General features: G+C 32.3%; 3 protein-coding genes and 1 pseudogene across 3 annotated transcripts; 2 read left to right on the top strand and 2 right to left on the bottom strand.

Moving 5' to 3' along the window:
• Positions 1-44,338: 44,338 nt before the first annotated feature.
• Positions 44,339-52,472, top strand: LOC145270334 (uncharacterized). The gene is made up of 3 exons (XM_080125980.1): positions 44,339-44,434; positions 47,280-50,930; positions 51,528-52,472. The coding sequence occupies exons 1-3, from the start codon at positions 44,339-44,341 to the stop codon at positions 52,470-52,472; spliced, it is 4,692 nt and encodes a 1,563-aa protein (XP_079982106.1).
• Positions 52,473-57,279: 4,807 nt separating this feature from the next.
• Positions 57,280-58,269, bottom strand: LOC145270335 (uncharacterized). Its single transcript, XM_080125981.1, has one exon. The coding sequence runs from the start codon at positions 58,267-58,269 to the stop codon at positions 57,280-57,282; it is 990 nt and encodes a 329-aa protein (XP_079982107.1).
• Positions 58,270-59,591: 1,322 nt separating this feature from the next.
• LOC145270336 (uncharacterized) lies at positions 59,592-60,686 on the bottom strand. The gene has a single exon (XM_080125983.1). It carries the CDS (start codon positions 60,684-60,686, stop codon positions 59,592-59,594), a length of 1,095 nt encoding a protein of 364 aa, XP_079982109.1.
• A 4,518-nt stretch (positions 60,687-65,204) lies between these two features.
• LOC145271716 (U1 spliceosomal RNA) lies at positions 65,205-65,354 on the top strand (annotated as a pseudogene).
• The last annotated feature ends 6,735 nt before the right edge of the window (positions 65,355-72,089 follow it).

Below are 72,089 nucleotides of genomic sequence, written 5' to 3' on the forward strand. Positions count from 1 at the left end.
TTTTGTACCTATTCTGTACTTTAACCTTACAATTGAATTAAAAAAAAACATATAGAACTTCAATCAAACGTGAAAATACGATTTAAAAAAATAGTGCGGATCACTCTCTGCATTAGCACCAAAAATTTATTTGTTTTATAAATGGATCCGGAATTGAACAAACATTAATTAAACAAACGTTTTTTTCCTTTCAGATTAAATTAAAATGTAACTTTTTGGTGCTTATACATAACACGGACCGTGCTGAAATAGTAAAACTATTATTTAAAAACCTATGCTTAACATCGTAAGCGAGTACATAAAATAATATTCTGTAGTTTCATATAAAATTTAATAAACAACAAAAACCATAAGAATTGAATTCAACCTGAACATCCTATAATAAGTAAAAGGCAATGTAATCTGAAAAAAAAAAAGATTCGGAATAAATGTTTCTTATTAAAATATATGAAAGTTATTAAAATATATATATTAGTTGAAGAAAACAAAGATTTTTAAAAATAAAATATATAACAAGTAGACTTTTTTTTATTTTAAAGTTTTATTTGTTTCGAAAATAAAGTGATGTCGAATTGCAATGTTAAAAAGAAAACATGACCGACGCAAGCAAGATAGTTGACACTCGTAGACTGTCAATAATGAGCAGGAATTTTTACAGAAAACTTCCAAGTTGGATTTAATAGAAGTAAATAAAGAAAACGATGAGTTGTATTGACAATCCTCCAATATTAATAAAAAGGGGGGGTTGTTTATGCGTTAGGGTTTGTATTACTGTACACATAGATTCGAAAAAGTTGTCAAAAAAACAAATATATAACAAATGTTATCAAAGGCAAGATAAGTTACTTTTCTGCCAAACTGGATATATTTTTAGTGTTTTTGTTCAATGTAACATATTTATTCAGCTCGAAAAACATAGTGTTTACCGATGTATTTGAAAATTCAAGATGGCGTCTCACACCCTCTTTAACACCGTAAGTATGGGAAAAGGTGTTATAAATAAAAAACTATACAAAATACTATTATAAACCCGCCGAATATATGTCAACCTATGTCACAGTAACATATATTGAGCGAGTTTTTAACAGTATTTTATCCGGTTTTTTATTTATAACATCTTTTCCCACACTTACCGTGTTAAAGAGAGAATAAGACGCCATCTTGAATGTTCTAATACATCGGTAAACACTGTATGTTTTCCAGCTGAATAAATATGTTACATTGAATAAAAACACAAAAAATATATCCAGTTAGGTAGAAAAGTAACTTATCTTGCCTTTGATAACATTTATTTGTTATATATTTGTTTTGTGACAACTTTTTCGAATCTGTGTCGAGTAATACAAACCCAACAAATGTATAACAAGTAGACGTATTTTAAAGTTTCATTTGTTTCGAAAATAAAATGTCGAATTGCAGAGTTCAAAACAAAACAACATGGTCGACAAGTATAAATGTTTGTAGTTTGTTTTATTTTTATGATTTAAGCGATTATCGAAACTTCCCAGATTAAAAAAATAGCTCAGATCAGTAAGTGCACTAGCACCAGACATTTAAACGGTAAAGAAATTGAAATGGTAAATGTATAGTTTTTCACTTTAAATGAATGTCGATTGTGAAGTCATTTTAACGTTCAATATTTTAAGTCGGTTCCTCCAAAATTGTGTACATGGATTTATAGAAAGCAATTTACTATTTAAAAAATATTTTAATTTTTAATTTTCTTTGAAAACTAAAAATTTGGTACTCATGCAGAGAGTGATCCGTGCTGAAATAATAACGTTATTATTTAAAAGCCATTCTTAACATGGGGAGGGGAGGGTGTTTTGTACCTATTCTGTACTTTAACCTTACAATTGAATTTTAAAAAAATATCATAAAACTTTAATAAAACGTGGAAATACGATTTAAAAAATAGCGCGAATCACTCTGCATTAGCACCAAAACTTTATTTGTTTTATAAATGTATCCAGAATTGAACAAACATTAATTTAACAAACCTTTTTCTCCTTTCAGATTAAATTAAAATTTAACTTTTTGGTGCTTATACATAACACGGACCGTGCTGAAATAGTAACGCTATTATTTAGAAACCTATGCTTAACATGGTGAGCGGGAACATAAAATAATATTCTGTAGTTTCATATAAAATTTAATAAACAACAAAAACCATAAGAATTGAATTCAACCTGAACATCCTATAATAAGTAAAAGGCAATGTAATCTGTAAAAAAAAAAAAGATTCGGAATAAATGTTTCTTATTAAAATATATGAAAGTTACTAATATATATATATATTAGTTGAAGAAAACAAAGATTTTTAAAAATAAAATATATAACAAGTAGACTTTTTTTTTTAAAGTTTTATTTGTTTCGAAAATAAATTGATGTCGAATTGCAAAGTTAAAAAGAAAACATGGCCGACAAGTATAAATGTCTATCTGCAGTTTGTTTTCATGATTGAAGTGATTATCGAGACTTCCCAGTTGAATGTTTGAATGTCGGCTATCTTGTCGCTCTAACTTACTAACTCGCCATTACTTGTGTTTTTAATTAAATAGACGCTTTAAAACATGCTCAACAACCACACACACACACGCACACACCAACAAAACTATCCAGGTAGGTAAAAAATCACGACCATCGTAAGAGATGGCCTTTCAGCTGAAAAACGACGTCATCGTCGAGGTTCTAGCAAGCAAGATAGTTGACACACTTAGACTGTCAATAATCAGCCGAAATTTTTACAGGAAACTTCAAATTTGTATTTAATAAAATAAATAAAGAACACGATGAGTTATATTGACAATCCTTCAATATTAACAAAGGGGGTGGGGGTTATGCGTTAAAAAGCAATTGACCATTTCGTTGGATTATGGATTTTAAAGAATAGAATACGTTCTTTATTTACTTATAAATTACATTTAAAAAGAAAAGGAAGGAACATTTTTTTTACTAATATTGTCGTTCTCTTTGCGACAAAAATTGTTTATAAGGGAATTCGATGAACTGAACTCCATAGCGTTTTTAGAACTATTTGATCAAGAAATTAAAGTTTTACGGTATCGCTTTTATTAAATTGTTAGGTGAAAGTACAGAATATTTACAACACGCTCTCCATGTTAAATGATAAGTTTCTGAGCAATAATTTATTTTTTAAGCACATAACATAACATGCAAGATAAATTTTTTTTATATCCATAATTTCATTTTTTTAAATACGTTCTAAAAAAAAAACAAGAAAAAACTACTTATAAGAAAGAGATACACATTTGAAATAACGCGCGTTTTTTTTTTTTCGTTTTTTTTTTCTCAACCCTTTCATGACCTCACTGTAAGTAAAGATAGTTAAAGACATTTTTAGAGAATTTAATGGCGCCGTCGTATGAAAAACAATGAATTCAGGAATATCTTATGTAAAATACGGTATTACTGAAAAATGCTATTTATGTAAACATTTAAAAATCATGTTACTGTTATATAACTTGAGAAAAATACTAGGAAACAATTTGTTCAGTTGTAAATTGTAATACCGTTATTATTTAGAAACCCAACCAGAAGAGGTAGGTGAATCAATTGAACTATTTTTAACATAAACTAACAATAACTACTATAAATTGAATTTAACCTGAAACTCCTATCTAAAAAAAAAAAAAAAAAAAAAAAAAAAACACGGTTCGTAAACTGCAGAAGTTCCAATAGAAAAGTTTAATTTGTTTTGTTTTTTACTTAAATTCAATTTTTACAGTATATTGTTAACTTGAAAATCCAGCAGTCTTGCGGTTAAGTCCCGGCAAAGTTCGACAACTCTAGAAGGGTCACATCAGTATTTTACACCGTCAAATCACGAATATGACGAATTATTAAAAGCATCAGAAAACAATACACTTTTTAAGAAATGTTTAATTTTCAAAGTTGTTTTATTTGTATATACAAATTTATAATGTGTTACGTGGTTCATTGTTCGTTTTTCTGTTAAGACAATAATACACTTTCTAAAAAATTGTTTAATTTTTCTGTTAAATAAATAATTATAAATATATAAAAATGTATATTTTGTTCGTTTACTTTATTTAATCAAGTGCTTACTTCCAATATTAAAATATTTTTTTATATTAATTACATATTTTTATATTTTAAAACTTTCATAATATTTATTTTAAAACTAACAATTCGTAATATTCGTGATTTGACGGTGTAAAATACTGATGTGTCCCTTCTAGAGTTGAAAACCTAGCTGGGACTTAACTGCAAGAGTGCAAGACTGCCGAAAATCCTAACGAAAATAGTACGGTCTGTATTCTGCATATACTGAAGAAAAATATAGCATTTTAACAGAAATTAATGGCGCCGTCGTATGAAAAACAATGAATTCAGAAATATATTACATGGAATACGGCATTACTATGAGGTGTACAAAAAAAAAAAAAAGAAAAAAAAAAAAAGGTATTATTAATTTTTAATCCGCAAAAAAAAATTCGGTACTTGTACAGTTTAGTCAAGACATAAAAAAATGAAAATATCGAAAAAGGTTATATTGCACGTATCTGTTATGGAACAAAGTTCTCTGAAAAAAATGTCACTTAATTTCATCAAGTATTTTTTTTTCTTTTGTTTTCAGCGAAAAAACAATTTGTTATGATACCGAGCAAATGTTTGATTTTTAGGAAGAAAAGCGAGAATAAAAGATGGGGAGGGAGTATCGGCGCTTTACATGGAGTTATCTCCCCGTGGCGTGTTCAGCAAATTTAAAAATTGCTGAATTCAACACGCTCTCATAAGAACGTGTTTAACCGCTGTAAAAAAAAAAAAAAATACTCGATCAAATTAAATCCTCAGTCCAAAACGGATAAGCACAATATAACCTTTATTCGATATTTTCATTTTTGAATGTCTTGACTAAACTGTACAACACCAAAAATTATATTATGAAACCATAGATTTAATAACAATTGTGCCGTTAATAAAAAAACACTACGAAACAATTTGTTAAAATGTAAATTGAAATAAAGTTATTATTAAAAATCAATCAGAAATAACACTTGTATTTTCATCCAACAATAAATACTACAAATTTGAATTTAACCTGAAACTCCTATCTAAAAAAAAAAAAACAACACGGTTCGTAAACTGCAGAAGTTCCAAAGGATTATTTTTTTATTTATTTTTTTTTTGTTTTTTTTTTATCTGCAATATATGGAAATGGTGGTATTTTTTATTTTCATCTGCTTATTTTTTTTTTCAACAGATTATTACCGAATGGTCCCTAATGTACCAGATTATCCAAAATAAATTAAAGAAAAATCAATAATTATTTTTTAGGGGTGCTCCCGATTCTAATTCAACGTTCTAACAATTCGATTCCTCATTTTCGAACCATCGACTTTTTTTTTGGCCGAATTTAGCCTTTTATTGGCATTTTTTGAAAGCCAAATAGCTTTTTTAAAAAGTCTATATTTGGGAAATTTAGCCGAAAAAAGTCGATGCTTCCGAAATGGGGTACTTTTATTGGCATTTGTTGAAAGCCAAATAGCTTTTTTAAAAAGTCTATATTTGGGGAATTTAGCCGAAAAAAGTCGTTGCTTCCGAAAATAGAGTATTGATTTACGGGAACTTCGTATTAGAAATGAAGCAATTTTTTATAATGAATTGTGTTTGTATTTTATTTATTTTGATAATCTGGTTGATTAATGACATTTCGTTAATAATCCGATGAAAAAAAAATAAAAATAAAAACACAAAAAATTACAGAGGGGGGTACCGCTTACGTACGCCACATATATGCATTTGTCGCAGTAAAAAATATTTTATAAAAATGACGAAAAACAACGTAAAAAAAATAATTATTAATGAAAACAAATTTCGAAGATAATTAGCGAAAATGAATTTCTAAACTTTTAAAAACTTTCAGAAAACAACCTTCCCTTGTTACGATTCGAAATTTTCGGTTTCTTTTATTTAGCAAATCTTGATTTTCGTTAATTGTATTTTGCAAAACGAATTATTTTGCGCTAATAGTTTTTTTTTCTATTTTTTTTTTTTTTTGTTTGTTAAATTAACTATTGTAAGCAGAGAACAAAACATATTTCCGTAATTACTTTCTATGGATTAATTTGCCATTAATTTTGGAATTTATACTAATTTCGACATGATTCTTCAGTACGTAAAAATGTTTTCAATTGAAATGTGTTAGTTGTCATATATTTTAATTTTAGACTCATTTTTCGTTTGTAGATTTCTGTGCTAAATTCCTAAATATATGTTTTAATTTAATATATAATCATTTTATAATTTAAATTAAAGAAATTTTAATGTTATTTGAATTAAAGAAAAATATTTTTCTTACAAGTATGCTATATAGAATTCGATATTTTTAGTGTACAATATTACAATGCTAAAGAATAAGAAATATTTAAATAATAGGTTTATATAGACACGGCCAAAATTTGAAAGAGAAGCCAAGTTGTATTTAGTTCATTTTTTTTTAATTTTGTAACGAACAAGTTCATGAATTTCAAATAATTTCATCTTGTATCTTAATATGTTGTAATCCCGTGTCGAAATTGAAAAATCCAAAATTTAACGTTCCTTTTTTTTTTTTTTTTTTTTTTTTTTTTTAGAAACTTCGGAACGCTTTACAAGACACAATTCGTAATTTTGGAAAAGGAGGTAACAACTGTTGTAAATACAGAAATATTATTTTACACCTGTATTCATAAACTGCAGATGTTCCAACAGAAACGTGTTTTAAAGATTTTTTTTTTCTAACAAAATACTGTAAAAATTGGATTTAACTTAAAAACCCTAACTAAAACTAGTGCGGTCCGTCTTCTAAATACACTGAAGAACAAAAAGTAGTCTTTTACAGACATTAATGGAGGCGTCGTATAAAAAACAAATTATATATATATATATATATATATATATATATATATATATATATATATATATATATATATATACTTTAATTACATTTTCACCTCAAACAAGGCACATTGCAACTTTGGTGTAGGAGGCTACTATCGGGGGCAACCACTATTGGATACTATGGTGATTTTGGGCAGCAAGATGTCAGTTCATGTTACACTTGAACTTCTGCATGTCAGTACAGTTGGAAGCAGGGACCTGGAATGGAATTCCAGAGTCTAGCGGTTCTGGGGAAGAAACTACTGGAGTAGAAAGATCTTTTACATCAAGGGATCTCTACTGTGTGGGGGTAGGATTTAGCTGCCTGTCGGGTTTGTCGAGCGTGTCTACGTCGTGGGGGCACAAGTGTCTGCAGTTCGACAGAGCATTAACCATTAAAATACTTGTAGAACAGGCAGAGGGATGCAACGTTTCGTCGATGGGACAGAGGTTGAAGCTTAGATGCCAGTTCAGGGCCTATCAGATTACCGACTCTTTTGAACCATGTCAGGGAGCGAGAGACTAGTAGCAGATGCACCAGCCCAAACATGACAACAATACTCCATACCTGGGCGAATGGTGGCCTTATAGAGGTATAGGATACTTTTGGGCGTTATTATCTTTCTAGCACGGTAGTATGTAATTTTATGGAATACGGCGTTACTATGAGGTGTAAAAAAAAGTATATTATATATTTTTTTTTATCCGGCAAAATGCTTGGAGAAAACAGATTTAATAATGATTTTACTGTTAAAGAAAAACACTACGAAACAATTTGTTAAATTGTAAATTGAAATAAGGTTATTGTTAAACACACTCAGAAACAACACTTGTACTTTCATCTAACAATAAATACTATAAATGGTCAGTTAACCTGTAATTCCCATCTGAAAAAATAACACGGTTCGTAAATTGCAGAAGTTCCAACGGAATAGTTTTTTATCTGCAATATATGGGAGAGGATTTCCCTCTGTAATTTTTTATTTTCGTGTAGTTAAATTTTTTTCAACAGATTATTATTGAATGCTCACTGATGTACCAGATTATCCAAAATAAAAAGGGGGATATATCAACTGCATAAGTCTGTATCATTTGGAGAAAAATATTTGTTAAAATTGAAATATTTTTGTTTTGTATTTCGGATCCAGTTATTAAAAAAAAACTAATTTATTATTTTATTGTGAAATAAAATTTACAAAATGAAAATTTCTCTAATTATTTTTTTCTATAATCCAAAGTACACATTTGTTGGTGACACACAAAAAAATCAATAATTGGCAGCAACTCTGAATAAAACATTTCAATTTATCATTTATATTTCTGGTATAAAATATTTTTTTCCAGAATTCGCTTACAGTATAAAAAAAAAAAAGATTCTTGTGTAGCTTATTGATTTTGTAAGTTAACACATTTCACATGAAAACAGAATTATATACTTAATGTCGAAATAAGTTTAAATGTCAAGAATTACGAAAACATGATTCAGTTAAAAATAGTTTCAAGTGAAATAGAATTTATTGGTTTTTCGTGTTTTCATATGTTTTTAATGTGGAAGAGTTATGAGACCAATTCAGCATGAAAAAGTTGCTTGTCTCGCTTGACTTACATCGACGTAAATTAAAGGCTTACCCCTTTTAAACAGAACGTAATTGTAGATGAGTTTTTAAAATACATCTAGCATATTTACTGGATTATTATGCGTAAATTTAACAACTTATGCGAATGTCGACATGGCGTATAAGTACATAATGTTTTCACATGAAAGGAGTTGGTTTTAAACAATTGCTAATCTCCACAAACATTATATTTTCTGGCAATTATGTCCTATATATTAATTTGCCATAATGTTTGGAGTTTATACTAATAGCGACATGATTCGTAGGTACGTAGAAATGTTTGTATTTGAAATGCGTTGATTTGAAATATTACTAATCCACACAAGCACCGTAGAATCTTAATGAAACGAATATATCATATTTTAAAAGTTTAACGAAACGAATATATCATATTTTAAAAGTTTAACGAAACGAATATATCATATTTTAAAAGTTTAACGAAACGAATATATCATATTTTAAAAGTTTAATGAAAGAATATATCATATTTTAAAAGTTTAACGAAACGAATATATCATATTTTAAAAGTCACGTAAATGTAAAATCGTGACATAAACAAATAAACCAATTGGTATAAGAGTAAATGTGAAAATTTCGTAAAAAATTTTTCAACTTGTGTTTTACAAGATTACGATGTTGAGGGGAAATTATTCCAATTGAAGGGTTTCCGACCGGCTGTTTTTGAAAATTAGATTTTCCAATGTTTTAAATTAATGTTATTTTTAATAAAAGAAACGAGGTGTTGTTTTTTTTTCTCATTTACATTACAAACTTTATGAGGCACATATCAAAAATATTTGAACTTTTTACAAACATAAAAAATATACTTTATGAAATTCCGACCGGATTTTTTAGAATGAGATATTTTTAAAGAGATTTCGAATCCATGTTTTTGTTTTAAATAACGATTAACATTGACGTTTGGCTTTAAAAAATCTCGTCTGCACAAAAACCGTCGGAAAAAGAATTCATAAATATATTTTTATGTTTGGTTACAGAAATTTACAAAGTTTATGACACAATCCCACCCAAAGCGTGCCAGAGGTAATTGGTCAAAAATGTGGTGAGACGACAACAACTACGGATGGTAGTGATGGCTGAGAATGCAGTTAGGTGATTCGAAGTTCCTATCCGTCGCGGTTACCACCTGACGAAGGCCAGAGGAAGTTGGCCGAAACGTTGTGAACCAATAAAAAGATCCAAAAACAACAACTAATAAAGATGAGACTAAAAGTCCGAAATAGAAATAAAAATTAACATATAATGCTCATCTCAAAAACATGAATTCCAATTAAGGAATAATATATATATATTGACGTTTGACATAACAAAAAATCTCATCTGCAAAAAAACCGTCGGAAAAAGAATTCATAAATATTTTTATGCTTGGTTACAGAAATTTTCAAACTTTATGACACAAGTTTGCGGAATGTACATAAAACACTTTCCTATTAATATTTTTATTGTGTGGTTAAAGGAATTTGAAAAGCATATATATATATATATATATATTCTTTATAATTGTCTTGTTTCTTAAATCTTGTCTTAGCTAATTTTTGTGTTCTTACCATGATTAATATAATGTATAAATTATAATTTACTTTAAAACATGTAATGAACAACTGTATGGTGGTTATAAAAAAAACTTAAGTTAGTTCAGTCATCAGGATCTCTCACCACGCGTTGCAGACAAATCCCGATTAATTTTCAAACTAAAACGGTCCAAGTCAGCACAACTGAAAGAGTTGTCGGAAATATGATGCAGTGCTTTACCATTCACCTTTCAGAACTCCAAACCAGATGTTTTGTCAGAATACATCTTTTATATTGATACAATCATAACTTTGTCTTTACTTAACGCATCCACAAAGCAGTAGAGATATTCGTTTCTAGCTGATGTAAATTTTTAAATGTTTCCAATTATGACGAAAACAACCGAGATATACATCGTATTAATGATTGTATCAATATAAGATATTCATCAAAGTTATGATTGTATCAGTATAAAAGATATTCATCATAGTTATGATTGTATCAATATAAAAGATATTCATCATAGTTATGATTGTATCAATATAAAAGATATTCATCAAAGTTATGATTGTATCAATATAAAAGATATTCATCATAGTTATGATTATATCAATATAAAAGACATTAATCATAGTTATGATTATATCAATATAGAAGATATTCATGATAGTTATGATTGTATCAATATAAAAGATATTCATGATAGTTATGATTGTATCAATATAAAATATATTATTCATAGTTATGATTGTATACATATAAAAGATATTCATCATAGTTATGATTGTATCAATATAAAAGATATTCATCAGTGTTATGATTGTATCAATATAAAAGATATTCATCAGTGTTATGATTGTATCAATATAAAAGATATTCATCAGTGTTATGATTGTATCAATATAAAAGATATTCATCATAGTTATGATTGTATCAATATAAAAGATATTCATGATAGTTATGATTGTATCAATATAAAAGATATTCATGATAGTTATGATTGTATCAATATAAAAGATATTCATGATAGTTATGATTGTATCAATATAAAAGATATTCATCATAGTTATGATTGTATCAATATAAAATATATTCATCGGTGAAAATTAAATAAACTATAAAAAACTAATTTAATTATTTTTTTAATTGCAGATATTCCTGCTTGATCGCCTGTGTTGGATTTGAATTTTCGTAAACATTTGCTACAGAGAGAACCATATGCTTGTTTGTGAAATATAAACAAACATCTGTTGCAAAAATACTCTACATTCTAAGTTTTATAAAATCTTCAGAAAAAAACTGAATAATCTGTCATAAACATCTTGGTATTCTTGTTTCAAAAGATAATTACTGAAACATGCAAGCACACAGTGAATATAAACCATATTTTTGTTTGATGTGTGAACAGACTTCTTCTCGACAAAGACATCTAGTGCCACAAATGATAATCCACTCTAGAAGAAAACATTATTCTTGTACAATATGTGGATCTATTTTTTCTCAGAAAGGAAATCTTATGCAACATATGATAAACCACGCCGAGGAAACCTCATATTCTTGTGAAGTGTGTAGCTATGTTTGTCACGAGAAGGAAAAGTTTGCAAGACATATAGAAACTCACACTGGGGTAAAACAATATTCTTGTGCACACTGTAAACTTTCTTGTACTACAAAATCAAATTTAGTGCAACATATGAAAACTCACACGGGCGACAAGTCATATTCTTGTGAATTATGCGATTATTCTTTTTCTCAAAAATCAAGACTTGCAAGACATATGAAAACTCACACTAGGAAGAAAACATATTCCTGTGCACAATGTGATTATTCAAGTTCTCGGGAACAGCATCTTGTGACACATGTAAGAAGGCATACTGGTGAAAAACCATATTCTTGTCAACAATGTGGATATTCGTTTTCTCATAAATCAAATTTAGTGAAGCATGTTCGAATCCACACTGGTGAAAAGCCATATTCTTGTGAAAAATGTGGAAGTTCATTTTCTCAAAAACAACATTTAATAACTCATATGAAAACTCACACTGGTGAAAAGCCATATTCTTGTGAACAATGTGGAAACTCGTTTTCTCAAAAATTAATTTTAGTGGAACATATGAAAACTCACAGTGGAGAAAAGCCATATACTTGTGAAATATGCAAATATTCTTTTTCTCAAAAATGTAATTTAGTGAGACATCTGAGAATTCACAGTGGAGAAAAGTCATATTCTTGTGAAATATGTGGAAATTCGTTTTCTCAAAAATTAATTTTAGTGGAACATATGAAAACTCACAGTGGAGAAAAGCCATATTCTTGTGATATATGCGAATATTCTTTTTCTCAAAAATGTAATTTAGTGAGACATCTGAGAATTCACAGTGGAGAAAAGCCATATTCTTGTGAAATATGTGGAAATTCGTTTTCTCGAAAATCACATTTAGTGGACCATATGAGAAGTCACAGTGGAGAAAAGCCATATTTATGTGAATTATGTGGATATTCTTTTTCTCAAAAATCACACTTAGTGTCACATATGAAAACTCACACCTAATGGTTTCATGCCGAATTTTATCGGCAGACATACAGGCGAGTAGATATATAAAAGGCAAGGTCATCAAACCAGATATTGTAATATGGAGCAAGCACGAAAGAACCTCTCTCATTATCGATGCCACAGTTCCAAATGACTTTGGCTTTAATAGAGCCGAACGAGAAAAGATAACAAAATATCAGGACCTAAAAATGATCTGAAAACGACATGGTCTCTGAAAGAAATAAACATTATACCGCTTGTGATAGGAGAAACTGGTTTAATAAAAAAATAACCTTCAGAAATACTTAGAAGCAATCCCTGGAAGACCAAGCTGTAACGAAATACAAATAGCAGCCATAAAGGGAACATCATCTATTCTTAAAAGAACCCTCGGATATTAATTTAAATCATAACAGAATCAAGTGTTAGCTCCGGGAGGGAGCCCCTTGATATGTTAAAACACTTAAGCTAAATAAAAAAGAGAAAAGCCATATTCTTGTGAAATATGTGAATATTCTTTTTCTCGAAAATCACATTTAGTGTCTCATATGAAAATTCACAGTGGAGAAAAGCCATATCCTTGTGAATTATGCCAATATTCGTTTTTTAAAAATCAAATTTAATGACACATATGAAAACTCACAGTCGGGAAAAGCCATATTCGTGTGAACAATGTGAATAATCAAGTTCTCATAAAGAAAATCTTACAAGACATATGAAAAAACACACTAAAGCAAAGTCCTACTTGGAGACGGTTATTATACAGATCGCCATAACGGAGTTTGCAAATACCTTCACTGGAAGCTATGTAAGAAACTCAACATTCAGTGTAGTAAAAAACTCCTGGGAACATATACCCGAACGAACAGTTGGGAATGACAACTACACTATTCACTATGACTACATAATCCCTACCGCTACATATCTTGAAAATGCAGCTGTTAAACCAGATATAGTGATTTGGGACAGAGCAAACAAAAAAGCGACCGTAATAGAGGTCAGTGTACCCAATGATACAGGGCTTAACAGAGTTGAGAGGGAAAAGATTACAAAGTATCAAGGACTTATGTATGATATGAAACGAAATTGGAAATTAAAAGACGTTTCAATTATACCAGTCATCATAGGACCAACTGGGCTTATGAAAAAGAACTTTAAAAAGTACATAGCAAGCATACCCGGTGAACCAAGTGCAAGTGAAATACAAACGATTGCACTGAAAGGGACGGCTAGATTCCTGAAAGATCTCTTGGTTGGACTCACTAAAATAGAGGTAAATGTCAGACATCTGGTTGGTTGCCCCATTCCCTAGAAGAAAAAGTTTAAGAAAAATGAAAAAAAAGGGAAAGTAAAAAAAACACATAATATAGGAATATTAAAGTTTTAAGACACAAAATCATGCGACACATTTGAAAACTGATGAAACCCGATATTCTTGTGAATATTCTTTTTTTATAAATCAAGTTAAATGAAACATATTCGAATTCACAACATTCTAATAACTATGTATCTCATAAAGAATTCAAATGTTAGCTCCAGGTAGTAGTGATTGGCTAACACTTGATCTCTGATAACTACGACTGAAGTAAAACAAAACAAAAAGGAAAAAATCTTATAAATTATGTAAATATCTTTGTTCTCAAAAATAATCTTTAGTTACAAATGAAGTCTCACACTGGCGAAAAGTTATCTTTCGAATTATGTGAATATTGAAAATCTTATAAACACAATCTCGCAAGACATAAAAACACACACATAGTAAAATCATACCTAACTAATATTCTTTATGAACACAATCTCGCAAGACATAAAAAACAGTGTGTAAAAGCCATATTCATGTGAAGGACACATTTGAGAACTCACATTTGTTATTCTTTAAAACAATGTGTATATTATTCTTATACTTCATATTTATTGAGGTTGATTAACATCATTCTTAAGTCTCTTAATGATCTGCAGTGATTTTAACATGAAGATACTATTCATTATAAGAAAAACTTGACTAAATATTAATAAAAATGATGTCTCAATCCATCAAGCACATCTCTCATGTTGAGAATTAGGGCAATCTTTATTAATAGAAATCAGCTGTTAATGAAAAAGCCGTTTTCCATGACGCAATAACATGAAAATATTAGGAAAATACAAACAAATTGTGTAGGCCTCTCTATCTGTGAGAATTGTAGTCCAGTCAGGACAGAAATCAGTCAGATATTAAGTCTTGATAAAATATATACTCGTTTGTATCAAAGAATAGAATTGCTACAAATACTCCATCTTTGAAAAGCATACCAAATTAGAAAATAAAAATCCAATAAAATCATGGCTGAGAAAAAAGAAAGCGACCTTCTTGAAATGAGAATATAATATACTGGTTCGCCCGCCAAATGAACTGTCATTAACATGATTGTCCTGTTTCCTTGACGAGAACACAAATATCAGCTCTCATAAGTAAAACACGAGAATCATAATTGCCATCATTTAGTAATAAATCACCTCAGAAGCATAGATAAAATTCAATCTCTATTCATCTGTTAATTTAAGCAGTTTGAATCATTGGCATCTCAACACTTACAACCAAGATATTATTTGTGAATTGACTCCCTTGTGAGACTTTATCACCAGCGGCTAATAATGGAAAACCCTCCCACCGGCACTCGCTGGACTTTGGTTCTTTCTCGCCACTACCATCGACTAAGCTACTGCAAATAACTGGGAAATAACCTTAGAATTTGTCGAAACCAGATGGTCAGTTATTGCAGAGTATAAAGGTGTAGAAGGGAGTTCGGTTGTCAAATGTGAAAACTACGAGAATTACAAGTACAGAAATAAAGAGTTAATGTTATTATTTAGAGAGTTGCCACATGAAACACATGCCCTCTTGAGCTTAATATAATAATATCTTAAGCTGCATGGCTCTAAATTATGAGACTCAATTCCAAAAACAATGGAACTCATTGCCACAAAACAAGACAAAAACATTGAAAACGGAAGCTCCGGAATCGGCTGAATTTTTTTTGAAGAAATGAAATTGTTTCAAGTGAAATAATTTTTTCGTGCTGAGAAATGAGATGAATAGATGTTGGTGAAATGAAATGAGATGTTCGTGATATGAAATGAGATGTTGGTGAACAGAAATGAAATGAGATGTTGGTGAACAGAAATGAAATGAGATGTTGGTGAAATGAGATGTTGGTGAACAGAAATGAAATGAGATGTTGGTGAAATGAGATGTTGGTGAAATGAGATGTTGGTGAACAGAAATGAAATGAGATGTGGGTGAAATGAGATGTTGGTGAACAGAAATGAAATGAGATGTTGGTGAAATGAGATGTTGGTGAACAGAAATGAAATGAGATGTTGGTGAAATGAAATGTTGGTGAAATGAGATGTTGGTGAAATGAGATGTTGGTGAACAGAAAGACAATTAATCTGTTGCTGAGAAATGAGATGAAATAAACAGATGTTAGTGAACAGAACCTGCAAGCAGAAGTAGGAGGAAACTCGAAATAAGGATCCAAACATAAAAAATAAAAAGAGAGGAAGAACAAACAGAAAATAAACTTTGCGGAAAATGTACGACTGTTTTACTAACATGTAAGACACAGTATAAAAGTCCTCGGAAAATGAGTTGGAAGATCACTGAAGTCTTCTGTTTGAAAACGAATAAAGGAACATACAATTAAGAGACCAACCAATCATAAATTTCATAATAAATTAAATAATAAATAACAAATGCAACGATAAAATAGAAGGTGAATCTATTTCAAAATTATCGAAACGGTAATTTAGTAAGACTTATCCCCAAAGAGACAGCAGGAATACAACAAGAACTTATAGCAAAAAAAAAAACAAGAACTTCCGGTAAAAATATAAGAAATATGTCAAAGAACATAAGAACATGACAAAAGGAGTATATATATATAAAATGCGACACAATGGAATGTGTAAATATGTCTACTAGACGATCTGAAAAAAGTGTAATAGCGAATGCCACAGAAAGTCTTGAGAACGTATACAGAAGGAACAGTTGAAAAGAAATCATACACGATCTATTATGACAATGTAATTTCTACGACTACATCCTTAAAAATCGATCTATTAAACCTGATATAGTTATATGAAATACGAAAAAGAATGAATCAAACTTAGAAGAAATGTTATATAGTAATTATAGGAGAAACTGGACCCATGAACAAGAAGTTGGAAAATACCTGGCAAATATACTCGGTGAATTGAAATGAGATTAGATTATTTTCTTTTAAAATATTTAAATCATCTTTATGTCAATGTAATTAGTCTACTTGGGCAGCATTTTTTCATTTATGCACGTTTCGTTGAAAAGCAGAGACAACTCTTGTTTGTTTTTCTTATAATCATTTTTTTTTCTTTTTGACGGACTTGTTTCCTAACATTTTAAATAACTCCATTTATCAGCACCTCACAGCACACGACATCCCAAAACTGAATTTAGAGACAAACTTTTATAAAACAATGCCAGTTTAGCTGTCTCACACTGTAATATACGCCCCCTTGATTATTGAAGCCTTGTTCATCCGAATTAAAAAAAAAACCTTCACCAGGCTCAATACGAAACTGATGGTATGCTCAAATGCTAACTATTTTAAGTATTTTAAACTATTTAAATCGTATTTCCATTCAACTCACTATTTCATATTTTATTTTTTAAAAAATTTATCATTTGCCTGAGGAAGACCAATGGAGGACGAAAACGTTCGCGAATATGTCAATGTAAGTGTATGATATTCATTCGAACACACATTTTATTTGAAAACAACATAATCTATTGGAAAAATGTTACATTATCCTGACTTGAAAATATGACAGACAAAATATGAAAAATACCATGGACGGAAAGAAGCCTTGTCCATTGACTTCATCGATCTAAACAACACTATTGACTATTAAGCCGTAACAACATATTTAATCTACGACAATATATTCATTGAGGCTTAACTCCAAAAACGTATTGACAAGACGGCAACGACCATGGTTGGCTGGACAAAAAGGTTCTTCAATAGTAGGGTAATGACGATTACACAGATATAATTGTGTACCGGGATTTCATGCTCATTATAAAACTGGCCATCTACTCTCGACATTGAAACAGACTAAACCACCTCTACATTTTTACCAACGTCACTCATTTAAATCTTTAGATATGTTTTGAATTTTTCATTTAACAGTTTTTATTTCGTTTTCAAACAGTTCATGAACATAATCACCGTACAGAGTGCAAATAAAATCATATCATCTGCATAAAAGTGTGTTCTTTCTTTATACAAATTTGAAAGTTATCGATTAATCATTTTTTTTTTTTTGGAAAATTCAGTTACTTTATTACACATCATTAAAATCCAATCACCGGAATTTCGTAATTTTATGTCATTTCTATAAAAAAACATGTGAAAACTATTAATGCTTAAGCTCTCAAAACTCGTAAACGTATCAAAACGTATTTTAAAAATATTATACTGGACTATAATTGTCATGTTGGAAGATAATTTGTAAAAAATATCATTTTTGTAATTTAATTTATATATAATATCATTTGTGTAATTTAATTTATATATAATCATTTTTTGTAATATTATTTATATATATATATATATATAATATCATTTTTGTAATCTAATTTATATACATATATAATATCATTTTTGTAATCGAATCTATATATATATATACAATATCATTTTTGGAATCTAATTTATATATATATATATATATATATATATATATATATATATATATATATAATATCATTTTTGTAATCTAATATATATATATATATCATTTTTGTAATCTAATATACATATATATCATTTTTGTAATCTAATTTATATATATATAATATAATTTTTGTAATCTAATTTATATATATATAATATAATTTTTGTAATCTAATTTATATATATAATATCCTTTTTGTAATCTAATTGTAAACTTGTTCAAAGCACTTTATTAAATTGATCATTTTTGTAATCTAATTTATACATATTTATAATATCATTTTTCTAATCTAATTTATATATATAATATCATTTTTGTAATCTAATTTATATATATTCATAATATCATTTTTGTAATCTAATTTATATATATTTATAATATCATTTTTGTAATCTAATTGTAAACTTGTTCAAATCACTTTATTAAATTGATCATTTTTGTAATCTAATTCTAAACTTGTTCAAAGCACTTTATTAAATTGATCATGTTTGTAATCTAATTGTAAACTTGTTCAAAGCACTTTATTAAATTGATAATTTTTGTAATCTAATTGTAAACTTGTTCAAAGCACTTTATTAAATTTTTGTAATCTAATTGTAAACTTGTTCAAAGCACTTTATTAAATTTTTGTAATCTAATTGTAAACTTGTTCAAAGCACTTTATTAAATTTTTGTAATCTAATTGTAAACTTGTTCAAAGCACTTTATTAAATTTTTGTAATCTAATTGTAAACGTTTTCAAAGCACTTTATTACATTGATCATTTTTGTAATCTAATTGTAAACTTGTTCAAAGCACTTTATTAAATTTTTGTAATCTAATTGTAAACTTGTTCAAAGCACTTTATTACATTGATCATTTTTGTTATCTAATTGTAAACTTGTCCAAAGCACTGTATTAAAAAATATCATTTTTGTAATCTAATTGTAAACTTGTTCAAAGCACTTTATTAAATAATATTATTTTTGTAATCTAATTGTAAACTTGTTCAAAGCACTTTATTAAATTTTTGTAATCTAATTGTAAACTTGGTAAAAGCACTTTATTAAATTGATCATTTTTGTTATCTAATTGTAAACTTGTTCAAAGCACTTTATAAAATTGATCATTTTTGTAATCTAATTGTAAACATGTTCAAAGATCTTTATTAAATTTTTGTAATCTAATTGTAAACTTGTTCAAAGCATTTTATTTAATTTTTGTAATCTAATTGTAAACTTGTTCAAAGACCTTTATTACATTGATCATTTTTGTAATCTAATTGTAAACTTGTCCAAAGCACTGTATTTCACGTTTTCAAAGCACTTTATTAAATTGATCATTTTTGTAATCTAATTATAAACTTGTTCAAAGCACTTTATTACATTGATCATTTTTGTAATCTAATTGTAAACTTGTTCAAAGCACTTTATTAAATAATATCATTTTTGTAATCTAATTGTAAACTTGTCCAAAGCAATTATTAAATTTTTGTAATCTAATTCTAAACGTGTTCAAAGCACTTTATTACATTGATCATTTTTGTAATCTAATTGTAAACTTGTTCAAAGCACTTTATTACATTTTTGTAATCTGATTGTAAACTTGTTCAAAGCACTTTATTACATTGATCATTTTTGTAATCTAATTGTAAACTTGTTCAAAGCACTTTATTAAAAAATATCATTTTTGTAATCTAATTGTAAACTTGTTCAAAGCACTTTATTAAATAATATTAATTTTGTAATCTAATTGTAAACTTGTCCAAAGCACTTTATTAAATTTTTGTAATCTAATTGTAAACTTGTTCAAAGCACTTTATTAAATTTTTGTAATCTAATTGTAAACTTGTTCAAAGCACTTTATTAAATTGATAATTTTTGTTATCTAATTGTAAACTTGTTCAAAGCACTTTATTAAATTGATCATTTTTGTAATCTAATTGTAAACTTGTTCAAAGCACTTTATTAAATTTTTGTAATCTAATTGTAAACTTGTTCAAAGCATTTTATTTAATTTTTGTAATCTAATTGTAAACGTTTTCAAAGCACTTTATTTAATTGATCATTTTTGTAATCTAATTGTAAACTTGTTCAAAACACTTTATTACATTGATCATTTTTGTAATCGAATTGTAAACTTGTTCAAAGCACTTTATTAAATAATATCATTTTTGTAATCTAATTGTAAACTTGTCCAAAGCACTTTATTAAATTTTTGTAATCTAATTGTAAACTTGTTCAAAGCACTTTATTAAATTGTTGTAATCTAATTGTAAACTTGTTCAAAGCACTTTATTAAATTGATCATTGCAAACAGATTTACGATTAAAATTTCATTAAATGAGTTCCAAACCGATACTGTTAGAAGTATTGAGAAACATTTAAAATACACGTGAATATCTGTACATGATGTGGCCAAGCTAATCAGAAACCTTAATTCCAGTAAAGCAACCGGTCATGACGGTATTACAATTATAGTATTCAAAAGACCTTAACCGGAACAAGCGCCTATCCTTACAAAACTGTTTAAACGTTGTCTTAAGGAACATTGCTTCCCTTCACCCTTGAAAATCTCATCAGTATTTTATTGTATTTAAGAATTTAGGTGATCGCTCACCCCCATCTTATACAGGTCAATAAGTCTCCTGTGCGTCATGAGTAAGTTGCTGGAATATGTGTTAAATACAGAAGTAATCAACCTCAGTATAGACTAATAAATCTCGACAAAGGCAACGTTTCAAGGGCAATTGCTCTTGACATATCAAAGGCCTTTGATAGAGTGTGGCATAACGTTTTACTTCACAAGATCTCCAGCTACGGCACAGCGTGAAATGTCTTCTCAATTATCAAATCATTTATCTCTGAGAAGTTCATAGGAGTTGATGGGCAGAAATCAGAAGCTCTTAAGTATTAATGCTGGAGTCCGCCAGGTGTCCATCGTGGGACCAACTCTCTTCCTGATCTACATTAATGATCTTCCAGTTCACATCCTTACATCATTTGTAGACATTTATGCTGATGACATTACTATCTATGGTAGCGCATCTAAAACTGTAAACTCCCAATTTCTCTCTGATTCTCTCTTCTCTGACCTTGAGCAAGTGGTACAATGGGAAAAGAGGAAGCTTGTTACTTTTAATGCATCTAAAACCAAGCTTTTATCTTTGCATCATCAACGCTCTGTTCCCCATCTTGCATCAATTGAAACGAATGGCTCTCGTCTTGGGGGGCCTCATGTTTTGACAAGCTTCTGGGCTTCATCTTTACTCCTGATCTTAAATGGAACACATACATTAAATCCGTTGCCAAGGCTGCTGGATAAATGGTGGGATCCTTCTATTGATCCGGTAGATATCTCATTGCTGATGCAATTCTCTATCTATCAGGTACGTCCAAGGATGGAGTACTGTTGCCACATCGTGGCAGGAGCTGCTAGAAAAGAAATCCTGCCTTGATAGAGTTCAAAATAGACTTCGTAGCCTTATTTCTTCCCTATATAGAAGAGATGTAGCGAGTTTGTCTTTGCTTTATTGTTATTTTCATGGCAAGTGCTCAGCTGAGCTCAAATCTATGGTCCCCTCTTGCCAAACTTTCACAAACACCCGTCTAGCAGAAAACAATATCAATAATTTCCTCCACTCTTTATCTGTACCTACACGTAGATTCCATGAACAAAGCTTCTTTATTAGAACTGCACGCCCGTGGAATTGTCTTCCGTTTTCCTGCTTTCCAGCTGACTACGCAATATGGTTCTCTTCACGTCTAACGGAAACAAGTTTTTGATAACCGTTCCATGTAAGTTAACAAATTTACCTAATTTCCATTATTAACGAGTGCTATATTGTCCAATTTCTACTGTACACTCTTTATCCCTTATCCTCGAGTGGCCTCTTGGCCTTCATAAGTAGTGATGCCTATGTTAAAAAATACACGTTGATATTGGTTCAATCTGCATGGCTAAACATAATCAAAATTATAATCGTTATGTGATTTCATCTTTTTGTTATTTAATTGTTGTTAATGATAATGTTATAATTTGCATATGATTGATACAATTTCATGTAATTTCATCTTTTTGTGTTTATTAAAAATTTTATGCGGAGAACATTTCTGTAGATTCAAATAAATATTGATATATATTATATAAATAAATATTAAGAGGAATATGCTGACGATTTTGACGTAGTTTTTCCGGAAGGGGTTTGTATTATGTACAACCTCGGTTCTCGGCCCATTTGTGTAACAAGTGCAGGGAACCACTTGTCTGTTTCTTTATCTAACACACGTACAGGTTGTCAGATGTGTAGTCTGGGCAGATATTTTGCATGTTGAAAAAGAATAAATTTAGGTATTTTAATAATAAAGAACTGAGTTGTTTGATAAAGATAAGTTATGTTTGTACCAGTGAAATGTTTAACAAATTCTACATAAAATGTGGAAATATTATGAATATAACGGAAGGGACACGACATCATCGTCATTAATTCAATTCAACTTTTATTCAATTCAATAATCATTGTATGGTCGACTAACTATCATTGTGATTGAATACAAAACCGTAATTCCTTTATATAATTACTATCTCTAATGCATTAAGTTATTGACAGTATTTTTCCAGACTGAATGAGATAGTTAAAGGAGTCATGATATGATCTCCATTTCCTATTCTTCTGAAAAAAACCCGCCTAAACGAAAGTGGTTCTATATTTAAAACTCTGTTGTTTAGAGAGTTTGCTAAGGGGAGGTTACTGTTCATACTATCACAGACCCTAAAGAATTCTTATTATTAGTTTATATACACACTTGATACACATAAAAATTACAAAATGTTTGAGATATTTAATATTGCAAATGTACAAATATCGATTAAACCCACCAGAATCTTTAATATATGATATTTGCGATAGAACTATTAAATCAGATATTTCAATGCTTTTACAATGAATAAATTTATGACAAGAATATGTCATTTTCAAAATATGTGCAATATATCTATTCATGGTTTAATTACGTAAAGGAAAGTCACATATTTTAATGGCTGTAAAAATAATTGTTTTAAACGTTAATATCAAGATTATCAGCATCGAAGTATTTTTATTGTTACGTTATTGATTGTTAGAGAATGGATCAAGAGAGAGAGAGAGGGGGGTAAATTATATTGTAGACCCGTTGACCGGAAGTCAAGATCAGCTGATCGGATTGTGTGAGTCACGTGATCAGGTTAGCTGAATCGGTGAGATTTGGTTTGGGCGTAGAAGAGGACAGTTTCACCGTTGTCTCCACCCCTTCACTGAGGGGGGGGGACGCTGACGTGTATAGAAACGAGACAAAGAGAACCACACAAGCCAGATTCACTTTCCATCATCTGGAAAGTGAAATAAAAACTACAAAACCAATTCATCGTGTTGGAGTGGATGAATATTCGTCTAAAACAAGTACCAGTGTCCCCTCCAAGACGAGAGATGTTCCAGATGGACCAACATCCAGGACGCAGAAGGTATGTCTGAAAAATACATGTATCACACACACAACGGCATATGAACATATCATTTAATAGACTGGACCACTGGACGATCACACACAATATTAAGGCTGATCAGACGATCACACACGATCCTCTTTATGATACAACAAATATATAATATACATCATCTCTTCTAATGCCTTATAGAGATAACAATACAACACTGATGCCAATATTAAATGACGTTCATACGGTTTATTTATTCAAAGTTCATGAAAAAATAAAGAAGTAAAGACAGGTAAATATTAATACATTGCTGAATACTTGTTTCTAACAAGTTTGTGTGCTGCAGATAAAATAATAATTAAAAATATAAACAAGGTTGTGTCCGGCAGATAAAATGATAACTAAAAAATATAAACAAGGTTGTGTCCTGCAGATAAAATAATAACTAAAAATATAAACAAGGTTGTGTCCTGCACATAAAATAATAACTAAAAATATAAACAAGGTTGTGTCCTGCAGATAAAATAATAACTAAAAATATAAACAAGGTTGTGTCCTGCACATAAAATAATAACTAAAAATATAAACAAGGTTGTGTCCGGCAGATAAAATGATAACTAAAAAATATAAACAAGGTTGTGTCCTGTAGATAAAATAATAACTAAAAATATAAACAAGGTTGTGTCCTGCAGATAAAATAATAACTAAAAATATAAACAAGGTTGTGTCCTGCAGATAAAATAATAACTAAAAATATAAACAAGTTTGTGTCCTGCACATAAAATAATAACTAAAAATATAAACAAGACAAACGGTTTCATTAACAAATATTTATTAGTTGAAGACAAAAACACACTACATATAATATAGTTTATCTAAAATAGTTTTGATACACTTGCAAAGATTCTGCATGATTTCAAATATTTTTTCATTAGTTGAAAAGGCAAAAACACACTACAAATAATATAGTTTATCGAAAATAGTTTTGATACAGTCGCAAAGATTCTGCATAATTTCAAATATTTTTTCATAAGGACAATTACCCTACCACAACAAGTATATTTCTCCATAAGTGATATTTCCAATGTGAGAATTTCATTAAGGCACTTTATATAGTTTAAGTGATATATCCAATGCGAGAATTTGATTAAGGCGATTTATATATTTTAAGTGATATTTCCGATGTCAGAATTTGATTAAGAGGCTTTATATATTTTAAGTGATATTTGATTGGTTATCTATGCAGGAATTTGTGAATCAAGAATCGCTCCAACAATATATTTAACATTAGGCTATATTCTAGGACGATGGGTTTCTTCGGTCTTGGGAAGGAGATTTGTGATGCCGGTAGTTAACCATTCTAGTGTCTCCTCTTCTTTCTTTTTGAAGTTAGTAGATAATGTGAATATAGCGATATTACTTGCTTTAAGCAGATATTTAGTAATTTATCAATGCCAGGGGATGGGAATTGCAGAAATTTATTTTTTCCAAAGTATAAATAATTTCTGGCAATTTTTCTGGTTGATTTCTTTCACATTTTCAATCCACTGTGCTTTTTGATGTTGTTTTGGGTTTCCAGGATCATTCTTCGTCTTCTTTGTTTAGTGGTGTTTGAACTCTGGTAAATTGTGGTTCTCGTTAGATTTCGGTGCACAAATCCAGGGTTTTTATCGAACTGGCCATTCATTTGTTTAGTTTTAATTTTATTGTCTTTACCCGTGATCTATTCAGCTAATCCATTAATTAAAGTTTCATATTCTGCTTTCTTTTCTAGACCGTTATGATATTTGATGTTATTTTTTCTCTCCATTCTATGTATTGTTCTTAGGAGATGTGGGGATTTCGTTTGGTTCACAGTATATGAATATATTTTGGGAGACTTTCTTTCTAAAAGTATCTATTTTTCTTCCTCCTCATTTCCTCTTTTGGTCTTTTAATTTGCATATAACCTGCAGCACCGAAGTTAACATGATTTATCTCAGTTATGGTTGAATTAGAATCGTTCTTCAATCTCCATTGTTTTGGTCAGTTCGATTTTATTTGCAAGCTCTTCTATTTCTTGTTCAGTTGATTGGTTTATAATTAACTTTTGATTCAAAGATCCTGGTGATGATGCTCCTCTATTAAGTCTTGGTTGGGTTTGTCTTCTGTTAAGTAGATTAGGTTCGATGTCATCCGTGGCATCTTCTGTGTCAGATGTGCTATCTTCACTCTCATCAGAGTTTGATAATGAAGAGTCAGGTGGTTCAGTAAAGATCTGGATGTTTGGAATTACATCTGTTGTAGGTCCCATTATGGATATTTCATGGGTAGATTGCTGTTGGTGGAAATATATCCTCCTTCAGCATTGGCAGAAGTTGCACAATAGCTTTTCTAACGCGCGCTGGTGCGTAAACGTGTTTTGGTGACCTTTTTATACTGAGTGATGTCCCGGCAGTATTTTTCCTTATCTGGCTTCATATTCATGATTTTCATGAAAGTCTTCGCTGGATTCGTATCGTGATACGTCCTCATACTGATAGCTCAAAGCGAGAACACCAGGAAGGTAATCAGAAGGTACTCCTGTGAGTATTTATATGGTTAATTAAACTAGATTTTTTAGGCATATTGAGGAGACCTTATTTGGCAGCGTTTAATACTTCACTAAGTTTTAAGAAATCAAGGGGCTCAATGAAGATTTTATAGACTAAAATATCCACACAATATGGATTTTTTTCCTTGAGTGTGAGTTCTCATATGAATAACTAAATATAACTTCAGAAAAAGAATATCCATACACTTGCACATCTCTTGCACTTGGTTCACCGGATATATTCGCCAGATAGTTTTTGAAATTCTTTTCCATTAGTCCACTTGCTCCTATAATAACTAGTAAAATGGATATCTTATTAAGATTTTAGTTTCTTTGCATGTCGTATATAAGTTCTTGGTATTTTGTTTTACTCCATCTAAACTCAGATCCATTAGGGACGCTTACTTCAACTAGGGTTGCCACTTTCCTCTCTTGTCTCATATCACTATGTCAGGCTTAATATCCCCATTTCTAGGTATGTAGCTGTAGGTGTTTAATAGTCATAGCAGATGGTGTATGACTTATTTCCAACTGTTCTTTCTGGTAAACATATTACCAAGACTTACTACAACATTATTCAAGATTTTACAGATTTTCCAGTGGACATATTTACACACACCATTGTATTGCATTGTATAATAGCCCCCCCCCCTAACAGGACTTTACAACTGTGTGGCAGCGTGAGTTCTCATATGACTCATTAAAATAGATTGTTGACGAAAATAATATCCACAGACTCCACACGATTAAGGCTTTTCTCCAGTGTGCGTTCTTATATGTCTAGCTAAATTCGTTTTTTCAGAAAAAGATTGTCCACACATTTTACAAGAATGTGGCTTTTCCCCAGAGTGAGTTCTCATATGTCTTACTAATTTTGATTTTTCAGATGAAGAATATTCACACAATTCACAAGAATGTGGCTTTTCCCCAGTGTGAGTTCTCATATGTCTTACTAAATTTGATTTTCCAGAGCAAGAATATCCACACACTTCACAGAAATATGGCTTTTCCCCAGTGTGAGTTCTCATATGTGTCACTAACTTTGATTTTTTAGAACAAGAATATCCACACACTTCACAAAAATGTGGCTTTTCCTCAGTGTGAGTTCTCATATGTATATTTAACGATGATTTTACAGAAAAAGAAGATCCACATACTTCACAAGAATGTGGCTTTTCCCCAGTGTGAGTTCTCATATGTATGATTAAATTCCATTTGATAGAAGAAGAATATCCACACACTTCACAAAAGTGTGGCTTTCCCCAGGCGTGACTTCTCATATGTCTCACTAAATTCGATTTTGTAGAAGAAGAATAGCCACATACTTTACATGAATGTGGCTTTCCATCAGGGTGAGTTTTCATATGTCTCACTAAATTCGATTTGCTTGAAAAAGAATAGCCACACACTTCACAAAAATGTGGCTTTCCCTCAGCATGAGTTCTCATATGTTTCATTAAATACGATTGTTTAGAACAAAAATATCCACACACTTTACAATGATGTAGCTTTCCTTCACTGTGTGCATACATGTTTAAATAGAATTGATCCTGGAACAAGATTATCACTACTTAGTTATAAGCAATACTGAATTCTTTCCTCACCTATTCTATTGTAATTCAGTTGTTGATGCGAGTTTGATTTTATTTTAAAGAAACCTCAATTTGTATCATTTATCGTTTAATTGATGAAAGATATTTTATAGTGTAAAAGTTAAAATATTGACTTTTCTTAAATTTTTATGCATACGTTTTTGTTGTCTTCCGTGTAAGGCAACAATTGTCTATAGAATAATGTTTTAGGAAAATGATGATCATTAAATTCTGTAAAAACGTCCAGGCAGGAACATCTGTAAAAAAAAATAAAGAAATAAAATAAAATTATATATTTAAATATCATTCTTTATTTTAATCGTGCCAACAAAACAAGAAACCTAACTTTTAAAAACATTTAAAAATCACAGAAATAAACATTTAATTCATATTCCATGTCAAATCATAAATTTGGGGGGGGGACAAACCATGTCCGACACGGATTTTTTTCAAATTTGCTACACTTATAGATCTCCATGAAAGGAATTGAATAGCACCTGTTACACATCTCAAGGTCAAGGGATTTCTGTCATATGACCTTGACCTTCATACTGAGACAATTACTATTTATTTGGATACTGCCAGAGTGCCCCCGTTAAAAACAACCTTGTGTCTAGTTTAGGGGGAGGTCCCGACATTAAAAACAACCTTGTGTCTAGTTTGCTTTTGTGGGGAAATAAAAAAATAAAATGACAGAAAGCGGGAAAATTAAGTGGCTTCTGGCCAAGTTAAAAAGCACTGTTCATTCCTGTGCATCCGTGGCAACACCTAAGATCCTTGACTTAATTACCAACTCATTGAATAATTCACACTTCTTTTTGGCGAGGAAAACTGATTACTCTCTCCCTATCTTTTTTTTATTTTTATTAACTATCCTCTTTTTTATGTTCTTTTCCTCTTTTGCAGGATAGCTTTTTTTTTGCTCAACACACACCTCCAAATAACCTGGAAGGACCGGGCACTCCGTTAGTTTTATAGTAAAAAGAATAGAAATATTAAGTATACCATTTAAAGTTAATAAATGCAATTAATTAAAAAATAAACAAGAATATAGTAGGAATTTTAGGAACAATAATCAAATTACTACCATAGTTTCTACTCATAAAAATGCATAATTTTATAACAAGAAAAGGTGAATAGAAATATTAAGTATCTAAAGTTAATAAACTAATATAGAATCCAATTACTTTGTAATGGATAATAATGTTTTTTATTTATTTTAATTGTGTGGAAATATATTCTTGTTTACTTATTGTTCTTGATAACTGTATTAAACTGGTCATTTTCATAACTTTACACATATGTTAATTCTAGTAATAGCTATCTAATACAACAGGATTAGTTTCTTTCTTCTTTTTTTATTTTTATTTTTAGAATTCAACTGATTTTTTCATTCAACAATTTCATCCAATGCTTTTTGAATGCATTATCATTCCCATATTTTATCCAAATAATACAAGCGGTTTTAATAATCGATTATCTCCATATATATTTTTTAATTGACTGCATATAATACATATTTGTATCCGTAAAAGCTCTCAAATGCCGCGTAATGGGTATCTTTTCTATCATTACAGAATTTTCTTAGCAGTTTTTTTAATTTTAAGTAATTTTTTTTATTATTGGAATTAAAAAAATTATTACTAATATTCAACTTTTTGTACATATTTTTTTATTATTCTTATATTTTTATGGTTTCTTTTTAATTTTTTAATCCTTTTTTTCTCTTCCTAAAAGTATAATTACATATTGTTATTTTAAAATTTTTTATATTATCTTGTTTATTTTTATCCTTATTTCTTTCTTTTTTCTCTTCTCAATAGTAAAATTACATAAAATCTAGTAATGTTGAAAGCTCAGTATGAATTGAAATATTTTGTCTAGAATGGGCCTGCACCATTCGTGGTGTATGAACTGAATGTCTTTATTTCTAAATATATACTAATATGTCTTCAATATTTTATCTATAACAAGTTGGTTGTTTTTACTAGATTTCGGATCTTTATGTCTTTTTAACCTTTCTAATTCGCTTTAAAAGTACCTTTCCTTTTTAAACGAAGAAAAAAAAAAGTACATTTTCTCTGCCAATAAACTAATGAAAAGTCTCTGATGATTTGTTTGGTTTATGCCAGTCAATGTAAGACGCAGTAAATGTAAGAATATGAATTCAGTGTATATTCCATTATTTTAAAATGTTTAAAATTAAGTATGGTCTGAAAGTTTAAATCTATTTTCATTAAACTTAATAAGCTGTTGCATTTTTTTATAGCCTTATTGAATTATAAACGTGTATCAGTTTTAAGGAAAATGCACATATATATATATATATATATATATATATATATATATATATATATATATATATATACGTTTTGTGGCATGTGTGTGTAAATTTTAATGCAATATTTACTATTGTTATAACGATAAGATTTTCTCTCTATACATTTATTTTTTATTAATAATTTTTTTGTTTTTCTCATATATTTCTCAAATTCCAAGTATGTTATTCAAATTTTTATATTGTTTATTCCTAATTCATCTGAACGTAGAAATTATAAGCGAGTTAATGTTTGATCCTTATCGGTTAAACCAAAATTGTAATTTACTAAATATGAAATATACTATTACCATATATATTGTGTATTGTTGCCAAATATTGATTCATGCAACTACGACAAACTTCAAAGAGTCTTACATATAAGCTCTTCACATTGTTAAAAATTAAGTTATTTAATGGAATCTTTGCTGTATTCGTACCTATTGCTGATCAGTCAGTCTCCTTTTTTAATGAAATCTTCTCTGTATTCGTTCCCGATCAACCTGACAAGCATCAAAATCCAATGATGTTTTTAAGGCTTCTACTGTTTGAAAGTTAGAAATTGGAGTTGAATGTTTTATCTTTAAATACATAGTATGGGCATTACAAATATAAAGGCTTAATTATATTATTTCCAGATTTCCTTTATTTTCAGAACAGGTATATGTAAATATATTACCTATTCCTTTTAGGAACTACTTTTTTGAAAAATCCCACCCTAGGTAACTCTGACCCTTATGGTACCCTAAACCTTACTTTGACCCTCGCCCAAAGTTTAGACGTAACTCTAAGCCTAAAATTAACCCTAGTCCTATCCCTACCAAGGCCTAGTAATTTCAATCTTCATATTATACGAATGTTGTTATTACGATGTGTTCATTTTTGGAATCTAATATACCAGATATTCTATTCTTCTATATTCTCAAGATTGTCCTTCCAATTAAAACCAGAAGTGAAGAACCTACCGCACGATCTTTCTCCACTATGCCGAGAGATTACATGCCAAAACCTGGCGCAAGGGCTTACAACAAAGCTTCCAACTCCAAAAACCTCATCAAGGCTGCAGCAGACGTCAAAAGAGGAAAGTCTCAGCATGAAGCCTGGATGGACTATAGCTTGAGTCGTGCAAAGCTGCAATACTACCTTCGGGTGACTGAGGGTGAAAGACAATTGTGGTCACCAGGTGGACAGACCATCATTTCATCCATAATGGAGAACGCCATTGTCAAGCACCTGCTGGCTGTGTCAGAGTGAGGATTCCCATTAGACATCATCGATCTACGGATGACTGTGAAAAGAGTTCTTGATAGAGACAGGTGACTGTGAATAAGTTCAAGGATAATGTCCCTAGTTAGAACTAGGCACAGTCGTTTATGAAGTGGCACAAAGATAATATAAAGAACCGCATTTATGAAGTGGCACAAAGAACATATAAAGAACCACATTTATGAAGTGGCACAAAGATCATATAAAGAACCACATTTATGAAGTGGCACAAAGATCATATAAAGAACCACATTTATGAAGTGGCACAAAGATCATATAAAGAACCACATTTATGAAGTGAAACAAAGATCATATAAAGAACCACATTTATGAAGTGAAACAAAGATCATATAAAGAACCACATTTATGAAGTGATACAAAGATCATATAAAGAACCGCATTTATGAAGTGAAACAAAGATCATATAAAGAACCACATTTATGAAGTGGCACAAAGATCATATAAAGAACCACATTTATGAAGTGAAACAAAGATCATATAAAGAACCACATTTATGAAGTGAAACAAAGATCATATAAAGAACCACATTTATGAAGTGAAACAAAGATCATATAAAGAACCACATTTATGAAGTGGCACAAAGATCATATAAAGAACCGCATTTATGAAGTGAAACAAAGATCATATAAAGAACCACATTTATGAAGTGAAACAAAGATCATATAAAGAACCACATTTATGAAGTGAAACAAAGATCATATAAAGAACCACATTTATGAAGTGGCACAAAGATCATATAAAGAACCGCATTTATGAAGTGAAACAAAGATCATATAAAGAATCACATTTATGAAGTGGCACAAAGATCATATAAAGAACCACATTTATGAAGTGAAACAAAGATCATATAAAGAACCACATTTATGAAGTGAAACAAAGATCATATAAAGAACCACATTTATGAAGTGGTACAAAGATCATATAAAGAACCGCATTTATGAAGTGAAACAAAGATCATATAAAGAACCACATTTATGAAGTGGCACAAAGATCATATAAAGAACCACATTTATGAAGTGAAACAAAGATCATATAAAGAACCACATTTATGAAGTGAAACAAAGATCATATAAAGAACCACATTTATGAAGTGAAACAAAGATCATCTAAAGAACCACATTTATGAAGTGGCACAAAGATCATATAAAGAACCGCATTTATGAAGTGAAACAAAGATCATATAAAGAACCACATTTATGAAGTGGCACAAAGATCATATAAAGAACCACATTTATGAAGTGGCACAAAGATCATATAAATAACCACATTTATGAAGTGAAACAAAGATCATATAAAGAACCACATTTATGAAGTGAAACAAAGATCATATAAAGAACCACATTTATGAAATGGTACAAAGATCATATAAAGAACCGCATTTAGGAAGTGAAACAAAGATCATATAAAGAACCACATTTATGAAGTGGCACAAAGATCATATAAAGAACCACATTTATGAAGTGAAACAAAGATCATATAAAGAACCACATTTATGAAGTGAAACAAAGATCATATAAAGAACCACATTTATGAAGTGAAACAAAGATCATATAAAGAACCACATTTATGAAGTGAAACAAAGATCATATAAAGAACCACATTTATGAAGTGGCGCAAAGAACATATAAAGAACCACATTTATGAAGTGAAACAAAGATCATATAAAGAACCACATTTATGAAGTGGCACAAAGATCATATAAAGAACCGCATTTATGAAGTGAAACAAAGATCATATAAAGAACCACATTTATGAAGTGGCACAAAGAACATATAAAGAACCACATTTATGAAGTGGCACAAAGATCATATAAAGAACCACATTTATGAAGTGAAACAAAGATCATATAAAGAACCACATTTATGAAGTGGCACAAAGAACATATAAAGAACCACATTTATGAAGTGTAACAAAGATCATATAAAGAACCGCATTTATGAAGTGAAACAAAGATCATATAAAGAACCACATTTATGAAGTGGCACAAAGATCATATAAAGAACCACATTTATGAAGTGAAACAAAGATCATATAAAGAACCACATTTATGAAGTGAAACAAAGATCATATAAAGAACCACATTTATGAAGTGGCACAAAGATCATATAAAGAACCACATTTATGAAGTGAAACAAAGATCATATAAAGAACCACATTTATGAAGTGGCACAAAGAACATATAAAGAACCACATTTATGAAGTGAAACAAAGAACATATAAAGAACCGCATTTATGAAGTGAAACAAAGATCATATAAAGAACCGCATTTATGAAGTGAAACAAAGATCATATAAAGAACCACATTTATGAAGTGAAACAAAGATCATATAAAGAACCACATTTATGAAGTGGCACAAAGAACATATAAAGAACCACATTTATGAAGTGGCACAAAGATCATATAAAGAACCACATTTATGAAGTGGCACAAAGATCATATAAAGAACCACATTTATGAAGTGGCACAAAGATCATATAAAGAACCGCATTTATGAAGTGAAACAAAGATCATATAAAGAACCGCATTTATGAAGTGGCACAAAGATCATATAAAGAACCGCATTTATGAAGTGGCACAAAGAACATATAAAGAACCACATTTATGAAGTAGCACAAAGAACATATAAAGAACCACATTTATGAAGTGGCACAAAGATCATATAAAGAACCACATTTATGAAGTGGCACAAAGATCATATAAAGAACCGCATTTATGAAGGGGCACAAAGATCATATAAAGAACCGCATTTATGAAGTGAAACAAAGATCATATAAAGAACCACATTTATGAAGTGGCACAAAGATCATGTAAAGAACCGCATTTATGTAGTGGCACAAAGAACATATAAAGAACCACATTTATGAAGTGGCACAAAGATCATATAAAGAACCACATTTATGAAGTGAAACAAAGATCATATAAAGAACCACATTTATGAAGTGGCACAAAGATCATATAAAGAACCGCATTTATGAAGTGGCACAAAGATCATATAAAGAACCACATTTATGAAGTGGCACAAAGATCATATACAGAACCACATTTATGAAGTGGCACAAATATCATATAAAGAACCACATTTATGAAGTGAAAGAAAGATCATATAAAGAACCACATTTATGAAGTGGCACAAAGATCATATAAAAAACCACATTTATGAAGTGAAACAAAGATCATATAAAGAACCACATTTATGAAGTGGCACAAAGATCATATAAAGAACCGCATTTATGAAGTGGCACAAAGAACATATAAAGAACCACATTTATGAAGTGGCACAAAGATCATATAAAGAACCGCATTTATGAAGTGAAACAAAGATCATATAAAGAACCACATTTATGAAGTGGCACAAAGATCATATAAAGAACCACATTTATGAAGTGAAACAAAGATCATATAAAGAACAACATTTATGAAGTGGCACAAAGATCATATAAAGAACCGCATTTATGAAGTGGTACAAAGAACATATAAAGAACCACATTTATGAAGTGGCACAAAGAACATATAAAGAACCACATTTATGAAGTGGCACAAAGAACATATAAAGAACCACATTTATGAAGTGGCACAAAGATCATATAAAGAACCACATTTATGAAGTGAAACAAAGATCATATAAAGAACCACATTTATGAAGTGAAACAAAGATCATATAAAGAACCACATTTATGAAGTGGTACAAAGATCATATAAAGAACCGCATTTATGAAGTGAAACAAAGATCATATAAAGAACCACATTTATGAAGTGGCACAAAGATCATATAAAGAACCACATTTATGAAGTGAAACAAAGATCATATAAAGAACCACATTTATGAAGTGGCACAAAGATCATATAAAGAACCACATTTATGAAGTGAAACAAAGATCATATAAAGAACCACATTTATGAAGTGGCACAAAGATCATATAAAGAACCGCATTTATGAAGTGGCACAAAGATCATATAAAGAACCACATTTATGAAGTGGCACAAAGATCATATAAAGAACCACATTTATGAAGTGGCACAAAGATCATATAAAGAACCACATTTATGAAGTGAAACAAAGATCATATAAAGAACCACATTTATGAAGTGGCACAAAGATCATATAAAAAACCACATTTATGAAGTGAAACAAAGATCATATAAAGAACCACATTTATGAAGTGGCACAAAGATCATATAAAGAACCGCATTTATGAAGTGGCACAAAGAACATATAAAGAACCACATTTATGAAGTGGCACAAAGATCATATAAAGAACCGCATTTATGAAGTGAAACAAAGATCATATAAAGAACCACATTTATGAAGTGGCACAAAGATCATATAAAGAACCACATTTATGAAGTGAAACAAAGATCATATAAAGAACCACATTTATGAAGTGGCACAAAGATCATATAAAGAACCGCATTTATGAAGTGGTACAAAGAACATATAAAGAACCACATTTATGAAGTGGCACAAAGAACATATAAAGAACCACATTTATGAAGTGAAACAAAGATCATATAAAGAACCACATTTATGAAGTGGCACAAAGATCATATAAAGAACCACATTTATGAAGTGGCACAAAGATCATATAAAGAACCGCATTTATGAAGTGGCACAAAGAACATATAAAGAACCACATTTATGAAGTGGCACAAAGATCATATAAAGAACCGCATTTATGAAGTGGCACAAAGAACATATAAAGAACCACATTTATGAAGTGGCACAAAGATCATATAAGAACCACATTTATGAAGTGGCACAAAGAACATATAAAGAACAACATTTATGAAGTGGTACAAAGAACATATAAAGAACCACATTTATGAAGTGGCACAAAGATCATATAAAGAACCACATTTATGAAGTGGCACAAAGATCATATAAAGAACCACATTTATGAAGTGGTACAAAGATCATATAAAGAACCACATTTATGAAGTGGCACAAAGATCATATAAGAACCACATTTATGAAGTGGCACAAAGAACATATAAAGAACCACATTTATGAAGTGGCACAAAGATCATATAAAGAACCGCATTTATGAAGTGGCACAAAGAACATATAAAGAATTACATTTATGAAGTGGCACAAAGATCATATAAGAACCACATTTATGAAGTGGCACAAAGAACATATAAAGAACCACATTTATGAAGTGGTACAAAGAACATATAAAGAACCACATTTATGAAGTGGCACAAAGATCATATAAAGAACCACATTTATGAAGTGGCACAAAGATCATATAAAGAACCGCATTTATGAAGTGGCACAAACAACATATAAAGAACCACATTTATGAAGTGGCACAAAGATCATATAAGAACCACATTTATGAAGTGGCACAAAGATCATATAAAGAACCACATTTATGAAGTGGTACAAAGAACATATAAAGAACCACATTTATGAAGTGGTACAAAGATCATATAAAGAACCACATTTATGAAGTGGCACAAAGATCATATAAAGAACCGCATTTATGAAGTGGCACAAAGATCATATAAAGAACCACATTTATGAAGTGGCACAAAGATCATATAAAGAACCGCATTTATGAAGTGGCACAAAGAACATATAAAGAACCACATTTATGAAGTGAAACAAAGATCATATAAAGAACCACATTTATGAAGTGGCACAAAGATCATATAAAGAACCACATTTATGAAGTGGCACAAAGATCATATAAAGAACCACATTTATGAAGTGGCACAAAGATCATATAAAGAACCACATTTATGAAGTGGCACAAAGATCATATAAGAACCACATTTATGAAGTGGCACAAAGATCATATAAAGAACCGCATTTATGAAGCATCACAAAGATCATATAAAGAACCACATTTATGAAGTGGCACAAAGATCATATAAAGAACCGCATTTATGAAGTGGCACAAAGAACATATAAAGAACCACATTTATGAAGTGGCACAAAGATCATATAAAGAACCGCATTTATGAAGTGAAACAAAGATCATATAAAGAACCACATTTATTAAGTGGCACAAAGATCATATAAAGAACCACATTTATGAAGTGGCACAAAGATCATATAAGAACCACATTTATGAAGTGGCACAAAGATCATATAAAGAACCACATTTATGAAGTGGTACAAAGATCATATAAAGAACCACATTTATGAAGTGGCACAAAGATCATATAAGAACCACATTTATGAAGTGGCACAAAGAACATATAAAGAACCACATTTATGAAGTGAAACAAAGATCATATAAAGAACCGCATTTATGAAGTGGCACAAAGAACATATAAAGAACCACATTTATGAAGTGGCACAAAGATCATATAAGAACCACATTTATGAAGTGGCACAAAGAACATATAAAGAACCACATTTATGAAGTGGTACAAAGAACATATAAAGAACCACATTTATGAAGTGGCACAAAGATCATATAAAGAACCACATTTATGAAGTGGCACAAAGATCATATAAAGAACCGCATTTATGAAGTGGCACAAAGAACATATAAAGAACCACATTTATGAAGTGGCACAAAGATCATATAAGAACCACATTTATGAAGTGGCACAAAGATCATATAAAGACACACATTTATGAAGTGGTACAAAGAACATATAAAGAACCACATTTATGAAGTGGCACAAAGATCATATAAAGAACCGCATTTATGAAGTGGCACAAAGATCATATAAAGAACCACATTTATGAAGTGGCACAAAGATCATATAAAGAACCGCATTTATGAAGTGGCACAAAGAACATATAAAGAACCACATTTATGAAGTGAAACAAAGATCATATAAAGAACCACATTTATGAAGTGGCACAAAGATCATATAAAGAACCACATTTATGAAGTGGCACAAAGATCATATAAAGAACCACATTTATGAAGTGCCACAAAGATCATATAAAGAACCACATTTATGAAGTGGCACAAAGATCATATAAGAACAACATTTATGAAGTGGCACAAAGATCATATAAAGAACCGCATTTATGAAGCATCACAAAGATCATATAAAGAACCACATTTATGAAGTGGCACAAAGATCATATAAAGAACCACATTTATGAAGTGGCACAAAGATCATATAAGAACCACATTTATGAAGTGGCACAAAGATCATATAAAGAACCGCATTTATGAAGCATCACAAAGATCATATAAAGAACCACATTTATGAAGTGGCACAAAGATCATATAAAGAACCGCATTTATGAAGTGGCACAAAGAACATATAAAGAACCACATTTATGAAGTGAAACAAAGATCATATAAAGAACCGCATTTATGAAGTGGCACAAAGATCATATAAGAACCACATTTATGAAGTGAAACAAAGATCATATAAGAACCACATTTATGAAGTGGCACAAAGATCATATAAAGAACCGCATTTATGAAGCATCACAAAGATCATATAAAGAACCACATTTATGAAGTGGCACAAAGATCATATAAAGAACCACATTTATGAAGTGGCACAAAGATCATATAAGAACCACATTTATGAAGTGGCACAAAGATCATATAAAGAACCGCATTTATGAAGCATCACAAAGATCATATAAAGAACCACATTTATGAAGTGGCACAAAGATCATATAAAGAACCGCATTTATGAAGTGGCACAAAGATCATATAAAGAACCACATTTATGAAGTGAAACAAAGATCATATAAAGAACCGCATTTATGAAGTGGCACAAAGATCATATAAGAACCACATTTATGAAGTGAAACAAAGATCATATAAGAACCACATTTATGAAGTGGCACAAAGATCATATAAAGAACCGCATTTATGAAGCATCACAAAGATCATATAAAGAACCACATTTATGAAGTGGCACAAAGATCATATAAGGAACCGCATTTATGAAGTGGCACAAAGATCATATAAAGAACCGCATTTATGAAGTGAAACAAAGATCATATAAGAACCACATTTATGAAGTGGCACAAAGATCATATAAAGAACCACATTTATGAAGTGGCACAAAGATCATATAAGAACCACATTTATGAAGTGGCACAAAGATCATATAAAGAACCGCATTTATGAAGTGGCACAAAGATCATATAAAGAACCGCATTTATGAAGCATCACAAAGATCATATAAAGAACCACATTTATGAAGTGGCACAAAGAACATATAAAGAACCACATTTATGAAGTGAAACAAAGATCATATAAAGAACCACATTTATGAAGTGGCACAAAGATCATATAAAGAACCGCATTTATGAAGCATCACAAAGATCATATAAAGAACCACATTTATGAAGTGGCACAAAGATCATATAAAGAACCGCATTTATGAAGTGGCACAAAGAACATATAAAGAACCACATTTATGAAGTGAAACAAAGATCATATAAAGAACCACATTTATGAAGTGGCACAAAGATCATATAAGAACCACATTTATGAAGTGAAACAAAGATCATATAAGAACCACATTTATGAAGTGGCACAAAGATCATATAAAGAACCGCATTTATGAAGCATCACAAAGATCATATAAAGAACCACATTTATGAAGTGGCACAAAGATCATATAAAGAACCACATTTATGAAGTGGCACAAAGATCATATAAGAACCACATTTATGAAGTGGCACAAAGATCATATAAAGAACCGCATTTATGAAGCATCACAAAGATCATATAAAGAACCACATTTATGAAGTGGCACAAAGATCATATAAAGAACCGCATTTGTGAAGTGGCACAAAGATCATATAAAGAACCACATTTATGAAGTGAAACAAAGATCATATAAAGAACCGCATTTATGAAGTGGCACAAAGATCATATAAGAACCACATTTATGAAGTGAAACAAAGATCATATAAGAACCACATTTATGAAGTGGCACAAAGATCATATAAAGAACCGCATTTATGAAGCATCACAAAGATCATATAAAGAACCGCATTTATGAAGTGGCACAAAGATCATATAAAGAACCACATTTATGAAGTGGCACAAAGATCATATAAGAACCACATTTATGAAGTGGCACAAAGATCATATAAAGAACCGCATTTATGAAGCATCACAAAGATCATATAAAGAACCACATTTATGAAGTGGCACAAAGATCATATAAAGAACCACATTTATGAAGTGGCACAAAGATCATATAAGAACCACATTTATGAAGTGGCACAAAGATCATATAAAGAACCGCATTTATGAAGCATCACAAAGATCATATAAAGAACCACATTTATGAAGTGGCACAAAGATCATATAAAGAACCGCATTTATGAAGTGGCACAAAGATCATATAAAGAACCACATTTATGAAGTGGCACAAAGATCATATAAAGAACCGCATTTATGAAGTGGCACAAAGATCATATAAGAACCACATTTATGAAGTGAAACAAAGATCATATAAGAACCACATTTATGAAGTGAAACAAAGATCATATAAGAACCACATTTATGAAGTGGCACAAAGAACATATAAAGAACCACATTTATGAAGTGGCACAAAGAACATATAAAGAACCACATTTATGAAGTGGTACAAAGAACATATAAAGAACCACATTTATGAAGTGGCACAAAGATCATATAAAGAACCACATTTATGAAGTGGCACAAAGATCATATAAAGAACCGCATTTATGAAGTGGCACAAAGATCATATAAAGAACCACATTTATGAAGTGGCACAAAGATCATATAAAGAACAGCATTTATGAAGTGGCACAAAGATCATATAAGAACCACATTTATGAAGTGGCACAAAGATCATATAAGAACCACATTTATGAAGTGAAACAAAGATCATATAAGAACCACATTTATGAAGTGGCACAAAGAACATATAAAGAACCACATTTATGAAGTGGCACAAAGAACATATAAAGAACCACATTTATGAAGTGGTACAAAGAACATATAAAGAACCACATTTATGAAGTGGCACAAAGATCATATAAAGAACCGCATTTATGAAGCATCACAAAGATCATATAAAGAACCACATTTATGAAGTGGCACAAAGATCATATAAAGAACCGCATTTATGAAGTGGCACAAAGATCATATAAAGAACCGCATTTATGAAGCATCACAAAGATCATATAAAGAACCACATTTATGAAGTGGCACAAAGATCATATAAAGAACCGCATCAAATGTCAAAACATTTCAAAGAAAAGAGCTGATGTCAGTATTTGCTCGATCAAAGAATATTTTGCAGAGTTGGCCAGGACACCAAAATTGATTTTTTTTTACACAGTGGTCACCACTTATCAAGGCCCGGAAGCCATTCAGAGATAAGGGTTATTGCAAGTACAGTACGTTAGTGTGGAGATTTGATGAAGTGTTTACTTAAGGGGGCGGTTCCTTAGGAATTTGTAAACGTTGGACTTGAAGACATCCAAGTTGTAGCCAGGTGGGAAGCATGCAGACTGAACAGTTCCACAGGCATGCAGTTCTAAGAAAGAAGCTTTGTTCATGAAATCCACATTTTGATTTAGGCACAGATAAAGAGTGGGGGAAATTTTTCACAGTGGATTCAGCTAGACGGGTGTTTTTTGTGAAAGATTGGTGAGGGGGGACCAGAGATTGGAGTTCAGACGACCACCTGCCATGGAAATAACGATAAAACAAGGATAGGCTTGCAACGTCTCTTCTGTGGGAGAGAGGTTGCAGGATAGAGAAAAGGGCATCCCCCACTAAGCCACGAAGTCTATTTTGTACTCTGTCAAAGCAGGATAGGTTGTTTTTAGCAGCTCCTGCCCAGATATGGCAGCAGTATTCCATCCTTGGACGTACTTGGCTTTTATATAGATAGAGAATTGCATCAGTAGTGAGATATCTTCTGGAGCAGTAGAAGGATCCCACCATCTTTCCAGCGACCTTGGCAACAGACTTGATGTACATGTTCCATTTCAGATCAGGAGTAAAGGACAAACCCAGAAGCTTGTCAAAACACAGGGCTTTTCCTAGACGAGAGCCATCCATTTCAATTGATGCCAGAGTTGTTATATTATAAACCCTTTTTAAAAATTCAAAACACAACAACCATTGGTGTAAGCAACAGTCCGTGTTTTATTTTTCCTGTTGTTCTTGCTTATGGTAGATAGAGAGAGAGAGAGTGGGGGAGCGATAGAGAGAATTATCATGGCGTCCACTCGGTTGACAATCAAATCTCCAACTGCAATCTTTTTCCTTCTGCGACTTTTTCCTGTCAATCTTTTCAAAACATCCACGTAACCAGATTCCTTTCTGTTACATTTTTCATAACAATAACAAGGTTTGTTTATATTTGTGAGAAATATTGAAACAATTCCTGTTTAGCTTGTCAATTTCTGACATTTCATCCGCAGACGTGTGCCACATTTTAATTCATGAACATACATATATGTATATACACCTATACACATTTTAATTCATGAACATACATATATGTATATACACCTATACACATTTTAATTCATGAACATACATATATGTATATACACCTATACACATATATATACTAGCATGTCAACCCGGCATTCGTGTAACATTAGGAGTCCTTCCAGAGAATATCACCAATTACAACGTGACAACCTTGCTGCTAATGTATGATTTTAACACATGATGCAAAATACTATGAATGTATCATCTACCAACCTCATGTTAGCTGGCAGTACTGCAGGGGATTTGCTGCCTCGATATGTCGTCTATAAAACTGAAAACTTGTGGGATACATGGCGTCAAGGTGGTCCTCCTAAGGTACAACCGGTCAAAGTCAGGCTGGTTCAACCACTCATGTTTTATGACTGGTTTCATGGTGTTGCTCTGCCATACTGCAGCAAATTGCCAGGAAAGAAAGTCCTCATTGGCGACAACCTATCGTCCCACTTCAGTAATCAGATTTTACATGAATGTACTGACAATAACATAGCATAGCAAAGTGCAGGCTTGACCAACAAATATTTTGCAGAGTTGGCCAGGACACTAGGAGGAGTTCCTCCAGAGAATGTCATCAATTATGACAAGACGAACTTAAGTGATGATCCTGGCCGCAGGCATACGATTTTCAAAGGTAGTGGAAAACACTCTGAACGTATCATGAATGACACAAAGTCATCCACCAGCTTCATGCTAGCTGGCAGTGCTGCAGGGGATTTGCTGCCTCTGTATGTCGTGTATAAAAGTGAAAACTTGTGGGATACATGGCGTCAAGGTGGTCCTCCTAAGGTACAACCGGTCAAAGTCAGGCTGGTTCAACCACTCATGTTTTAGTACTGGTTTCATGGTGTTGCTCTGCCATACTGCAGCAAATTGCCAGGAAAGAAAGTCTTCATTGGCGACAACCTATCGTCCCACTTCAGTAATCAGATTTTACATGAATGTACTGACAATCACACATCTGTGCCAACCCCTTGCTGTGGCATTCTTTGGTCTGATGAAAAGGAAGTGAAGGTCTATCCTCACTGCATGGAAACAATCAGAGAGCAAAAATGCAGTCACTGTTCCTAAAGACACGTTTCCAAAACTGCTCTGTAAATTCATGATTCAGCTCCCTTATCAAAGGGAAAACCTAATGGCAGGCTTTTGCAAATATGGCTTTCACCCCATAGATCCACAGCCAGTCCTCAATCGCCTGCCCAAGACTGCAGAGGAAAGATCTAAGGAGATTAACAGAGTTAACACTTCAGTCTCAGAGGTATTTCTAAACCACCTGAGACTTCTGCGCCATGGTGAGGAGGGCATGTCATGAAGGCAAAGTAAAGACCGGTAGACGTCATTCCTAGGAAAAGCATGGGAGCACCAGAGAATGAAAAGGAGGCTCTAGCAGCACCAGAGGATGAGGAGGAGGCTCCAGCAGTAGAAGAAGTCGATGAGGCCAACAAAACTGTGACTAACTTTAACGGGGGAGGGAACTGACTCTGATAATGAGACTGAAAGGCGGAACATTTTTGCAACTTTCAATTTTTGATGCCATCATTAGACTCTAATCACTTAAAATCGAAAATGAAACAAAAAAACCTAATTAATGAATATTATGTTAATATTTTGACAAAGTTTTTGGATACTTATGCAATTATGTTATCGTGCTAAAACATTAATGGTATTATTAAAAAAACAAAAATTCTTAACATGGAGAAGGAGAGTTTTGTAACTATTCTGTATTATCATCTAAGAATTTAATAAAAAAATGATATCGTAAAACTCGAATTTAACTTGAAAATAGGGTTTTTAAAAAAATCACGGCGAGATAAGTTTTCTTATGCCGAAAAATATTTTTACAGTCTTTTTTGTTTATTAAATTTTTAGGTGAAAGTACAGAATAGTTAACAACACATGGGCTTTAATCTCCCTTCCCGATAAAAAAAACAAAACATGCTGGCTAAATTCTTCCTTGGTAAATGTAGGGGAAACCCTTCATACTGAGATAATTACTATTTGCTTGGAAACTGCCAGAGTGTTTCCTTTTAGGGGAGCTGCCCCCCCCCTCCACATAAAAAACGATCTTGTGTCTAATTTGCTTTCGTGGGGAAACAAATTAATAAAACATTGGTTATATTGTAAACATTTACTAATATTTTCTCTACATGTACTTTCTGCTAATCAGTGACGGACAATAAATGGGTGCTCAGTTTATGTAAACTTTATAAAAGAAATTGATCCTAATTCAGAAATCTAAAATATTAAATAAAACAGTAAAAATCAACGGAATCCTCTAGCGACATGATAAGTAAGTCTAGACAGAAAAATATTTGTAAAAAATATTAAAACAATTAAATACTGAAAAAGCAGTTTTTGTGCTCAGTTGTCTAACAACTCGGAGCAATTTTAAATTAAATTATTGTGTTTATAGTAAACATTCATATTTTCCCAGAAACTATGGTACTTGTACAGTTTAGTCAAGACATTAAAAAAATGAAAATATCGAAAAAAAATATTAAAACAATTAAATACCGAAAAAGCAGTTTTTGTGCTCAGTTGTCTAACAATTCGAGCAATTTCGAATTAAATTATTGTGTTTATGGTAAACATTAATATTTTTACAGAAACTACATAACTTCTACGAAAATAAACAAATATTTAATATATATATATATATATATATATATATATATATATATATATATATATATATATATATATATATATATATATCAGATCGAATAATATGTATTTAATTTTTTTTTAATCAGCGATTTATACTTTTATTTTATTTACGTCTAAAGCATGGCGTCTATTTTATTTACGTATATAAAGCATGGCGGAATCAATATTTTTAGTGGATTGCAATAAAAATAAACTTATTTTTAATGTTTAAGATTATTTTTAACATTATTGAAGGGAAGTTTTTGGAAAGTGTAAAAAAATAAAAAATAAAAAAAAAACTTACCTTAATTCCAAGAATTTTTTTTATAACATTATTGAATGAAAGGTTTTCGAAAGTGTAAAAAAAGAAAAAAAAAACTTACCTTAATTCCAAGAATTTATTTTAAACATTACTGAATGAAAGGTTTTCGAAAGTGTAAAAAAAGAAAAAAAAAACTTACCTTAATTCCAAGAATTTATTTTAAACATTACTGAATGAAAGGTTTTCGAAAGTGTATAAAAAAGAAAACAACTTACCTTAATTCCAAGAATTCAATACGAAAAATAAATCGAAATGAATTCGTTTTTCTTTTGTGTTCAAAACAGAAATTTTCATTTGTTTGTTAGGATTTCTCTATTAAATTGATACGATTTTGTTTTCTGAGCTCAATTTTTTAAGAAATAAAATATATGAATATAATCAAAATTAAAAGTTGAAATACACGATTTAAACGTGAAAATCAACTGCTAAGGAAGGAATTTAGATCACCGTAACACGGTGCAATCATTATTTCGTTCCTCGTGTAAAAATGTCCGTTCATTAGTTAAGTCTGTCGAATTGTTTTTCTATCAAAGGTAGAATATATTTGTCAATGTTTAGGTGTTGAGAAGACTTGAAGCACTTACCTGCGACTCTCAGGAAGAGTGGCAGCAAAAACCTTTTGTGTGGGCGATGCCTCTTTTTATATTGGTAGATGTTACATTTAACTTATTTGATTGGCTAACTGGATTATAAGAGGGGTGGAGTGAACTGAATTTTCGTGGTGATTTCAGTTTGGGATTGGAGTTGAAGGAAATTGAATCGTTACCCTTATTACCAGACCGACAAGGTTCTACAATTTTTACCTAGTCACAGGTCGCAACAAACCATTGTTGCAAAATCCTTGTTAACCTCTACCTTTCAGTGGAGAAATTTTCCACACTTTGCAACATTGATCTGCAGACCTTGTGCATTTTTTCCCCCCTTTTTTTCTTCTGTTATTTTTTTATTATTATGGCCGCGGAACAAATGTCTTCCCTTGAGGATTCCTTAGGAATGCAAGAAAAACCGGATCACCTTCTTGAGGCCCTTTTGGATACGGAGGAAAGATATAAAAACATTATCGGATACACATTAGAAAAATTAAAGAAAAGAGTCGCAGTGGATGCATGTGCCTTGAAGAACACCACAGACAACATAAACGAGTGGCTTTCTAAAGTAGACCAAGTTCAGGAAAACTTGGTTAAATTCCTTCCTAGAGATAGGGTGGCACCGCATGCTTATGACCTTATCAAATTCAAAGAGGAGGTGAAAAGAGATTTACAAAACTTAACTGCAGAGGTTCACAAGGATGATTCTCCTCCCTTCATGCTCCCAAATGTAATGCAGCCATCTCAAGTTGACACCTCTATGTTTAGGCCTAAGGTCAAATGCCCTAGTTTTGATGGCCTGGACTTTGAGAACAAATTTGCATTGAGAGATTTTCTCACTAGATTTGACTATTGCACTTCGGGATTAAAATCAAGGAGAGAAAAATTAACCTACCTCAAGACTTGTGTTACGGGACGTCCGTTTCGGCTAATACATCATCTAGAGGAGACATCCAATAATTATGATGCCGCAATAAAAATTCTTAAGGATAATTATTGGGATGAAGAGGGCATTAGAGAGGAGATATTCTCTAGCCTATTCAAACTGTCCACCCGAGGCAGGTATGATATTGAATACCTTAAAAACTATTTGTCTCAGGTTAAATACGAGTTGTCGGAATTGGACTCTATGTTGGGATATGGATTTATGGAAAGAAATTCAGGCGGAGGGGCATTAGCGGCTCATATACTGTTCCAAAGACTGCCCAACCGTCTTAAGGAAGAATTAGTGAGGTCTGTAGGGGCACCGCATCCATCTTTAACTTCTATTTTAGATACGGGCATCAGGATCTTAAAATCCTGGAAGGCTGCACTCCCTGAAGCAAACCAGAGAGATTTGGATTATGGTAGCTCTCGTAGATACATTCATCCAGACAGAAAACCGGAGACAACAACACCAACATTGGAGAACTTCCATATCCAGGAGAGGCATAAAACCTGCAACCTTTGTTTGAGGGATGGTCATTCCACTCAAGTTTGTGAAGAATACCATACATTTCCTCAAAGATGGCGTCGTTGTCGAGAACTCGGACTATGTTATAGGTGCACAAGTAACAATCATTTCAGTGATTCGTGTCCCTGTAAAAGAAGCCCTAAGGGCAATTGTGAGCGATGTTCAGCCCAGGACCATACCGCAATCATGTGCCCTATGCCATATACATCAACAAATGAATGTATCAATACCAGTTTGGGTGAGCAGCAGTGTATTTTGCCGATTACTACCATCGTACTACAAAGAGGGGACAAAGCTGTGAAGCTGCGATGTTTGATAGACACGGGCAGTCAAAATTCGTACTTTAGTGGAAGAATTTTGCAGGATCTGGCTTGTGACCCAAGATCTGTCTCAGAGGTAAACCTTGAGATTGTGACGTTTCTAGGAAGGAAAACCTGCAATTTTCAGCGACTTACCACAACAGTGGAGTTGACGCCAGGGGTAAAGCGGCAGCTACCTATCCTTATTGACAAGGAATTAGACATCATTCATACAGTGGAGCATTTGCCGATTGTGGTCGAGAACCTTACGAAATTGGATTACACCCTGGATACAGATTTAGGAAGAAATGCCAATATAACTTTGGAAGGGTTAATAGGGGTAGACCTGTTACAATTTATGGAACCCCTACAAATGATAAAATGTATGAATGGGAAAGCTTGGCTTTCCCCACGAGGAGTGATACCTTTTGGGGATCCCAGGAATTTCATGTTTCCTCACCAAATTAAAACGATCCAACGCAAGGTTCCAGTTTATGGAGAAGTCATGAGAACTGTTAAGTGTCCGACCTCCATTGTTAATAGTGTTCTTGACGTGTGTTCTTCTTATTCGGACCCCTATAAAGAAACTTTTGAGGACAGTACTGTAGAAAGAGGTCTGGAGTGGATTTACAGTGTGGAGTCTTTGGGGCTATCAGAGAATGATACCTTGTCCGACTATGATGCCCAGAAGGTAGAGGAGTTTATGAGAAATATAGAGTTTAAGGAGGGACGGTACTGGGTGCAGTTACCGTGGCACACTGATAAATTAGCTCGGGTGCGCTCTAATCACCAAGTAGCCCTCAAGGTGTTAGATAGGGTGGTACACACTCTGGAAATGAAGGGCCTCTATGAGGAATATTTAGAGGTTTTTGCCGAACAAGAGGCAGAGGGCATAATAGAACCCTTTCATTGTTCACCTAAACAGTTCCATAAACATGTTTGGATCCCTCATCGACCAGTCTTTAAATCCGATAGCATAGCAACTACTAAAATGCGACCAGTCTTCAACTGTTCATTGAAGGTCAAGGGAGGAGTATCCTTAAACGAGGCTGCATACCCAGGGGTAAATTTAACCGGAAACATGTTAAATCTAACTCTACTCTTTCGGACTAATAGATATACATTATTGGGCGACATCAGGAAGGCATTTCTGATGATTAGATTATCAAAGCAGTCTGATAGAAATAAGTTTTGCTTCTTTCTAAAACGGGATGATCGTCTGGTATGTTACCGTTATACGACCATCATCTTCGGCTTTAACGCAAGCCCTTTTATATTGAACTGCATATTGAAGTATCATGCATCGAGATTTCCAGTTGATGATTGCACCAAACTGTTGAATTCAAATTTTTATGTTGACAATCTGGTCAGTACGAATAATTCGGAAGGTGTGTTGAGAAAACTATATCATGAAATAAAGGAAAGATTGAAGAAAGGAGGATTTGATCTTCGATCATGTAACACCAATTGCCCAAAGCTACAGGAATTGATGAGGAAGGATGAGACTTTGACAACTCACAGTTGCCCATGGGAAAAGGTTCTGGGTTACAGATATGACCCAGAGTCGGACTCCATCAGCCTAGTCCAGCGAACTTGTGACCCCAACTTAGCAACAAAACGTCAAATACTATCAGCCGCATCCAGTGTATTTGACCCATTGTCTTTATGTCTCCCAGTCACCATTCAAAGTCGCATATTGGTGGGAGAAATGTGGAAGGCTAATATTGATTGGGATGATCCCATTCCAAAGGAAATGCAGGAAAGGTGGAGATTACTAGCTAGTGATTTGTCGGTACTTCATTCGTTATCGTTTAGAAGACAGGTACTTGATAGCGATACTGTTGCGGATTTGTACATATTCACAGATGCCTCAAAAAAGGCATATGGGTTTTCTGTATATGCAGTTCAGGGAGGTATATCTTCTCTGATTTTTGCTAAAGCAAAGGTGGCACCATTAAAAGCTAAAACCTTGCCAACGCTGGAACTATTAGCAGTTTTTTTGGCAATTAAATGTCTTAGTAATATCTTGAGAGCCTATCAAGGAACGAAATTTGGAAGTTTGTATTTGGCTGTAGATGCCCAAATTGTACTCACTTGGCTGATGTCCAAGCAGACGATCCATAAAAACATTTTCACGAAGAATCGCCTCAAGGATGTGACACAGATGGAAGAAGTGATACTTGCAAATTACAACCTTGCTATCAGGTATAAATATGTGCCTTCCAATCAGAACCCTGCGGACCTAATGACTAGGGGACTGACAGCAGCTAAATTTAAGGAAAATTTCTCTTTTTGGAGTGCTGGACCAAACTGGTTGTCTGGTGGAACTGTCTGTTGGCCTGATAGTACTTTGGATTGTCTTAGTGCAGACAACCAGCAAATAGTTCATACGAACCTGTTCTACACCTGTAATGAGAGCTGGTCTCAGCCTATCGTCGCCTTTGACAGATTTTTGTGTTTTAACAAACTTCTACGTGTGGTCTCCAGAGTCTTCGAATTTATATCCAAAGCAAGAGGCAAGGAACTGGACTATAAACAGGCTGCTGCTGACTACTTGTTCAAGACAATGCAACAACAGGCATTTCCCCTTGAATTGAAGTTCTTACGTGCACCTCATGATAAACCCATTCCGAACCTTGTGAGTCAGTTAAACCTATTTCTGGACAAGTCTGGTGTCGTCCGCTCCAGAGGCAGGATCAAAAAAAATTTTACTCTACAATATGAGGTTTTAAACCCTGTATTGCTCGGGAAGAATCATCCCTTGACTAATCTAATTGTGAAGGATCAGCATGAGAGGGCTAAACACTTGGGTGTGCCGGCTACACTTAGTAGAATCAGGATGTCAGGATTTTGGATACCTCAAGGCAGACAGGCTGTGAAGGGAATATTGAAGGACTGCTTTATTTGTCAGAAAATCAACTCGATACATTTTCCGTATCCTAAGATGACAGACCTGCCTAAACATAGAGTAAATCTGATAAGGCCATTCTTACATACAGGGATAGATTATACAGGACACCTGTGGGTTCAAAACCAAAATCTTCAATCTAAGGTTTACATTCTCATATTTACGTGCTTGGAAATCAGAGCGGTGCATTTAGAACTGGTTGAGGACATGACAGTACACACATTTATACTGGCCTTCATCAGGTTTTCAAACATGTGAGGCTTGCCTTCTCACATATATAGTGACAATGCAAAGTCATTTCTTGCTGGAGTTAGTTTACTAAATCAGGCCCTAACTTCTTCCGAATTTGATGAAAAATTTGGGCAGTATAATATAAAGCATGTTAAGATCCCTCTTCATTCGGCTTGGTATGGAGGAGTTTGGGAACGCATGATTAAAACATTAAAGGAATGCCTCTATAAAACTGTTGGAAGGTCTATTTACAGTCAATCTGAGTTGTGGACAGCCATTTCAGATGTCCAACGGGCAGTGAACAATAGACCGTTAACCTATGTGAGTTCGAATGACTCTGGATTGGAGGTAATTACGCCCAATCACTTCCTGCGCCCAGATCAAAACCCTGGACTTCTTCTTAGAATGGAGATTCAGCCAATTAATGAAGGGGAACTGCCGTCCAGACAGATATTGTTGGAATCTTTGAAGAACCGGGATGAGCTGCTCAAGGAGTTTAAACGGATATGGAACGAGGATTACTTACTCTCTCTTCGAGAACGTAAACAAGATCGTTATCCAACTATATCTAATAAGGTACGACCTGGAGATATTGTGACGATAAAACTTCCAAACAAGTCTCGACCCTTCTGGGCATTGGGGAGAGTAGAATTGTTTCCGGGAGACGATGGTATGGTACGGTCGGCACAGATACGACGGGGTGATGGGAGTGTGAGAACATATTCTCTTAAACATCTATATCCGCTAGAACTACATGCGGAATATGAACCACAAGAGGATGGTCCGGAACCTAGTTATGATGACTGGGAGTCCATAGAAGGAATTTCTTGGTCAGAAACCAGTTTTGAGGAACCCACTTTAGTACAGGAGAGTGAGCAGGTTTGGATTTGTCCCGGATGTAATAAACCTGATGACGGATCGGCCATGATCTGCTGTGATCAATGTGATAACTGGTTCCATTTTAGATGCGTTGGGATCAGTGCAGCTCCACCAGATGAAAAGGATTGGGTTTGTCACCACTGCTCTGGGGATCAAGAATGAGGAATATGTATATTGAGAAGGCTTTACAAAATCAATAACAATTGATTTTGTTTTCTGTTGAGTGGGAGGGTGTTGAGAAGACTTGAAGCACTTACCTGCGACTCTCAGGAAGAGTGGCAGCAAAAACCTTTTGTGTGGGCGATGCCTCTTTTTATATTGGTAGATGTTACATTTAACTTATTTGATTGGCTAACTGGATTATAAGAGGGGTGGAGTGAACTGAATTTTGGTGGTGATTTCAGTTTGGGATTGGAGTTGAAGGAAATTGAATCGTTACCCTTATTACCAGACCGACAAGGTTCTACAATTTTTACCTAGTCACAGGTCGCAACAAACCATTGTTGCAAAATCCTTGTTAACCTCTACCTTTCAGTGGGGAAATTTTCCACAATAAAAACGAAACGAATTTATAGCGACATAGGTAAATGTTGATAGATTTTTTTTTAATCTGAAAAAACAATTAAATATCAAAAAAGTAGTTTTTATGGTTTGTTGTATAACAATTAAACCATCTTTAAATTATTTTTTTGTGTTTATAGTAAATATTATTTTCTCAGAAATCATGGTTAAATTCACATTCCGTCTCCCTGACTTTATAAAACCATTTGGGCGAAAGTGACACCAGACAAATTTTTAGCAACGGATAACCAAAACACAGGAAGACTGAAGGTGAATTTAACCGAAATCAAACACATTCTATACGAAATTCTATATGTCAAATTGAAAAATACATTTTTAGAAGATTTTTTTTTTTGTGTAAGATCATACTTTTTATTCACGTCTGTTGAAGCAGTACGAACTTAATATTCTTTTTGTGTAAGATCATACTTTTTATTCACGTCTGTTATGAAGCAGTACGAACTTAATATTTTTTTTGTGTAAGATCATACTTTTTATTCACATCTGTTATGAAGCAGTACGAAATTAATTCTTTTTGTGTGTAAGATCATACTTTTTATTCACATCTGTTATGAAGCAGTACGAACGTAATTTTTTTTTCGTGTAAGATCATACTTTTTATTCACGTCTGTTATGAAGCAGTACGAACTTAATATTTTTGTGTAAGATCATACTTTTTATTCACGTCTGTTATGAAGCAGTACGAACTCAATATGTTGTCTGTATTTGATTGCAATAAAAAATAAACTTTAAAAAAAAAAATGTGGATTTGTATTACTGTACACATAGATTCGAAAAAGCTGTCAAAAAACAAATATATAACAAATAAATGTTATCAAAGGCAAGATAAGTTACTTTTCTACCAAACTGGATATATTTTTTGTGTTTTTATTCAATGTAACATATTTATTCAGCTCGAAAAACATACAGTGTTTACCGATGTATTGGAAAATTCAAGATGACGTCTGATTCTCTCTTTAACACGGTAAGCTTGGGAAAAGGTGTTATAAATAAAAAAAAAACTATGCAAAATACTATTAAAAACCCGCCGAATATATGTCAAACTATGTCACGGTAACATATATTGAGCGGGTTTTTAACAGTATTTTATCTAGGTTTTTATTCATAACATCTTTTCCCAAACTTACCGTGTTAAAGAGAGAATCAGACGCCATCTTTAATTTTCCAATACATCGGTAAACACTGTATGTTTTTCGAGCTGAATAAACATGTTACATTGAATAAAAACACGAAAAATATATCAAGGTTGATAGAAAAGTAACTTATCTTGCTTTTGATTATAGCGAATTCTTAATAGGATGCTATAAAAAAGGTATAATCAAGGACCAAGGTCTGAGGCTAAGAAATTTATCCTAACACATCAATGACAACTGGCTGAGAGAGAAAGAGAAAAAGAACGTCTTACCTCTTGCAACAGATGCCGTCGGTTGCGACCTCAGGTATTAGTCCTTGTGGTCCCGTAATAATTCTTTATCAATACAATAATTGATTGAGAAAGAAAAAACAAAGGAACTACCAAGACGGTGTCCCAATAGTAAATAAGAGAAGAAGAAAAGAAAAGGAAAGAGAAGAAAAGGAACAAATCCAGACACGGTGTGAACCGATTGTAAAGATGGGGGTAAAAAATAACACACAAGCTAGTCAACCCATACAATTTTATAGAAGGTCTAGGGTCACATGATTTATCCATTAGTATAAAAAACAATTACAAAGGGAAAGACGCTTTCGCATCCATCTCTCAAAACCCGAGGTCATTGAAGGTAGGAAAGATTTTCTTATACACTCCCGTCTCAAGAGAAAAAATAAATAAATAAATAAAATAAATGAATAAATAAATAGTAAACAGTGAAGTTGTCTGAGTACATTTTAATACAAATAACTGTTAATTTTGGGTCCAAACACTCAAAATTCTAAATTTAGATTCCCGGGACATGGATCCAACTTGATAAATTGAACAAATCCAAGAAAAATAAGTTTTAAGGGGTCGAAGCAAAAACCCCCCCAAAAAACTGAACCTTCAGCCAATCCCTGGTCCAAACATTCCAAACCAACATAAAGTGTATTCAGACATAGGGCAAGCTTCGTAATCGGTTTTTGTCAAAATTTGACTGCCAAGCCGGCTGAACTGCTAGTAAATAAATAAAAATAAAGGATAAAGAGAAAAGGAAGAGAAAAAAAATGGGAGAGGTAAATAAATAATTACCTATTTTCTGAGAGTGGACTGTTAGTGAATTGAATGTAGGCAATTCCAACAGTACCAATTCTCACCCTCTGGGGGAACTTGCTGAATACCTACGCAGTTGAAATGGTACCATTGATTGCATTCATCACAGCATATCATTGGACTACCATTATCCGGTAGAACACATCCTGGGCAAATACATGCATGTTCAGCATCATTTAATAAATTATCCACCATCATATCATGGGATAATGAAGGATCCTGGTTGAGGCAACTTCCACACCGCCAACTCTCCTCTTCTGGTGGAGGTCGATATGGACCAACACAGGAAAAATGGTACCAGTCATCACAGCAGTCACAACATATCATGGCACTGCCATTGTCTGGTTCACTACAATCAGGGCAAATCCAACCAAGCTCTGTGCCCTCTTCAACAGGGTCTTCAAGTACAGATGTACAGCCATTCAGCTTGTCATCAGCATTCCCCATCAAGGAATCAAGTCCATCAATGGGTTCTTGAATAGACGACTCCAAGGGATAGAGGTGCTTCAGGGAATGAACTTGCAAGGAGCCATCTCCTCGTTTTATCTGAGCAGATCTCACCAATCCGTCATCTCCTGTAAATAGACGTGTGACCCTACCCAATGCCCAAAATGGTCGAGGTTTGTTAGGGAGTTTGATTGTGACTACATCTCCCACACAAAGAACTGGTGAAGTCCCTCCTTGTTGTCTTTGAGCATGCTCTCTTATACTAAGCAGATAATCTTCGTACCAAATTTTCTTAAATCTTTTTAATGCATCATTCCTGCAATTTAAGGACTCTAAGAGTTGTTTCCGAGAGGGAGGTTCTAGTTGATAAATACCCTCCCCATCCATTCTCAAAATCAAACGAGGGTTTACTACAGGGCGTAAAAAGTGATTTGGACTTATTATTTCCAAACTTGAGTCAGATGAACCTCTGTAAGTCAAGGGACGGTCATTTATGGCATTTTGTACATCAGAAATAATTGTCAGGAGATCGAAATAATCATGACTAGCTCGTCCAATTAATTTATACAAGCAAGACTTGATGGTTTTAATCAGTCTTTCCCATACACCTCCATACCAAGGAGAGTGTACAGGGATCTTAACATGCTTGATTTGGCATGTCCCCAATTTCTCCCTGAATTCACTGGAAGCAATCATCTCATGAATCATGTCACATCCAGCCACAAATGACTTAGCATTGTCACTATAAATATGCGAAGGAATCCCATAAATATTTGAAAATCGAATCAAGGCCATTAGGAATGAGTGAACAGACATATTCTCAATCAGTTCTAGATGAACTGACCGTACCTCCAAACAAGTAAAGACCAGGATATACATCTTCACCCTCTCCCCACCTCTCAGAACCCACAGATGACCCGTATAGTCTACTCCTGTGTGCAAAAATGGTCTTATCATATTCACCCGATGTTTAGGTAAATCAGTCATTTTGGGGTAGGTAAATGGAATAGAGTTAAATTTCTGGCACAAGGAGCATCCTGATAAAATTCTCTTTACCGCCTGCCTACCCTGGGGTATCCAGTACCCAGATAACCTGACCTTATTCAAGGTAGCAGGAACACCCAGATGCTTACACTGGTGGTGACAGTCCAATATTATGAGATTAGTAAGATGGTGATCCTTAGCAATAAGCAAGGGATTAACTATTTCGTATTCATATACAGAGACCTTCCCAATTCTTCCCTTGGATCGAATTAATCCTTCCTTATCCAAAAAAAGGTTTAGACTTCCCACTCTCGGTGGTATTGACCTACCTGAAGGATTTTGTAAGTATTCTAATTCCTCCCAGAAGGATTGTCTCTGCATTACTTTAATCAAGTGTGTCCGAGCCATCTTACCAAAGTCGGAGTCTCTTTTCCTCAACCTATTAATAAACTTGAACACACATGTGGTGACATTTAATAGTTTAGACAATGAAGAATATCTATCATATTGCACAACTGGCTCCTCCTGGCTGTGCGAAACAGCACAAACCATCGAAGATACAATCTTTTTGCTTTCTGGGCTCAAACAATTCAAAGGATTTTCAGGCCAAGAAATCGGTTGGTCTCTTAGCCAAGACGGTCCAGAAACCCAATATTCCAAATTGGCCCTCAGTTTAGAGGTAGGAATACCCCTGGTGATAAGGTCAGCGGGATTCTGTGCAGTAGGCACATATTAAAACTGAATGGCCACACCAAATTTAGACATCAATTCAGCCTCCCATTGACTAATGTCCTTCAATCTATTCATGACAAAAACATTCTTGCTATTAGTCCGCCTTGTGACCAACCAGGATAATACTATTTGTGAATCAACTGCAAGAAATACCTTTTTGAAACTTACATTAGAATAGGCCTTCAACAAAGTCGGAAGGCACTTGATGGCCAAGAAGGCTGATAAAAGCTCAAGAGTTGGTAAACTCTTCGATTTAAGAGGCGTCACCTTTGCCTTGGAAAAAACCAGAGATGAAACCTTCCCCTGGACTGCATATGCTGCAAATCCATATGCCCTTTTGGATGCATCACAAAACAGAAATAATTCAGCTTCCCTCCCTTCGTCAAGGGTTTTTCTAGGGAAGGTAACAGAACCAAGTTCTGACAATTCATGAGCGATGACTGCCCATTTGGATTGAAGTTCACTTGGCACAATTTCATCCCACTCAAAACCTAATTTCCACAACTCACTAACAAGAGTACGTACCTGTATAGATACCGGCAAACATAATGAGAGTGGATCGAATATCCTTGATGCTTCAGACAGTATATGCCTTTTAGTTGCTGCCTCAGGGTTACAATTATAGGAAGCAATATTGATGGTATCAGTTAGAGGATCGTAACGATAACCTAATACCTTCTCCCAAGGACAGCTGTGACTCACAAGAGTACCATCTCTCCTCATTAAATCGTGTAATTCTGTATGATTAGAATTGCAAGATTGGAGTATGAATCCTCCTTCTTGCAATCTTTCTACTGCTCGTGTATACAAGCCCGTTAACTCATCCAAGGAATTGCTTGTTTTAATCAGATTATCTACATAAAAATTAGACTGTAACATCCCAGTGCAATCATCCAAAGGATAACGCCCAGCATGAAATTTTAGTATGCAATTCAAGATGAATGGGCTTGCACTAAACCCAAATAAGATTGTTGTGTAACGGTAACACATTAGCTTATTATTTTTTCGCAGAAAGAAACAAAATTTATTCTTATCAGATTCACTAGATAATCGAATCATCAAGAATGCCTTCTTGATGTCTGCTAAAAATACATACCTATTTGTTCGGAAAAGCAGAGTTAAATCAAGCATGTCCCCTGTTTAGTTGATCCCAGGATAAGCAGCATCATTTAGAGAGACACAGTTCTTAGTTTTAAAAGAACAGTTAAAAACTGGTCGAATTTTAGTTGTAGTTGTATGCTCGTCTTTGAACACAGGTCTATGTGGAACCCACACATAATGCTTGTATTCCTGAGGGGAGCATTCTAGGGGTTCAATTATCCCTTCTCTTTCTTGGTCTTCAAAAACCTTAATATACTCCTCATATAAGTCCTTCTTCTTTAAATTGAATACTACTCTGTCCAGCACCTTAAGTGCTATATGATGGTTAGATTGAACCTGAGATAACTTGTCCTTATGCCAAGGCAATTTAACCAAATAATGACCATCTTTATAAACTATGTTTTGCATGAATTCTTCCATCTTTTGATTGTCATAGTCAGAAACCGATTCTATGTCAGGCAGTCCCAAGGATTCTAGACTAAACATCCATTCCAAGCCCCGATCCACAGTGCTTCCTTCAAAAATGTCGGCAAATGGATCCACATAGGTCGGAACAGGATTCACAATACTATTAACCAAAGAATCGTTACAATAGTACTGCCTGTCAATTTCATAGCTCAAGGCTCCCGGAGTTATAGCAATCTTACTGATTTGGTTCTCATGCAAAAAATGTTTTGTATTTCCTATGGGGATAATGCCAGCGGATGTCTGCCAAGCCGCACCATTCATGCATCGTGTTATCTTCATGGGACGCATATATTGAATCAAATCAATTCCCATGAGACCCCACAATTGTACACTGCCACTCTCTATCTCTGCAGCAAAGGTATAATTCAGTTTTCTTAGGTTTTCCCAAACCAGAGGAAGGTCTGGTACTTTGTGAGACAGATTCAATTCGCAATCAATTAAAATAGGTAGTTGGGGGGCTACTCCTGGCAAGACCTCTACAACTGCTGTTAACTGCTTGAAAATGCGGCGTTTTCTCCCCACAAAGGTCACAACTTCCATGGCCACCTCCTCCCATGAGTCTGGATCGCACTTCAGGTGCTGAAGAACCCTTTCAGAGAAATATGACCTCTGACTGCCTGAATCAATAAGGCAATTCAGAGAAACTGAGGAGGCTCCCCTTTTAATTGTGATGTTGACCATTGGCAGTAGGTTTTGAATGTCCCCAAGTTTTGTACTTATGCTAGTATTTATTTCTGTTTCCTCTAGTCAAATTGAGGACACATAGAAGCATAATGCCTCCGAGACTTACAATACCTGCAAGGGAATCTAAATCCCTTGACTCCTGGACAGGCTTTCTGATCATGGCTGGCAACTGTGCAGAACTCACATAATCCAAGTTGCCTACAGCGTTGCAGGCGCTCATTGTATGAGGGATAGGTAGTACACTGAGAACTAGTGTGTCCATTTCTTGCACAAAAATTGCAATAAGGAATCTTGTCTTCCAAGTCTAGGTCTGCGTGAAAACTTTGTAATGCAGAATTTTTAGGTGGGCTTCTCGTCCAAACAGCATTTGACCTTGGCTTAAACCGTGGAATCAGTTCTGTCTTAGGAGTTGAAATAGGTTTAATCCGGAGTAATGCTTTAATAACTTCGTGACTATACTGCAGTATGCAGTTCAAGCCAGGATATGGTGTGCTAGAGCCTCTAATGAGCTCTGCCTTTATCTCATCAGGGATCTTATCAAATAGGATATGAGCCACCAGACATCCACTTCCGGAGTCCTCAACTAAAAAATCATAACCATAGTCTGAATCTAACTCACCAAGTTCATACTGAACCTGGGAAAGATATTCCTTTAGTTGTTCGTAAGACTTGTCCACCTTAGGTGTAGACTGCACTATTCTTTTAAAAATTTCTTCTCTAATGGCTTCTCTGCCCCAGTATTCCTCTTTTAAAATATTTATGGCCACATCATAATTATGGTCATTTTCTGACAGGTGATGGATCAGATGAAATGGCCGACCTATCACATATGCCTTAAGGCATATGAGTTTTTCCTTCTTTGAGCTCACTCCAGATGTGCAAAACTCAAAACTGGTTAGGAAATCCCGCAGGGCAAATTTATTGGTTTTATCAACGCCAGTAAATGTTGGACATGTTATTTTAGGATTCGCTAATTCAATGCCAGATTGAGCTGGGGAAGGTAGAGTGGGAGGAGTTAAGGTTAGTAAAGGGGAATGGATCTCTGGAACCGGTAAGGAAGCATCTAACTGCGACAATAATTTATTCACCCTGGTTTTGTAAGTGAAACTGTCTGTCAAACAGCTCCTCATCTCAATCGATGGTGTCTCCTTCATTATTTTCTTGTCAATATGCAATAATTCTTGGAGCCACTGGATAATGTCTCGTTTATGAAGTTCTAATACATCTCTCTCAAGAGGTTCAAGTCCACTAAGATTTTCTAGTGTTAAGTCTATCATCGTACGAGTGACTCTCTGATCTTCCAATAAGGATGACCGTGATGATTGTTCAACTTGTAAGGAATTCATTTTAATATAAAAAACAGTATCTGTTGTAATGTATAGCGAATTCTTAATAGGATGCTATAAAAAAGGTATAATCAAGGACCAAGGTCTGAGGCTAAGAAATTTATCCTAACACATCAATGACAACTGGCTGAGAGAGAAAGAGAAAAAGAACGTCTTACCTCTTGCAACAGATGCCGTCGGTTGCGACCTCAGGTATTAGTCCTTGTGGTCCCGTAATAATTCTTTATCAATACAATAATTGATTGAGAAAGAAAAAACAAAGGAACTACCAAGACGGTGTCCCAATAGTAAATAAGAGAAGAAGAAAAGAAAAGGAAAGAGAAGAAAAGGAACAAATTCAGACACGGTATGAACCGATTGTAAAGATGGGGGTAAAAAAATAATAATCAAGCTAGTCAACCCATACAATTTTATAGAAGGTCTAGGGTCACATGATTTATCCATTAGTATAAAAAACAATCACAAAGGGAAAGACGCTTTCGCATCCATCTCTCAAACCCCAAGGTCATTGAAGGTAGGAAAGATTTTCTTATATGTAAAAGATTGAACATTTCAGTATTATTTGGATTAGTCGAACTACTGTTTACATCCAAGATGAGAACAGTAATCCAAATAATCCAAATATAAAAAAATGCAAAACTGAATATTTCACATAAACAATTCAAAAAGGAAGGAATTGAACAAATAGCGAAGTCAATCAAATAACAAAAACTAGATTTGAACCAACAAAAAACAAAACAATAATTACATGATTACATTATGAAAACTGCGACTTATTTTTATCAGATTCGATTCTGTTAACTTTACGATGACCTTAACTTATAATTCCAGACTTAAATCTGATGTTTTACATGCAATCAACGACAAACGATGGAAGTGTAGTAGCTGTTTCTAGTTTGTTTGCGTATTTCAGCAATGTGTCGCGTTGTTACCATTCTGGCTTTCCTTGTCATGTTTTGCGCCCTCCCATGTATTACCCCCTCCTTTAATAGAAAAGTAACGTAATGTTGTAAAATGTCCCGACTCGCAGATGTAAATATGAGAAAAAATATAACAGAATTGATACTGAACAACATTCAGATCGCCTTGTAATTTGCTTGGACCCTACTATATATATATATATATATATATATATATATATATATATATATATATATATATATATATATATATATATATATATATATATATATATATATAAAACTGTGTGTGGCGTACTGAGAAAAATATTTTTTCTCAAAAATAAAAGTGAACAAAATTTATTTGTACAAAAATCTGTATACATGATTCTAGTGTATAAAATAATTACACATAAAAATTTGGTGATTTTTAATTTTATTTTGGAAAGATCGCTAGTAAATTAGCAGAATAAATAACTGGTGTTTTTTTTTTTCGTAATTACATTAAAATTGATAAACTAAATCTGTTTTTCTTCTGTCGTCACAAATATAACTTTTAAAAGTATATTTTATATCATTTACATTAATTATCAGCGTTGTTTGCCTAAAATAACTGTTATAGTAAAGCCAGGAACTATGCTATATTATCGATTATCTCGACGACGACGGCGACGATCGCGATGACGGCAACGACGCTATGAGATTAATATATGAACAAAAAAATATAGCGTCTATTGGCATTTTTTAAATTACTGCTCATAGGCACCGCCAAAAATGGCCGCAAAAGCAAGTTGTTGTTGTTTTTAAAGCGAAATTACATTTATTAAAATCCATTATTTCTGAGTAACTTTTTTTCCAGAAAGATGAATTTTATCATATAGAAAACAGAATAATGTAAAACTTTTTCTACTATTTTTAATTAAATTTTAAATGTTACATTTTCCCCAAAAGTTAACAATTGACATTTTTTGTCTTGCACAAAAAAACGTACATAAATATTTAAAAAAAAAAAAGGTTTTTGAAATAATTAATTTATTTATTTATTGTCTAACTAAGATTTAGGATGATTTTCTAAGAGAATATGCAAAAATATTATAATATAAGTACCTGGATTTCAAATAATTCCACTCATTCATATATGTAACCTGTCATTTCGCGTCGATCTAGAGTCTAGATCGACACTGTTTACGTTTGCGTTTGATAAGAAGCAAACTATGGAAGACCAAACAGGCCAAAAAAACTTATTTTTCAGTAACGAAAATTTCAATGTATTATTAAGCTGAGGCTGGCCAGTCCAGTTGGGTGACCATTTGTATGAGTTTGGGTTTTAATGTGTATGTGTGTGGGGGCCAGGCTCCCCAAAATGGGGGGGAGGCAATTTAAAGCAGAATAGAAAAAAAATTATTTCAGCGCGTTTGGTCCACAGTAGTCGAAAGGCGGCAAACGTTTTCAAACGGTATCGAAAAAAAATGATGCTTTTTTTAACACAAAGGGCACAATATTTATCGAATTTTTTTTTTTTGGTATCGATTCTTCAAAGCATGCCCTGTTTAATAATGGTCATGCATTTTTCGGCTCGCTAAAAAAAAATTGTTAATTTATTTATCAAAGACTTTAAAATGTTTTTTTTTGTATAAATATTAAAAAAACATTTTTTTTGTTTTTCTTAGCTTAAATTAATTATTTTACTTAACATATTCACCGAATTTCACACTTCAAAACTCAAAAGCGGGATAATTAAACACAATCGAAGTTCTGATATTCAGATGTCAAAATAAGGTATGCAAACATTTTTTTTTTAATCTATAATTCTATCCCTTACAACAACACAATATGTTTTGTTCAGTTTCAGATGATTATTTCAAGCATATTTGTTCCCACTTCAAAACAAGGGGGGTTGTAAGCAATATATATATATATATATATATATATATATATATATATATATATATATATATATATATATATATATATATCGTTTATGAAAAATAAGTACACCGTTATAAAGTTCATTCTTCTCTATATAATCGCTGAAAATTTCGTATTGATCGGATAATTACCTGATTTTCGGTAAATTTTTAAAAAGACGGTCCGTCAAAAAGTACTGACCTGTCCCCCCCCCCCAGTTTTGGCGGTGCCTATGCTCATGTAAGGGAAAATAACTCTTCAGATCGTAATTTTTAATTTTGTTTCATCCGTGCTTTAATATGATTAATGGGTGCTTGTACATTTTTATCAAGACATCAAAAAATAAAAATATTGAAAAAAATATATTGTATGTATTCGTTATAGAATAAAGTTTTCATGCAAAAAGAAATCACTTAATTTGATCAAATTTTAATGAGCTCGATCGGGTAACGGCCATCTTTTTTCGCTTAGGAGAAGGGGGCGTCAGGGGGAGATAACTCCAATCACTGCTTACAGTTTGTCAAATTTTGATGATATTATTTAGAAACATGAGAAAAAAAAATACTTAAAAAATATTTTAGCTTTTCTTATCTTATTTTACAAAGTTTCTGTTTTCTTTTTAAATTTTGTGTTTCATTTTGTCCTTTGTAAATCAATTTTTCGTTTAAAACCACCCCCTACTCCTCGTGTACGTAAACAGCCAAATGGCGATACTATTTCGATTTCATTAAAATTTGATTTTCCTCAGTAAAAAAGTACTTGATCAAATTAAGTTACTTTTTATTCGGATAACTTTATTCCATAACGGGTACGTACAATATAACTCTTTATTTTTCAATATTTTCATTTTTATGTCTTGATTAAGTTGGGCAAGTGCCAATTAATGAAATACAAAACTGATTTAATTACATAAATATGTTTTTGGTTTAGTGTTTTGGTTTTAATTCTACAAGTTTTCATTCGTTTGTATTTGTTCTCATTGAAAAGATTATGAATTTATGTTGTTCACATCTAAACGACCTTGACATTGAATATTATAGTAAAATGTAAGTTCCGTTAAGAATTGACGTATTTTGTGAAAATGTTGGTACGTTAAAATGATAGTAAATTATTTGTTATGAATTGTTGTTATTAGTTAATGAGAAAGTTGTGATATGATTATATTAGTGAGAATTTTATGGATGTATTTTAGGTATTTATTAGTGTTTGTCGGTGGTGAGTAAAGAAGTGTAATATAAAAACAGTGGTGGGCACCGTGAAAAAAAAAAAACAACATTATACTTACCTTACGTAGGTCAGGCCCTGGTCTTTCGGGGCCTGGCCAACAAGTGTCAAGCAAAGACCATATGTGGGGGCGACCCAACATATAAGACCTTGGTCAATATAGGGGCAACCCTTCATACCAATTGTCACTATCCAGCTTCCCTACTCCCCGGGGAGTTGGTCCCCATTTCCCATTCACTCCTCACTTTAAAAATCGGCCTTGTGCCTAATTTGCTCGGTGGGGGTGCAAATAAATATCCTTACCTTACGTAGGGGTAACGGTGATCACTAAGGCCGTTCCCCATCCATTGCACTGCGGTTGGGTTGACCTTTGCGATCGTCCCAAATGTGGACGACTCGGACTAGCTATTTCTAAGTGTGGGGTCTGCGTACGCGCTTACCCCGATAATACAATCAAAACCAGAAATCCTTTCATATTTCTTCCAAGTATCTCTCACTCGTAGGTCTGTACTCCCTCCGCTTAATCACCCTTAATCTCTGTAATACCAAGAAACAGGCCATTTCTCTATAGAAAAAAAAAACTTGGAAAATTAAGACATTTATAAGTTTTTGGGGATGTTGAAAACGAAAAAAACGTTTAAAATTCCAGCAAACGGCATTCACCCTTGAATTGTCGACTGTTAACAATTTTTGGGTACGCTGAGAACGAATATCGCATTTATTTATTGCGCAAACGAGTACTTATTCATATTTGAAGACATTCTTTATCCAACGTAATCAGTACACAGTTTGGCAAGCAAGATGGCCGCCCGTCGTGCATTTAGGTAAAAACACCAAAAAGAGCCAAACGAGCCAAAAAATGACCACACCCGGGACCCCTCCTTTCACTTTCTTAATTTCATCAATTTGGATATATCACACACTTCTCATGATTGAACAAATAATTATTTTTATGATAAAAAAAAAAAAAAATATTTTCGTTTTTTGACACAAACCGATTTTTTTTTCTTACATCGAATCTGATAATCAAACCCGTCGCCAATTTACCGTTTGCATAGTATGAACTCCAGAACCGTGGGACTTTTTGAATAAATCTTAGTTGAAACTAAGATTTATTCAAAACGTCCTAGCGTCCTGGAGTTCATAAAAGTGGGGGATCACTTTTCTATAATAATTTAACCTAAAATGAGCGCCCACACGTTCACCTCCACCAAAAGGAAAAAAAAAAACACATTTTGTTTACATTGGGTAGGGGGCGGGAAAACGGGTGTGTGCAACAGCAAAGTCCCGTCGAGCGAAGCGCGGGTATCTTTCCTCATAAATGGATACGTTTTCAGTGTTTTTAGTTAATGTATAATATTTAATCCGTTCGAAAAGCATGTAATGTTGAACGCTGTTGGAGAACAAGAAAAGCTTACCGTAATGTCTTTGAAGACTCAATAATCGCTTCAAAATAAGAAATAAAACAAAATGTTGGTAGAAAACAACTCAATAAATGTTACTGTGACATTTGTTGGGCGGCAATCTTAAGTTTAACCGAATCAGTTTCAAGTTTCATAATGTAATTATTATAGTTTACTTTCTTGGTCCAAATATATTCTAGTAATTTTACTAACTTCGCATTTTTTTTTTGTTTTATATTATATTATATTATATTATATATTGAATTATTTAGACTACTATTGTCATTTTTATGTTAACGGTAGTTTGACTAATTAGAATAATAATGAAATGTTCAGTTTTTTCTGATTTTTATGTTTTCATGTATTTTAATTTTTATGTTTTCATATATTTTAATTTTTATGTTTTCATATATTTTAATTTTTATGTTTTTATATATTTTAATTTTTATGTTTTTACATATTTTAATTTTTATGTTTTCATACATTTTAATTTTTATGTTTTCATATAATTTAATTTTTATGTTTTCATATATTTTAATTTTTATGTTTTCATATATTTTAATTTTTATGTTTTCATATATTTTAATTTTTATGTTTTCATATATTTGAATTTTTATGTTTTCATATATTTGAATTTTTATGTTTTCATATATTTTAATTTTTATGATTTATATATTTTAATTTTTATGTTTTCATATATTTTAATTTTTATGTTTTTACATATTTTAATTTTTATGTTTTCATATATTTTAATTTGTATGTTTTTATATATTTTAATTTTTATGTTTTTATATATTTTAATTTTTATGATTTCATATATTTTAATTTTTATGTTTTTAATGAAATAGACATACAAAATAGAAATTCACAAAAAATATCGAAAACAAACTTTAATCATTGACAAATATAATCCGAACTTGATAGGAAAACAATTCGATACGTTTTAATAATAAACAGACATTTTTACACGAGGAACGAAATAATAATTTCACCGTGTTATTAGGATGACCTTAAATTCATTGTTCTTTAGCAGTTGATTTTCTATTTAAATAATTTCGTGTTTTTCATGTTTTAATTTTGATTCTTTTATATTTTCATATATTTTATTTATTAATGAATTGAACACACAAAACAAAAGTTGTATCAATTTACTAAAGAAATTCTAACAAATTTTCTGTTTTGAACAACAACAACAAAAAAAAAAGAATTCAACCCGATTTTTTTCCGTATTGAAACTGGAATGAACGGTAAGATTTTAAATATTTTTTTGTTTACATTTCTTATCTGATTTTTTTTAAATAACCTTAAATATTAAATTATGTTTATTCATCTTTTTATTTATTTATTTTTGCAATAAAAATATTAATTCTATATGATTTATAACAGACGTGAATATAAAATGTGAATTTCCAATTTATTTGGTTTATTTTTAATTTATGGGATAAAAGATAAGTGTTTTTTGGATTTGCATAGATTCGGAAAAGTTGTCAAAAACAAATATATAAAAAATAAATGTTATCAAAGGCAAGATAAGTTACTTTTCTACCTAAATGGATAATTTTATAGTGTTTTTATTTAATTTAACATGTTTATTATTTTACCGTGTGAAAGAGAGAGTAGAGTCGGACGCCATTTTAAATTTTCCAATACATCGGTAAACACAGTATTTTTTCGAGCTGAATAAACATGTTACATTAAATTAAAACATTAAAAAATTATCCAGTTAGGTAGGAAAGTAACTTATCTTGCTTTTGATAACATTTATTGGGTTTTGTATTACTGTACACATAGATTCGAAAAAGTTGTCAAAAAACAAATATATAACAAACAAATGCAAGATAAGTTTTATGACGGTTAAAATGCTGTTAAAAACTCGCTCAATATATGTTACCGTGACATAGGTTGACATATATTCGGCGGGTTTTTAATAGTATTTTGTATAGTTTTTTATTTATAACACTTTTTCCCAAATTTACGGTGTTAAAGAGGGTGTGAGACGCCATCTTGAATTTTCCAATACATCGGTAAACACTGTATGTTTTTCGAGCTGAATAAATATGTTACATTGAATAAAAACACAAAAAATACATCCAGTTTGGTAGAAAAGTAACTTATCTTGCCTTTGATAACATTTATTTGTTATATATTTGTTTTTGACAACTTTTTCGAATCTATGTGTACAGTAATACAAACCCCATTTATTTGTTATATATTTGTTTTTTGACAACTTTTTTGAATCTATGTGTACAGTAATACAAACCCCATTTATTTGTTATATATTTGTTTTTTGACAACTTTTTCGAATCTATGTGTACAGTAATACAAACCCCATTTATTTGTTATATATTTGTTTTTTGACAACTTTTTCGAATCTATGTGTACAGTAATACAAACCCCATTTATTTGTTATATATTTGTTTTTTGACAACTTTTTCGAATCTATGTGTACAGTAATACAAACCTGTTTATCTTTTATTTTTTTACTCTAAAAGTCTATTCTTAAAAAGAAAATACTTGTGTGATTTCTGAGAACCGTAAACACAATAATTCAATTCGAAGAAAACTGATCATAGAAAAAATAAACAAATAAATAATAAACAAATAAATAATAATAATAATAATAATAATAATAATAATAATAATAATAATAATAATTTCCAGTATTTAATTGTTAAATGATTATCCACATGTTTCTGTTCTGTTTTTAAAAATCGTATTTTTAAATTAAATTCGAATTTTACGAAATGTTATTTTATCAATTTATTAGGTGGAAGTACAGAAAAGTTACAAAACGCTCTCTCCATGTTAAGAATGACTTTCTGAATAATAAGGTTGTTATTTCAGCATGGTAACATGAGTGCACAAGTACCTAATAAATTTTTTTCTGTCTACACTTACCTATTAAGTCGCTAGAGAATTTCGTTTGATTTTGTATGTTTTATCCCATATTTAAAATTTTAGACTGGGGATCACTTACTTTTATAAAGTTTACATAAATGATCAAATATTTATTGACCATCATTAATTATCAGTAACTTTATGTAGAAAAATATATTTGTAAATCTTTACAATGTAACCCAGCGTTATTTACTCTCTTAATAAATATATAAATAAAATAAAAATGAAGTATGTTGGCTATTACGTTTCAACAATTGTTTTTTAAAGAATCGTTCAAAGACACGACAAATAATAATAAATATTTTAGATTTTAGGACGTTGTATCACTTTTCTATATAAATTTAACATAAAATAAGCATCGATTTAATGACCAGTTAGCAGGCAATAATATCTGTAATCATTTGCAGTTTTCAATTTTGGTTGAATGGGAAAGAGATGGTTACTCATATCAGTTTTTTATTTTATTTATTTATTTATTTGCTGTCCTACGTTTTTTTGTGTTGTTATTTTTTTCAAATAGATTTTTTTTTTTCAAATAGTTATTTGGAATTCCTCTTAACAAATTATTTAACCAAAGATATCGTAAAAAATGGTTGGGCATAACAAAACTTTTCAAAAGTGTTAATTTTGTGGTTTTCTACCAGTACTTTATTTAATTATCGATTTTTGAGCGATTATCGTGACATCTTATATGACTGTTTTATATCAGCCATTTTCATTTCTTCTAACATAACATAAGACACGGTACAGATTTTTTTAAAGAAAATAAACGCTTAAAAATTACTTAAAACACAAAAATCTCGTCCAAGTAGGTAGAAGAGTTTATTATGTTGCCTTTAATGACAATCATTTGCTATATATTTGTTGTTGTTTTTTTTGCCTAGTTTTTGTGTTGACTACAAAATGCACCTTTTAATGTATTAAATCGTTAGATGAATGTACAAATTATTTAGCAAGGACTCCCTTCCCCATGTTAAGGATAGCTTTCTAAGTAATAGTGTTATCTATACTATAAATCTCACCTGTTTGTTTAAATGTGTGCATGTATGTTTGTATGCCTAAAACTTTTGTCAGAGCCGACTCATTTTCACGAGATCGGTATCATTGTGGAGCTTGATATCTCGGACAACAAATATCGAAAAATTGGTCTAATTCATTAATTCCTTCATTCTCAACTGGGCAGTTTTCTACAAAGACAAATCGATTTTTTGCGAGTCACTTTTGCAGTCCATCATATCGGTTTGATTGACTTTGCATAATTTTAACTCTGTGAACTTCCGGGTACGTCATGGAATAGTGTCAAGACGTCAGATATTCTTTCATTTTCTTTTCCGCCTTTACGGACCGCGGGTTTTAGCTTGCCTGCCTACTACCACTTTTTTTGCTCAAAACACACGTTAAAAAACCCGGCTAACGCTGGGTATCCAGGCTAGTATTTAATAAAGAGGGTGGCATTTTTATAAATTTAAAACAGAACAAAAAATAGAATGTATGAGTAAAAAAAGTCCACTCTTTGAATTTAAAATTGAAATTTAAAAAAATATACCCCCATTCTCATTTTTATATAAAACAAACAAAAATAAGATGACGATTTCTTTATATCAAATATGAATTTGAATATTAAAATATAAGAAAGCCAACAACAATGTTTTTATGGTGTTTTTATTTATTAAATTGGAAGGTTTAAATGCAAACTTGTAAACAACACATGAACTCTTATTCCTCCTTAAGAAATGTAAGAAATCTAAAACATATATGGGCATAATTGTCGCAAAGACTGAAAACTGTGACCGATTATATGTCTGATTGACTGCTACTGGCAATGAAGTTCGGCTTGGTTCCCACCAGTTTTGGCAAATAGCAAACAGAATCCTGAACAGAAGCGTGTGCTCCATCCCAACTATTATCAATGGACCTGAGGTAATCTCGTCAGCATCAGACAAAGCCAAACTCTTTGTCAAGAACTTTGCAGCTAATTCTACCCTTTGCGACCAAGACCGCCAACCCCCAATATTTCCTCCTGTATCAGAAAACACGCTATGTGATATACGTATATCTGTACGTGATGTTGCGAAGCTAATCAAAAACCTTGATTCGAGTAAAGCAACTGGCCCTGATGGTATTCCAATTATAGTACTCAAAAAACTTCAGCCTGAACTAGCGCCCATACTTACAAAACTGTTTAAACGTTGTCTTAAGGAGAATAGTTTCCCATCTCCCTGGAAAATCTCATCAGTATGCCCTGTATTTAAGAATTCAGGTGATCGCTCATCCCCCTCTCAGTACAGGCCAATAAGTCTCCTGTGCGTCATGAGTAAGTTGCTAGAATCTGTGTTAAATACAGAAGTAATCAAACATCTCAACAAAAATAACCTTCTTAGTGACACTCAATATGGTTTCCGTTCTGCTAGATCTACAGCAGATGTCCTTACAGTTATATCGCATAGGACTAGAAAATCTCTCGACGGTGGCAATCTTTCTAGGGCAATTGCTCTTGACATATCTAAAGCCTTTGATAGGGTATGGCATAAAGGTTTACTTCATAAGATCGCTAGCTATGGTATAGCTGGAAAAGTCTTCTCAATTATTAAATCATTTCTTTCTGATAGGTTCATAAGAGTAGTAGTTGAGGGGCAAAAATCAGAAGCTCACAGTATTAATGCCGGTGTCCCTCAGGGATCCATCCTGGGCCCAACTCTTTTCCTGATCTACATTAATGATCTTCCAAATCATATCCTTACATCATTTGTAGACATTTATGCTGACGACACTACCATTTATGGTAGCACATCTAAGACAGTAAACGACCAAGTTCTCTCCAATTCTCTCTCCTCTGATCTTGAGCACATAGTACAATGGGGAAAGGAGTGGCTGGTTAC

The sequence above is a fragment of the Euprymna scolopes genome, chromosome 46 (assembly GCF_053919585.1).
Source record: "Euprymna scolopes isolate OS-2025 chromosome 46, ASM5391958v1, whole genome shotgun sequence".
Taxonomy (NCBI): domain Eukaryota; kingdom Metazoa; phylum Mollusca; class Cephalopoda; order Sepiida; family Sepiolidae; genus Euprymna; species Euprymna scolopes.

Bases quoted from the DNA above. Each gene is read 5' to 3' on its own strand.
- LOC145270335 (XM_080125981.1), bottom strand. From the start codon at position 58,269: ATGTGTTACCGTTACACAACAATCTTATTTGGGTTTAGTGCAAGCCCA.
- LOC145270334 (XM_080125980.1), top strand. From the start codon at position 44,339: ATGGGAGCACCAGAGAATGAAAAGGAGGCTCTAGCAGCACCAGAGGAT. The intron at 44,435-47,279 runs GTGACTAACTTT...AATGTAATGCAG, and splicing joins TCGATGAGGCCAACAAAACT to CCATCTCAAGTTGACACCTC. The intron at 50,931-51,527 runs GTGAGTCAGTTA...TTACTAAATCAG, and splicing joins ATAAACCCATTCCGAACCTT to GCCCTAACTTCTTCCGAATT.
- LOC145270336 (XM_080125983.1), bottom strand. From the start codon at position 60,686: ATGAAGGAGACACCATCGATTGAGATGAGGAGCTGTTTGACAGACAGT.